Below are 72,089 nucleotides of genomic sequence, written 5' to 3'. Positions count from 1 at the left end.
GATTACACATAATGAGTCTTCCTTCAAAATAAAATACAACTTAAAAAAATAACTGACGACTGGTGTAAAATGAAGTGTTTGTGTAGTTTCTTCATGTCTTCTATACACTTTGCAGTTTTGGAATGTTGGATGAAAGCTGATGAATGTGAGAGAAATTTGGTCCTGACTCCAAACTGGATCACACTGTGAGATACATCCACTGACAACTGCACGTTGGAGACACCTTGTATGACCACGTTCTCACAATGTGACGCTTGCAAATCCGACTAGGGTTGGGCAACTGGACGAATACATCGCTTGTCAACGATTGGCTAAATCCATCACTAGTTGGGGCTTTTTGCCTATTCTGAGGACAATATTTGTCCTTTTTTTTTGCAATGCAGTGGTCTGCAGAGTGACAGCCACTGCTCCTCAGCACTCTCTCATCCAGTGGCACACACCCACTCAGCCTTAGCTGAGTGCACTGAGCTGGGTGAGAAATGAGAGGGAAACACCCTGATTGGTACGTTTTCATCAAGCCTCATCATCCATCATAGAATTTGGATAGCTGATGAATCAACAAAACTGACAGGGTAAAAGTTATTAAAATATTATTAACATGCAGATTTGAGCTGAACATTGAAGCAAATTGTCAAAACACCATTTTTAAATTCAATATTGTCCTGCTGCATAGATCTCCCAGCCTACACGTCAGAATACGTCTTTGTTTGGTACAGATCCAGGCAAAAAATTCACACAATAATCATTTCAATGCATTTTAAATTATGTAAATATTACCATTGCAATATCAGTGAAATTGCAATTAGATCACAAATAAATTGCACAAAAAATGTATGTGGTGTGCAAAGGCATTTAAAACAGCTGTAATATAAAAGTGACCCAAATCAGAATTGTAGAGATCAGATTTCATGTGATTTCTGCTGTTCACACTCATGAAAAAAAAAAAGAAAAAGATTTGAGTCACATATGAGGGAAAAAAATCAGGTTTGGGCCACTTGTGCCTTCAGTCTGAATGCAATTATCCTCCTCAAGATAAACTGTAATCACTTTAGTGATCCTCTGACTTTTCCCGTAACTCTCCCATCTGTTTCTCTCCTCTTCATATCTTTCTCCTTTACTCCCTCACCTTTTCTCTTCCTTTCGTCGCACGATTTTCCCACCTCTTCCTTTTACCTCTCCTCCTCTTTTTCCCCCCTCCTCCTGCATCTCTTTTTTCCCCTCTTCTCCCCTCTTATCTTTTCCAATCTTCTGTCCTCTCCCTTCCACCTTCTCCCCCCTCTCTCCATCCTCACCCCCCATTTTTCCTCCTTTTCCAATCTTTTCCTCATCTTCCAGCTATGCCCCCCCGTTCCCCTCCACACCTTCCCATTCATTCCTATCTCGTTCTCCCCGGCTCCACCCACCTCCTCACCCCCTTCCATCTTTTTTCCCAGCAGTCCCCTGCGGTGTTGCAATCACCTCTGCTGCTGTTGATTAAGCTGAGAGAGATTGGCTGTCCACGACCCAATAACCCCTGAGGGCGCCGGGCTGGGCGCCTCCTCCCCTTCTCCTCCACCCCCCTCCCCTACATCTGAGCCAGCTACAATCTCTTCTTTCATTTTATTTTCCTCTGTTTTTCTCCTCACCTTCTCTTTCCTCCTGTCCACCTCCCTGACCTCCTTTTCTCCTTTCATCTCTTCCTTTTTTTTTTACCTCTCGCATCCTCACGTCCTGTCCCTGTTTTATCTCAACTTATCTCCTCCTATTTTCATCTTTTCTTTTTTCCCTAAGATATTCTCTTTTTTTTACCTCTCCTTTTGTCTCCTCCTCCTCTCGTCTCCTGTTTTCCCCTCCCTCAGAGCTCCTTTCTCACTGTCCCATTCCTTCTTCTTTTCTCATTTTCCTTTCATCTCTCCTTCTCTTTTTTGCCATCTCTCTTCACCTCTTACCTTTCCTACCATTTCCCCCTCTCCTCACTTTAAGCTCCCCCATCACATACCAGCACATCTGTTGTTGTGCACTAACTCAGGAAACAATTCAACTTGCTATTTTTGCAAAAAAGTAATAATAGAATAACTGTTGAATCTTTTCACTTCTTTTCATGTCTTTATTTTTTGCATCAGGTCATGGTGAGTAGCATTAATAAAAGCACTGATATAGATTGGTATCAATAAGAATTATCTGTATCATTATCAATAAAATCTCATCAATACCCATCTTCACTTACTGACCAGCACATCCTCACCAGGAAAACGACCCCTACTGACCGTAGTATTTATGACAGGAAAGAATGAGAAAGTCTGCATATGGGGCAGGAAGATGGACGAGGAACGAGGTTCGTGTCCTTGTGAAACCAAAAGTCAACATGGACTTATTTTAAGTTACATAACGTTACGTAGCTCATTTATGTCATGTGACTTACCTAACGTCACATATTTTTAACTAACCTAGGAAAGTGTTCCCTAATGCTAACCAACTATGACAGTTTGGCAACATTAACCATGTTTAATGTCATGTGACTAACACGTTACGGTACGCCTGTTGCTGGCGCTGCCTACTGGTTATATCATTATGGGATAGCAACTGCCCAATCATAGTTTAGCAACTGTAACTAAGGCACCACAAGCCTGTCAGGCTTTGCATTTTGCTACATGTTGAAGGTTTGCAGGAGACTGAGAAGAGCAATACTTGGTGTTTCATGAGTCTTTTTGTCATCTTAATCTTAATGTGAAACATTAAGAGCACACATGGGGAATGGACTAAACTTTGTCTTTATCTGTTCTAACATAAGCTGCGACTGTTAGCATGTTTGGCTAATTAAAGACTTAAAGTTTCAACAGTCACTCTCAGTTTTGATATTAAATCTGCTGTTATCACCGTAAACTGCATAAATGCAGTGCGACAATGGAAAGCATGGCAAGCATAGCAACAGTAACTAAGGAGGGCAGTGCTTCGCAAAGGATTAACTGACCTTTTCTGTCGTGGGTATGAGAGAGTCTAAATTTCAAAGCACAGAGATTCAGTTAAAAGCTACAAAAGTAGAAGAAGAAATGTATTTCTCTCTGCTCTCCTGCTCACACAAGCTGAGTATCACAACACTCATTTGTTTGATAGGGAGAAAAGGAGGGTCGTCATGGGTTTGACGCAGTTGGTGGGACGTCACCGCAGCCTGCCTGGAGGTGGGTCGGGCTCACTTTGGTCCTGCTGCAGAGAAGGTCTGTCTCAGGTGAGGCACAGCGTGATAAAAGTGGTAATGGAAATTCAAATCAGTGCAGCACAGTTTGACTCAGCGCAGCCGAAAGTGTTAGTGGAAAAGAAGAGATCCAGGTGGAATTGAGAAATTGTCATTATGAATGCATGGAGTGTGCAGACATTTTCTTTGAAGCAAAAAAAGTATTAGAGCAAAAGAGTGGGTCACTTAACTACTTACCTTAACTATAGTCAACGTGTCATGTCTCAGGTTTTAGTGTCTCCTGCGTCACACCGTAAACCAAATTGCCAGAAGTGCAGTGGTTGAACTAGTGCCTGGTTCCAAAGTAGCTGAGCTGACATCGCTAACATTCAGAGCAGAAAAGAGTGAGTCAGATTCAGATACTCAGAGTATGCGGCGATGCGGTCAATTTCAGGGTTACTGTGAAAGACATTCTACTGTAACTACAGACAGTTCATACTGTCAATAACATTACATAGAGGCTAAGTATCAAAAAGGCCACAGTTTCAAAATCAAAGAATACATTTATTAATTACGGCCAAAAAAACAAGAAACAAAATCACCAAATCAGCAGGGGAACACAGGCAACATTTTTCTGCTTCTCATACACACCCTCTCATGAATCATAGCCCACATCATCATCTTAATTTGACATTTGTTTTTATAAGGGAGGACTTAACATAAAATATTATAGGCACGTAGGAACAGCTGTTTGTGGCTTTGACAATCTTACTCATACTGTCCCTTCACTTCCCATTTACCTTCTGCAGAGCTCCTCTCAAGTGTCCAGAAGTTGGCTTTCAGGGGAGCCGAGGTCCCCTTCAGCTCCTCCGTAATTCAAATCATGTTGATACTCAGTTTCTAAAAGTTAGCTGGTGTCCTGTGTTGCTCTGTGTGCAACAACACGGCTATGAGGTTCGACTCAAGTCAACAGGAAGACCTGCTACAGAGACTTTTGTGTGCATCAATTACAAGAACTCCTCTTTTCATTTGGACCGTACTTGACTGACTGCAGACTTTGTCTTGAGACAGTAGCCGTGCCACGACTGATGACATTTTAGACCGACAAGAACACAGAGAACTGACCTCTACTGTTTCTCTCCTATCGTCTTGTTTCCTCCTCTACCTGATGCTCCTACACCTCCTATCTTACCTCTCCTCTTCCTCTCCTTCCTCCTCGTCTCTCATCTTTTCATCTGCTTTCTTCTCCTGTCCCCCTTTTCTCTCTCTCAACATCCAACCTGTTCTCTTTATTTTTGAAATCTTTTCTTTTGACTCTGTTCTCTCTGTCTGTTGGCCCATCAGCTCAGGGGGGGAAGGGCTGTTCAGGAAGAAAGGTGTGTGTGTGTGAGTGTGTGTTGTGGTGACTGCAGGCTGCTAGTAATTGAAAAGCCGGGACGCCAGCGCCTGCAACCTCCGTGACCTCCTATTGAGAGAACAACCATTGATTTCTACAGAGAAAGGGAGAGAGGGTAGGAGGGAGGGAGGAATAAAGTGAAAGAGAAATTTGAAAATAAATTTGGGAGAACAGAAAAGAACGGAAGGCAAGAGAGAAAGAAAGAGAATAGATAGATAAGAATAAAACAATATAGGTAAACTGGATGAATGAATGGAGGGGAGAAAAGGATGGATGGAGACAAAGGTAAAGGAGAAGGCACAGTACAAAAAATATAAAATGATAAATAGCAGGAGGAGAAAGGGAGTAAGGAGAGATGATAAATGAGAGATGGACGAAAGGAAATAATTAAACAGTCGAAAAGAGTGAAATAAAATCCATGAGAGAAGGGAGAGATAGAGGGGAAGATAGAGAGAAAAGCAGAAGGCGGGAAAGCAAAGAGCACACATGCTTACTCAGCAAAAAGACAAAACAAATGGGAGGGAGGATGGAGAGAGTGTGCAGCACCGAGCAGGACTGAAGGAGGGAGGAATCAGGATGTGTTGAAGGATGAGGCTGAAGTTGGTTATCAAATAAATAGTGGTTGCATTAAGCACAGAAACAGAGAATATACTTAAGTCTTTAGAAATGAAATATACAATTTCAAAAGTCCCTTTTTCAACACTTTTGTTTGTGTGGCAGTGAACATTCCTGGCTCCAGCTGCTAACTTATGGATCTACACAGGTCATCAGGTCAAACAACCGCTAGGCTAAAAACAAGGCTTACCTAGTCTGTTCATATTTTAATGTAAAACCATAACATCTGCAGATTGATTCTATACCTGATACATCATGATCCCTTAAAGTTAGGATGAATAAATCCCTGTTTTGGTAGCTTTGCCGCCATCTTGACCATATAGGAGCCACTATCTGTCTGCATGGTTGCCATATTAAGTGCTGAAGGGATGATGTATTTGTGCAGGCCAACCTGGAAGTTAGCATCACTCTAGTTCCTCCCACATTACACTGGATTTTGGATTAGTGCAGAAAATAAGCTCTGGGGCAATCAAAAGGTTCTTATACTAAAACGTTTTGTACAGCAGGATGATCTACACAGATGAACACCACTTTTATGATTTTAAAGCGTGAACTACGCTATGGTTGCATGACTTCATGTCACCACCACTAAGTGACCAGTATTCAACTTGATGATGTTTAATGCCTGCTGCCTGTTAGCATCCACCTTTTTAAGACACATAGACTTCAACATTATGAAAAACCCATTCATAAAACCCATTGACTTCAAGAAGGGGGAACTGGAAGTGCTATTATGCTAACTCACTTTTGTTTTTTGGGACTGATCCTTGCAACACTTTATTTAAGCATTCATGGTCACCTAGAAATGAATGAGATGCAGAATCAAAACCAACTCCTTAATTCTGAACTAATTTGCATTAAATTTGGTTTCATATAAATATGAGAAATTGAACTTGGTAGTGGTTACTTGTTGGAATTAAATTCAATTTCTGGGTGTGATCAAATCAGCTCTCTGCCAAAACATGGACCTTCTGAATCACCATAACTTCCACTGGGACATCCAGAATCTGACCTATGAACAGGCGACATCAAGTGTACTTAGAATTTCAGCTTTTGTGAGCTTCTCAAAAAAGTACATTTCCATATCTATTATGTTGTAAAACTACCTGGTTGTTTGTAATGTTCTAAATAAATAGGAACATTTAACTTGACAAGTTTGGACTCATCATCCCATTTATTGGTTACAATCACTTTACACTTTTTATTCTATGCATATTAACGAAAACAGCATCTATACTGTAAAAAAATACTTGCTGGGTGCATCTGGCAGTTTTGGTGGCATTGCAGTAGGTGCTTCACAATCTTTTGTCTGGTTGAGATCTGCACTTTCTTTTTTAAGACATTGTTTTGTGAAAGTGTGTTAATTTGATAATTTTATGTGGAAAACTGGTGATTTGTCAATGTGGCAAATGTGCTTTAAGACATTTAAAATGTATTAATCTCCTCCTTAAATTTCTTTTAATTCAAACAGCAGCTGCTGTCTACTTAGTCATCCAGATGTTGCATGACTACGCAGGCAGGCACTGTTTGGGGAAAAATAAGCATGTGAATGCCGCCAATCACAAATGCAAGAAGTAAATTTGAGAGTACTCAGCCTACTTACTTACAAATTTAATGGCTTTTTTCAGTAGTGTGTACTCTTCTAACCTGACACACCAGATGCTTTGTTACACATAACCTTCTGGGAAGTCGTCCTTAGAAACTGTTTGGAAAAGGGCAGGCACTTTCAAAAAAACACTTGGCAGGTGGTTGGATGAACCATCTGTCACGTCTAACACGGCCTAACTTCAACCAATCAGATCAAGTCACCCTAACTGAGGCTGGTCAAAAGAAGAGTGACAACATCTTTTCCCTTGATAAAAGCCTTCAGTGTCGTTCTTTGCTCTTCTTTCAATAAAGAAATACTCACCAGCTCTGATGTAACTGATGCTATCACAGTATCTACGCTAACCTCCTCAGGAGCCGCCATCGTTTCTTCGGGACGAGTTGCTTCCATGGATACACAAATGGATAACTTTGGAGCCTGGCAAGATGGATTCTCACGTGATCTCACAAATCCAGCTGCCTCACAAGGTAAGCTCACTTCGATTGGTCAGTTATTTTTTCACGTTGCCACTATTGTATAAAGGCACACATAGATATGGTTCCATACGTTGTTTTTCTTATTTGAGTCCTGATACCCTGTTTAAGCTCTGTACAGGGAACTGAACATGCAGTTGTATGGAGGACAAACAGCTCTGTGTTTCTGTTTCACAAGGGGAATCAAATGAATGTGATTTGTTGTTGCCAGGTTCCTCTACGTTGTGCCTCTGGGTGACTTTTGAGTCACTGAGTAGTGACGGGGATCGTGCTCCTGCTCAGTGTTTGAGTCTGTATGTGTGGTCGGGGTGTATTCCAGGATTTTTCATATAAATCTGATACACAACAGCCTCCAAACTGACCACGGGGTTGAATCAACTCCTGTCAACACAAACTGACCATTATAAGCTTCACAAAGACGGGATTTATTGCAGGTCTGCCGTACTGGATTAGCTTGTTTACATCCCTGCAGACTTGGTATGAGATATTTGACATTTGTTTACCACAGTAAACATTTTTCTCTTCAGGCTGTTCTGTCGCTTCTGACTTCACCGGCGTTAATGAAGACCCAACATTTTACAAACGTTTAAAGTGAGTCGCTCTTTGGTTTCCCACCCTTTTGTCCTCCTTATCAGGCATCTGACCCACAGGTAATAGAAAGACAATGTCAAAAGATTAACAGCTACAGAATGGACTGCTGTTTCCCTGGCAACGAAGAGAGGCAGAGGAGCAGGAGGATGGGATGGAGTGATTAAAAGGGGAGAGGAGGAGGGGAGTTTAAAGGGGGAGAAGTGACGAGGTGGATTGATGAGAGGAGATGGATGCCGGGATGATTACACAGAGAGAAAACAGCAGAGAGAGGAGAGTGACACGGGGAGAAGAAAAGGATGAAGGAACGTGAGATGTAGAGGGAGACAGGGAAGGAGATAGAGTCATTAAAGACAGACAGAGAAAAAGAGATGGATTGATGGATGGAGTGGTTAAAAAGGAGGGAGTGAAAATGAGCACGCGAGGGAAGAGACTGACAGGACTTCTGAAGGAAAATATCGGATCAGATGAAACTTCTCTGCAGGGAAATCAGTCGGCAGCAAATAGAGAAAAATATCACGGAAAAGCAGACAAGAAGACTCCATATGAACATTCCTCTGTTGTGGCGTTCCTACTGATCTTGTTCCTACACCTAATTTCTTCTCCCAGTTTTATTGTGGTGTCTAATTGCCAGCTGAACTATGTTCACAGGCGGTGTTGTTTTCCAGTGAATCACTACATTTATAGTGGTAGATGTAGTTGGAGTGGGTGGTGGGTGTTCAAAGCACAGGGTCTTGACACCAGAGACTGAAGTTTGATTCCCGACAGTGGTTAGGTTTGTTTAAGGTTAGGGAAAAATCATGGTAAAGCAACAATAAATGTGCGAGTTTGTCACCAGAGAAACGTGTTATTAACCACCCAGCCAAATATTAATGATTTAAAAAGATACATAAAATTAGGTCTCAAAATCATGACTCTGCTCTGAAACGCTGGGGGCGTGTCCGCTCCGCTGTCTCAGTGTCAAACACCACTACAACTTGAAAACGACCTGAGACATGGACGCTTAGTCTAGCAGCTTTATTGGACATGTCCAGATATGAAGGTGGAGGTGTCACTGTCTTGCGGTTTATCTGGTCATTTCCTGTTTTATTTTTGTAGTCCTGGTCCTCCCTCATGTGTCTTCACTTTACTTCCTGTATCTGTCCTTTTCCTGCCCTTTCTGATTACCATTTGTTTCACCTGTGCCTGATTAGTGCTCTGGTTCTCTATGTCTTTGTCAATTTGTCGTCTTTTTGTGTCACCCCTGCATTTCAGTGATGCATTTGTTGGACTTTGGATTTGGATCTTTGGACTTTGTGTTTCTTGTTTTCCTTTGCTGAAATTGTTTGTTTTAGAGTCTTGTTTTGAAAGGGCGGCCTTGCTGGTAAGCCTTGTGTATTTTCTGCTGCTTTATTATTACATTTTGAACAGTTTCTGCTTCATCCCGTCTGCATTTGGGTCAATCATGTTAAGTGTTACACACTCAGTATGAACTGACCAATATAGACCCAGCAGACACTCACCAGAAGCCCATCTCCAGTCCTCGTGAGGCCACCACGGCCATCGTCAGTCCCGGTGGGGTTGCCGCTGCCATCGCCAGTCTCGACTGGGCTGTCGCCACCACAGCCATCTCCTGTCCCAGCTGGGCCACAGTCTTCCACTGCTCCAACTGGGCTGCAGTCTTCGGAGCACGAGCTGCAGCATTCCTCAGTCCATATGCTGCAGCAGCCTCTGGTTTACCTGGCTTCAACAACTCACCTGCTGGACTCCCAGTCGCCAGCGTCCAGCCCTGCACTCCTGCCGCTGTTGCTCTCCCCTCTCTCTCTCTCTGAGATAAGGTACGTTCATAACTGACCGTTAAGGACGGTGAGGGGAGGGGGAGATGCTATCGTTCATATGTTGTATCGTGGGGCTTGTATAGTGTTGGGGCACCATGGCTCCAGCATGTCATGGAGCTACGTTTCAGGCCTGTCCAAAAAAAATCCCAAACACAGAAATCATGAACAACAGTTTAATGATCTAACTCCACAATTCAGTACTACATAGTTCTCAGTCTTTTCCACAACTATATGGAAGAAAAACTCGACTCCATCTGCGTTTGTAAAGCAGTGATGTAGGTTCGAGCACTGATTCCCAGCTTTCCTCCACTCCCTCAGCCTTGAGGGTTTATATATAGCAACATCGACATGCAGAAACTTGTGTCAGGCATAGAAAAATGTTTTTGGGCTGGCTTGGCAAACTAGCAGTTTTAAGCACATAACATGAATTAATTAACATTCCTTTGTTTTGTTAATAGGAAACATGGCATTAAATTTTCTCAAAATGTATCTGCTGTTGGTCATGAGAGGTATATATTATAATTATTATTATTACTACTACTCCTTATATTCTGTCGCACTAGTTCTGTGTTGCTGACTATATGATGCTGTTCAAGCTTGCTGTCTGCTGAAGTATAAAACATTCTCATATTCTTCTTAATAACTATTAGATATAAGTTATCCTGGCCATTCAGATTAATACAGAAAACATGCACATGAATATTGCCATTACCATTTAGTAAGATCTATATAGACTATCCTTCGCTCAACACTCTCAACTGTGATTGACTTCCAGCATCCCTGGATGTTTGGCTGACTGCCATGTAATGTTCTCATGATGAAACTATTCATAAAGTCAATCTAACATTTGATTATGTGGTCAGTTATAGTTTACTGTAAACTTGCAACCTTAGGAATAGTCGTTTCAACCTGCAACAACCCCAACAAGTACAATTTTGAGGTACTTGTTCTTTGTTTCCATTTTATGTTATTCTTTTAGTAAATATTGTACATTTTATCCTCTACTAAAACCCCAAAATATGAAATCTAAGCATATGAATCTGTGTTTTCCATCAGACCATTTGTAGCAAAGAAAAAAAAGAGATGGAAAAGTTGTACATGGATAAGACCATTGTGATTTCTTTATTGATTTTTTTTCTTCTTTTATACATAGAGTGGAACAACATTAATTCTTCAAATATCTCCTTCATGTTTGATCATCGTTTTTATTCCACACCACAAGTTTTCAGTCACTTCTCTTTTTCTGTTCCAACCAAATGTAGAAAATAAAAAAAATGCATCATTTGATTTTGATTTACTGTATGACAGCCGTGAAAGGAAATGGTGAAAGAAAAGAAATAAGAAAAGAGGGACAAAAAGGGTCTGTAAATGGAAAAGAATGAAATATTGTGTCTGGATTAGGTGAGGCTTTGGCGGCAGAGCGTTTGATTAGATAATTTGGTCAAACTTGATGTTTAGGAAAGGAAACAGCTTGAATTATTGATCACATGTTTAGTGCAGGAGTAGCTTTTTGTGAAACCTTTAGGTGGCCACAGTAACTTAAAAAAGTGGGCTGATGGTGATTTTGCTGAAAAACTAATCATATGGATCTGCTTCTTTGACCTTTGACCCCTCAGTGTCGCTGTTGCTGATGTCTGAATCAAAACCTTTTGTTTTTCCTTCTATCTGTAAGTACATTAATTACTATTGAACATGTATTGATTTGATCAGGTTTGTTTTGTATGGAGCCCCTGCAGTTCTGATGGTGTAAGTTAATATTTTTTGTGTACAACTTAAAAAAAAGTCCTCTTTCCAGACACTTTAAAATTTTGTTCAAGCGTGACTGACATCACATTTGAACTGCAGCCCTCTGGATCATCTAACTTACACTTACATTTACACATTAAGCAACAATAATCTGATAACAGAAAGATCTTTAAATGAAGCGTAAAACAACCCTTTAGTTAGCGATTTTAGAAAACGACTCCTTCAGTTTACAGAAGCTGATTTTCCACAGCATTTAGCACATTAATCTTTGTGCTAAAATTCATCTTGCATCTAAACATAAACGATGCAGCTTATAAGCCCAGTTTTTAACTTTTCAAAGTATCAGAAAAAACAAGCTCAGATGTTGGTTATGGAAGACAAGTAAGACTGGAAGTGCTCTGGTTGTCCTAACACTGCATGGACGTCAACACGAACACAAAATACTGATGGATTTATTTTAATATAGCAAACTGAGTTACTGAGGGTCATTTACGGTTTTCTTCTGCCCATAAAAATTTTCTTTTCTTTTGGTTTGATGCTGAAGGAACTTGAATACAGATGAGAATAAAAAAAAACTCTTTTCTTTCATTTTGTTCACTGGCCCATATGTTCTCTCACTCGTCTTGTGTTGTTTGATTGCTGCATGATTAAACTCACAGAATACTGACCAATCAAAGCTACCTGGAAACAGCTACATTTTTGTTCCTCATATTAAGTGTAGAGGCATTTGTAATTGGATAGTTGGTTTAAAATTGTTAATATTTTGCTAAGCCACTATTAAACAGCAGGTCTATGAACATAAATGAAATAAAACCCCGAATTTTCAGGTTTGGGAGGCAACAGGAGTGAACCTCAGTAAAGCTTCAACAGGAAACAATAAACTAAAGTACATCAGTGCAGAGCCGAGCTGCGGCTTAAGAGCGAAGGCAATTGACCCTTCCTAAGTCCCACCCCTTTTCACTTTCAGCCAACCTCAGTCAGCGTTCTCTCTTCCTGTTTCCTGTACTTAGACATGCTATGTGCTAGGCTTTGCTTGGGAACTATAAAACAACATATAGGCTAATCACAAATTAAGTTAGCTAATTTTAGCAAAATGCTAATTTTTTTTTTGCAGTGGCTATTTGTGGTATTGCAGAAAAAAAAAATCCCCATCCATCCATAGAGCATTTCCCCCCATAGGTCAAAAAGAGAGAGAAAGAGTCTGTAAAACAAGGTCAGTTTTGACTCTTTCTATTATAGACTTTTGATCCATGGAGTTTTTATGTTTGTAAACCCAGAGCTGAATAGAGCAATTTAAAAGTCTGGAATGTAATTTAATGTAAAGTCTATGGGCAGAGCAAGATTTCGGGACCAGGGGCAAGGGGTGAACTACTGGAACTACACTACTGCACATATTCAGTGAGCCATATAACCAGGAAGTAAACCTGGAAGCTAGAAAGCTAGCTTTTTAAATATATCTATGGCCAGTCTACATTAATCGTTAGCTAGATAGCTATATCTAATGTTCACAAAATGCTAGCTAACTGGCTGGCTAATCTACATAATTCATTAGCTAGCTAGTTAGCTAGTATTTTGCTAACATTAGCTAAGTGTACATGTGTTATTGGAGCACAGAGCAAATTGGGGCCAGTCTTTGGAGGGGTCAATTACTGTCAGTCATTGGGTAATAATCTTTTCCTTTCTCATGTACTTCTCATACATCACATTATATTTAACTGTCACCTTCACAGGGACGGCTGGTGTCCAGATTAGACACCAGATTAAACAGTTGGTAGCTCATCAAAAACCTCACAATCCCTTTTTAGTGTGGATCCTCTCTGAAATTGATTGAAATGGAGTTTTATACCAGCGGGTCAATGGTCATAGTAATGCGAGATGCAACGCAAAGTTCTGTCTGTATAGCATACTGTATGAGAAATGAAATGAGAGGATGAGAATAATAAGGTTAATAATAAGAATCACAATGCATTACACGGCTAGCTAATATACTCATGCATAAAATCTGGGCTATAGCACTGCTGTATGGATAATGTAAGTGTGATGCTAGCATTATAACGCAGGAAAAGAAGGACACCAAAACAAGAGTTTAAAAACTGATGCATTAAAATAAACTGAAACGTGGCTGGATTCAAAATGAATTCAATGGATCAAAGAAGCCGGCATTATTCTGGGCTGAAACAAGTAAATTCTGGCATCATTCCAACAATGTTCCCAATCCCAAAAATATCCACATGAGGGGACAAAAATGACCCCCATAAAAGAACCAGAGATCAAAAACTAAAATAAGATTTTAAATTATAAATCTCTCAGTCCTCGGCAGATTGGACGGAGAGGAAACAGTAATACATCAACAAGAAAGAGAGCATAGAAGAAGACAAGCATTTTTCATTTTTGGTTTTAGCGCACCTTTTTAACTATTACAAAAGAAATCACAACTTAAAAATGTGTAAAGCTTTTTTACCCACATTTGTTTCATTTTAAAGTTACAGTTACCAAAAAAAGGAAGAAGAGCAAGTGAATAATTTATGACATACGCTATTATAACATCATCCTAACACTAGTGTCTATGAGGTATATCTGCAACAGTTTGGTAAAGAGAGCACGGTCTGCGCACAACTCTCACAAGTTTGTCTCCATGTTTTTTTCATCAGTTAAAGCTTTGCAACCATTTGAGGAAAGAGAAGAAGGAGGATGAAAGGGAACGAGCTGCGTTTCCACCAAAGCTGGGTTCAAATATTTCATTAGTGTTAAAGACTTTGGAGAAAATTAAGGTTTTTGAGTTCTGAATCAAACTCAAACTATGTTGTGAAATAAACTAAACAAAGTTTTGCCAGCATACAATCTTTTGTTGAGATCATTTTCTTTTCTTCTTTGTATAAACTTGAATCTTTGAGTTTTAGAAATTGTTCACAGTAAGCTGTGATATGGGCACCTGAAAATTAAATGTTTGCAACTTAAAATATTCAATTATTAACCTTTATTCACTTTTGCTTCAATGAGTTTGCTCAGTAATTGTTTAAATACAACTTTTGGGGGGGGGGGTTCTAAAACTTTGATAAAATTTAATTTTATCAAAAGAAGAAAAGTAAATTATCTCAACAAAATATTACTGGTAAAACTCTCAAAACAAGAACTCAAAACTACAAAATCTATTGAAGTAAGTTGCCTTTAAATTTCAAATTTTCTCAACTTTTTTGTTCTTACAGTGTATATTAAGATCACAAAATAATTACTTGTTGCGGCAAAATCATGGCAAATGTCAACGTTTCCTTGTGGTCATAAATTATGTTTTGGTATTTTGAGGTGAGAATAAAACAAGTAAGTTATGCAAAATCATGAAACTTTTTTTTTTTTTTTTTTTTTTTTTTAGGGTTTTTGGTCAAGTCAAGTCAAAAGGGTAAAAATTTTCTTACTCTGATTTATTCCATGTGTTGAATCCTGCTCAGACCAGTTAAAAACAAACATAGGATTATTTTAAAATCATATTTAACTCAATTTCTGGTATTCTACACGTTTCAGTCAGTGTGGCTACAGTTTCACCATCTCCAGCCTGTGTGTATTTAAACAGAAGGGAAATCAGGAAGAATTCTCCTTTGGACAGCTCTGAGAAGATGATCAAATCTGGGCCACAAAGCTGAAAAACCCCACCTTTCCTGTGGAAGCTCAGCTCAGAAAGAAGAGAGAGGAGGAGAGTCAAACAGAACAGGAAGCCTTTGGTATCCACTCTGGATTTCTTTGCGTTGATTGCATTGCAAAGCACCAGAGATCAGAGAGGAAACTCAGGCGCTCGAGCCGAGCGGCGGCGGCGACGGCGCTGAGGTATTTTATTTTTCACAGGAATAGAAAGTTTACAGCACAAACAGAGAGGTCTAGACTTCGCTTTGGTTCAAGCAAGGCACTCATCCAAGGTTATCTCATACTTTGCAACAAAAGCGCTCTCTACGTCTTTGTTTTTGAAGCGGCTCTGTTTGGAAAAGCAAAGCGTGACAGCAGGAGTCTGAAAACTGGCTCAACCCTCAACTTTAAGCCATGGATTTGTTGCCATTTGGTTTCCCTGGTTGATTTTTAAGCCAATTGCTCGTAAGAAGGGACGCAAAATGGCACCACAAATCAATGACTCTTTAACCTCTGAAACATGGACTTACTCACATGTGATGCAGCTCCTAAACCTTCGCTCTCCATGCTGGTGAAAACATCAGCCAACTTGTCTTTCACTCTCCTGCATGAATTCGGTATTTGCTTTTCCAGCCAGGCAATGTGATCAGTATAAGGTCCATGGGATATTTTAGTATCGTCATCGATGTCAGGGTTGTGTTTTTGGTCTGGTAGAGGCAGTCTATAAGGTCCACAAAGCAGAACAAGAAGTTTGTCATTGACTCAGATTTGATTTCTTGAGGTTTTTGCTGCTTGCGTTCTGAGGTGACGTTGCTGTTTTGCACTGAAACAATATCTGAGGATTGTTGTGAGCAATTTGTCATGAAAAGTTAGTTGTTCTCTTAGCCATGATCGTGTTGTTGGTTTAGGGACCTCAGCATTGGTTGGTCAGTTGGTTGGTCGGCCCACCACTTTGGTCAGACTGAAATATCTAACAAAAGTAAGAAATGATCGCTATGAAATTTGGAATAGCTATTAAAGGTATCCACTGGATAAACTGTAATAATTATGGTGATTCACTTAATTTGTCCAGGTGTTTGACCAAATACCTGCAAAACTAATGTGTTCAGAGCAAATTCGCAAATGAAAATTGATAACATAGTAACCATTACCTGCTAAACATTAGCATTTTCGCAGTGGAATTGTGATGTTGTCATGCTAGCATGCTGACTTTAGCATTTAGCCAAAACGGTGACATAATAACAGTTTCTGGTAGGATTCAATTGTGTTAACGGTTCCTCTTTCAATTTAATTTTACAGACTTTACAGATAATTATAAGGACCACCAGTAGTTTATTAGGCTTCCTGATGCTTAAAGAGAAAAGTTCAGCCTCAAGCTCAAAGGGTCAGAGCAGTGTTGCATGCTTGTGATTGCTACGCAGCACAAAGTTGCTAACAATCAGCCGTCTGATTGCTGTTAGCAAGATAAAAGGTAAAGTAGATAAAGGGAGGGATGTTGTTGGAAATAACAGGAAACTTGCTGTTGATGATGAAACAGGATGTGGGTGTCTGAAGAAAACACCAAGAGATTCATCTTCTCATCCATCAGAGTATGTTTGAAGGACTATTTTTCTGGCATCAGGACCATAAAACTTCAGCTACTTCAATCTGCAGCGTTTATGTTTCAGTGCAAAATGGCATTTTTGTTTTAAAGGCCTCGTTATGCTTCAAACAATGTGCTTGTCAGATGGTATAAAACATCTGAGACTGCCTCTTCGATGGCAGGATTGGGCGGTATAATCCTCAGCAGACTTTTCTTGCCATAGTGTGGCCGTTAGGAACAGGTGTGAAGGCTTTTGTCTTTGCTGTGAGTTTGTTTGAAGCATACTGAGGCCTTAAAACTCAGCGGTGGAGGACAAGTCAGACCTCACTGGGCCCCATTATTTACCTGTCACGTTCCCATTGTTCAGATCATCTTTCTGGCCAACAATGACTAGTTTATGGTTCTTTCTCTTAGTCTCCTGCAGCCTTTTTTACTGTCATATTCCTGGATTAGAAATTAAAACTAACTCTGCTCTAACACTCATATGTACACAATAACACTGCCCAGAAAAATAGTATAATTATGTATTTCTGCTTGTGTCCCCTGATATCCAGCATCCAACCTGACCCCGTGCTACACCGGCCTCTGTCCCCTTCACACTTATTCTTTTTGAGGGGAAGAGACAACGCAAGACCAAGAGAAAGGGAAGGGAAAGAGAGACAGAGGAAGGGAGAGAAAAGGAGACAGGAGGAAAGAGGAGACATAATGTGGCATCATCATTAAGAAGCGAGAGCACAAAAGCTTGGAGCTGAGCGCAGACCGCGCTGAAGAGGACAAAAATCTTTGGTTTCTTTGGTTTCATCAACACGATTAAAAGGACAAATGGAAAGTCAGTGAGGTAGCCTCTCTGGTTCTCACTATTGAAATAGAAAGTTTTTTTTTCTTTTTACATACACACAAAGTCAGTCTTGGAAGCAGCTAGCTTTAAGGGACTCCTCAGTTTTCCTTCCTAACGAGTGAAACAAGTCGGTGTGTTTGCATTCACGCAGTCGCACACACTGGTATTCTGGTAACAAATAGGAAACATAGCAGGTGTTTTACTGTTTACAATGGCCTGGACTTATCCAGGCCATTATCACTCTTATACTGACACAGATCTAAGTCACTAAAAAAACTTGGAAATGAGTAGCTTATACCAAACTCCTCATGGGTCTTAAGGTTGTTCTTCTAAGGCCTGAGATGCAATTGCTTTTAACCATGCATGCACATGCCCATCATGGCCGCCTCGCCTATCCTGCGTCCATTTGGAGCGATGGTTTTGCATGTCCAAGCACATGTATCTCTGGCCTTAAGGTCAGTGTTTTGACGGAAAGTTCAAGAGGGCATTCTTCACTTGATTACTCACTTGAAATAACAAAATAGTCAACAAAATGTCACAGCAGTTGGTGAAACAGTCATGAAATTTTATCTATAGATTTGTGTATTTGGACAGGAACTTTCCATTTTGTTTGTGGCACTCAGCTAGGGCTGCACAATTTAGTTAAAAAGTCATATCGATCGATGACGTGAAATTTTTTTGAGGTCTGTACCAAGATTCCGGAGAACAAGATTTTCAGGCCAGGTCATCTGTGCAGCACTACAGTACCTTATTATAATACTATTTTGTCATACATTTTTCCTTCTGTAATTTTGATATTACACTTTTTTTTTATTGTGATTGTGATTCATTGCGTAGCCCTACACTCAGCACAGCTTTCAAATTAATTACTGATGACTGTCGTTCTCATAATAAATACACAACATCTGGTTAGACTTTCAAAATAAAGCTTGCTGAGAAACATTTCATGTTGCACTTTGGGTAGGTTTAGGCTCCAAAACTACATGTTTATGCTGCTTCCTCAAATCAAATGTTTTACTGGCTCTTTTGGAAACTCTGAGTCAAACTGTGCCGTACTGATTTGCATTTCCATTCCTACTTTTAATCCATAAGTCTGTGCTGAGTTGCACCCAGAGATGGACCTCTTCTGGAGACCGTCTCGCAGACTGCACCCAACCTGGTAAGACCCCCACCCTCATGTCTGTGTAGACAGAGCTGAAGTACTTTTGTAGCTTCTAACTGAATCTCTGTTATTTGAAGTTTAGTTTCTCTGCTCCATCGCTGGTTGTACTTTCAGGTATCTGCATTATTTTACTGTTTCATGTTGACTTTAGCCGGATAAGAGTCCTGTTACGCTTCTGCTGATGAAAACCCAACATTTCCTGATTTTGCTGCTTCATAATAAGAGCTTTTATAACAGATTTTTATTGTGAAGAATTTTTTGGAAATTAAATGTTTATTCACCGCTTTACAGCCCCTTTGCTCAAGATAAACACATCTTAGGTTAAAAGATATACCTACAAATGGGTAGACCTGTTGTAATGGAAATGCAAATCCCTGCCACGCTGGTGTGACACGCAAATTGAGATGAACAAAGTTTGTCCCACACTAACCTCTTCCCTATGCAAACTTTGTGGCTTATTATGTCCATCCTTAAAATCATGCTTTTCAGGAAAAAATGGACAATGTGTGTCCATGTACACTAATCTATAGACTAAATTTCGTGACTGTTTCATGAACTGTCATGACACTGTGCTGAAGCAAACAGAAAGCAGATTATAAAATGCAACAAATAATCTAATCAGAGTTGACATACAAGAAAATGCCCTGAAATGAACAAACCACAGAGGGTGGAAAATGAACATGAGTATACTGTAAATAATTCTATAAAGTAAATGTACGAATAAGACCTTAACCAGGGTATGAGCTGCGTGGATGTAAACACACACAGTTTATTGGCCTCTCAAGGATTCCAGTTATCTTTGGTGAGTCAGTTTATATCAACGTGTGGCCCTTACTTCACCTGATCAAGTGTCACTAGAACATCAGTCTGAAATTCATTGCTTGTTCAACAATGGTCAGCAGGATGCAAAGAAATTCAAAACAAAGCAACCAATAAATTAGCCATAAAAATCACAAGGAGGAAAAGAAAAACAGATGCAGTGCTCATCATTCGATCGGCTATTCTTTGTCATAAAGAGATTGTTTTCATTGGCGAAAAAGAAAAATCAGTACCAGGACGTAATAAACTAGATTGGCTAAAGAGTGAGAGCAAGTGTTGACATTCAGAAGTACGCAAGTCTAATCTGACATTCCTACATTGTTCTGTCATTAAGTCTAAACATTCATAAAACAACATTTCATTTGCTTTTTAAAGTAAAGCTAACTAAGAATAAATTAACAGGCCTGGCATAAGCACTGCATCTTTGATGCAACTAACATTCTTAAATACTCATAAATATTCATCAAAAAACAATTACATCTAATTAAATAACATTAAATTATTATTAAGTACAAAACTAGTGTGTTCTAAAACACCTCATAAATAAATACAGCATTGAACAGAAAGAAAAGGGAACATACAATGTAAACTTTGGCAAAGCTAATCATCATCAAGGGTAAAAGGGTTCAGAGGGAGATTTGGCAACAAAATTTGTTCGCTTAAATTAATTCAAAATTAAAACATTAAATAAAAAAAAAAAATCACATATTGCAAAAACCTAGGAAGGAACATAGTAGTTATAGTAGACACATAAGTATTGGCAAATAATTTTTAAGTACTTAAAAACAAACAAGCAATGAAAACCTCTTTGGGACAGTTTTTGGTTTCATACCCATTATTTTTGGTTTGGCAGGTTTAGCCTGTGTTACATCCAGACAGAACTGCAAGTGGGAATGGAAAATGGCCGCCACCCCCTGAGCCATAAACCACGCCCCTCCATTGGGCGTGGTTAGCAGGATGGGAGGGTCAGGTGGGCGGATGATTTCTTTGGACTAGAAGCTTTACATACAGAAAAGAGAGAGAGAAAACTAAGGATAAAGCTATTTGACCGATATTTTAGCAGTTTCTCTCAGCGGGTGTAGTATTTTTTGGTTTTGTTTCATTTATTGTTGTTGTATATATGGAGCAGCAGCATAGTTCCTCCCCCCTAAAGAACAAGCTAACGTAGGTAGGTTTGTTAGCTACGGACAATTAGCATGTTCAATTATCACTCTCTCTTGTGAGGCTCCTCCTCCAGTATGGTGATGCAGGCATAAACAAACTGTGGTGTAATGGTAGGTGTTTTTGAAAATTTGTTCTCCACCTTTGAAAACTTTTCACCCAAGCCAGCAGTGCTTTTTTGCGTTTAGAAAAAATTGTCCACATCTCAAATTTCAAAAAATTTAGAAAGGAAATTCTGTGGGCTAGTGATGCACCGAAATAACAGGCTGATACAATCCGACATCTGATGCTGATACCAATGACTTTCATGTTGTTTATTTTGTTTTTGTTGTTATTAATTCCCTGTCTTTTCCGGGGAAACAAAAACGTGCCCATTGCCGCCTTATGTCAAACCAGATTTGCGGTTCGCCAGTGGCTTCTTCTCCGAAACAGCAGCTGGGTATGCTAGCTACTGTTGTCCAAGTCGGAGCACAAATACGCAACATTTAGTGAGAGCAAAATTGATGGCCCGTACCAATCTTATTTTTCCATCCCACACTCGGATGTCCAGAAAAGTGAGGAATCCCATTTTCTGTGATACCACAATGCGGGCTCAGCTGTTTTCTACTAGGCTTGGGTTGAAAAGTAAAAGCATAGAGACGATGAGTTAAACAACACTGTGAGTGACTAAATGTAAAAGAAACTGATCGCTCTAGATCCCAGATCCAGGAGCGGTTTGAGACTTTTAAAGAGGTATGGGGGAATAAAAGAAAAGGTGTCAGTGTGCTACTGTTAGTACAGCAAAAAATCTTTGGTATGCACTGTACGTTTCACATAGCATTACATTGTCACTCTCTCCGCAGTAGGAAGTGCGCCGGACAACAGCCAGCTCAGCATGAAAAAGTGGCTTCTTTGAATCCTCAGACTGGGTGGAAGCAAAAATGGAAGATTTTTTTTTTTCTCGAGGCTGGCGCACCCGGCTGTTTCCAGCTCAGATGTGTCATACCGTATGGATGTGACACGGGGAAAAAAAGATGAACCATCCCTGTACTGTTGTCTGGCAGCTTTTGTTACTACTGCTGGAGATTGTTGGAGGTAGACTTTGTCCTGTGGAGCAGGTAATGACTTGTGGTAGGGAAAAAATACCTTAAGAAGTTTGTGGTAACATGGAAATGGTAAAGTTTGTGGTTCTGAAGGATTTTGCCTATGTGTGTTGTTGTCATACTGGAGGAATGACCAACATCAAAATGCCACATGTACTCATTTTAGCTTTGACAGATACTATACAGCTCTATATGAGTATCTGCTGTGGGGAAATGAAGCTAGTTCATTAGCTTACAAGCAGAATGATGGCTATCCTGAAAGAAATTGTGATTTAACATTCTCGCTAATGTCGTCAAATTTAGTAAGGGTAAAAACCCCAGACTATAGGTTCTATGATACAATATGATTCAATATAATATCCTTTATCGTTCCCTACAAGGACAATAAAGTATATCATATCTTACTGTACCGTACGTATTGTACCGTACTGTAACATATTGTACCCTACTGCAAAAGGATAAAAGAAATGCTACTAGCTTGAAAGTTAAAAGAACATTCAAGCTTGATTAGCCTACATGCTAACGCAGAAAGTCTTGCGTACAATAGATGTAGTACAATACTACTTAGTGGAAAATATTAAAAACCCCACAGCAGATCACTCCAGCATGAACACACATCATGCTGTAGGTGTGTACACGCTGGTTAGCAAGAGTCAAAATTTTCCTTTTCGGGGGGAGAAGAACTGCTACTGGAGTTAACGGTGAATCTTTGGTTTGTTAGCTGATGAGGTTTCTGTTGTTCTTTTAACCATTTTTTTACTTTGAAAAACTGCATAGGCACACGTTAAAGACACTCTTCAACCGTGAGAGACACATTAATGTTCTGCCTTTTTTGGGGGGCCGGAGGGAAGAAAATGGTCGACGGCGTCCTCCGTTGGTTCCTTCCCTCCTTCCCGTGTGGTTTTACCCTTTTCAGTCCCCAACTTGCTTTCCCTTAAAGATGGCCTGACGCAACATCAGGCAGAACAAAGCTACTTCTCCGCTCCAATGATGTCATCCTTCCTTCTATCCTCCCTCCTTCTCCTCGTCGCCGTCATCCTCCATCCTCGACATCGTCGCCGCCACTCTTTTTTTTTTCTTTTTTTTTGGTAATAATTCTCTTCCATCTTCAGTTAGTTTGTTGGAACAGTTAGGTGCAGAAAAAGGTTTTCTTTGGTTTCGATTTGTCAATAAATAGAAAAAGTCTCAAGTGTCCATTTGTTATTTTAAATCGTTCTTAAAGCCTTTGGCTTGCCTCTAACCAGGCCGGTACTCAGCCTGGGGTTTCTAAGGAGCAGGGGCTGCTGACTGACGCCTTTCCTTTGGTTTTGTTTCTTTTTTTGGTTTGATAGCTTGAGTGAGAGATGATTGATGAGGTGATTGCGGATGGTAAAGGCTGTTAAAACAGAGTAGGAGGTGGTGGTGGTTGAGGTTCTTTGGGTGCGTCAGTATTTACATCATGTGTAAAGGCTGTACAGTGTGACGGTATCAAACTAAAATCAATGGGTGTTGTGGGATTTGGTAGCGATGGATGCTTGGTAACTTTTGTATGGACACAAGGACAGCCAGAGAGACAGGCAGAGAAAGTTTGTCTTAGTCAATCTGTCTGTCTGCAGTCCTTTTTACCAAGCATCCAGCTCTATCCTTTTATCTACCAGCCCGCTGACCCTCTGGAAGAGACGGACCTGCCAGGCATCGTCTTTAGATTGTCCTCTTTAACTATTACAAAGGCCCTGATCCGCCTGGACAGTCCGTCCTCCGCGGGTTCAGACAGTTCACTGGTTCTGCTGTTGTGTCTGTTACTCGATGTGGTAAAGAGTTTCTGGTTTGTTTTGTGGGGTGTCTGTGATGGCAGCCGCTGGTTTCCAAAAAGCATCTTAGTTCAACAGCTGGATTTACACGAAAAGGTAAAGTTTGTGGAGTTCATAGGGTTATAATGGCAATGACAAAGCAACATAATCGCTAAATTTGTGAAGTATGCACAGACGCTGCAAGATAATCTCCAAAGATCATGTTTTGGGTAAGAATTAATGTTTTGACCATCCTATAAAAATAGAAACATCTTCTTTCCTAAAGGGCTGTACGTTTCAAACGAAACTCTCTTTCCTACATTGGAACAACTAGGATCTGTGACCAACAATTTTGGTAATTTTCCAAATCAGACCCCCTGACAATCATGCACACTGCCCAGTGATTGGCCATGTGTTCTGAGGGTTTGAACTTTTCTCTCAAGCTGTCTTTTTTCACTCTTCACACAACTACCTCCACCACTTTTCATGTGAATAACAATGTAAAACACCTTAGATGCCTTTGAGGATTGATTGTCCAAAAGGGGTGCACCATTTTCCCCATTTTTATGATTCATCGGACCTCATCCCTCTCTATGATGGGGTGAAAGTGGCCATTTGGAACAGATATAAGCACTTTTTCCTTTAGATCTAGTCGGAGACCACGTTTGAAGCATTTAGAAGTGTGCTTTCCATGCTTATTTCACTGAACTTTGGCAGCAATGGCCCAAGAGAGCAGTTTATGTTTTGTGGCTTCTGCTGATTTATCAAAAGCCGTTTTTTGTTGTTTTTTTTTCAAATCTAAGCAAAGAAGCCTTTTGTGTTTGTGTAAATCCAGTCTGGATTTGATGTTTTGTCTCTGAAAGAGAGCTGTAGCTGTAGGGAAGATTCTTGCTTGAGTTTGTCCACTGAACACAATGCCTTCAAATCTCAAATCTAACTTTGGTTCATCACCTTTTGAACCCCAGTTTTCAGTGATGTTAAAAGCTTCTTTGTTCTAATTGAAAACAAAGCTTGTGCTGATGCTAAGATGCTAGGTGGAAACCGCTGCCTTGATGGATGATGGTAACACAAATGATGGGTGGGTGGTGAAGCTTGGGTAAACTGGAGCTTAGCTTTGGTTTAGCTGACAATGTTTTGGTCAGGGTGGGAATTCTGGGAAACGTTCGGAAAATGACTCCTCAAAGTTGTGTGTATGTGTGTGTGTGTGTGTTTCTGTAAAGCAGGTGTATCTGCTTGTCTGCGACAGTGTGTTTTCATGTGTGTTTGTACATTACAGTGTGTAACGACAGGCGCCGAATGGATTTCAGCCACTGTTTAGAAAAAATGGTATCCTGAGTTTTTCTAAGATGTGAAGACCACTCGGCTTGGCAGAGAGCCCCGGTTCTATTGCAAAGAAAATGTGCTTCAAGATTGTGCTCACATATGTTGTATATAGTCATATATAATAAACTAATGCTCCACTGGACGCTAAGTATGCTGGGAAAGCTTGTAATTCTACATGTTGGCTCAAATGATGAGGAAAGCTGCATGTGCCTCGGTGAATGTGTGTACGTGTGTGTTTGTGCTTGCATATTTAGCCATTTTCTAGCTTTAAGAATCCTCACTGCCCCCTTTAAAGAGTCAAATTATGACATGTTTCTCTTTTTTTTTTGGTAAAATTGAAGAGTTTTGTCCCCAAAAATGACAGAACTGGTGTAATTTTGAGAAAGAGAGTTGATTAAATTTTGTTGTTATTTAAGAAAATAATAATTCATCTACAAGCTGGATCATATATATTCAGAGATCAACCTCAGGTAGGTATTTCCTGTTTGAAATGGATAAAGAACACTTTTGGTAGCCAACTCTTCAATTCTGATGGGAAAACAGACTCTGAAGGGAAACAGATTTTGGTTTTTGTTAGTGTTTGTGATCGGAGACTGCACAGGCCATCATTATCCATCACTCAGCCATTAATTAACATATAAAAACCGACCAGGTCTTGAACTGTCAACTTTCTGATTTAGATGGATAAAACATTGTATGTTTGACGAAATAATCTCGTTACAAGGTCCAGGAGCTTTCCCTGTGAACATACTGAGCAGTCTCAGTTCAAGCTAGTAAGTGGGGCTTATGCAAAGATTATTTTGTCAAATTTCCAAAGTCAAGAATGGTTTCTTTTGGCTAAGAAATGCCCTCTTGTGCCTTTTTTTGTTTGGTCACAAACTGACCTCTTTTTGACTGTGCAACCTCCGAAACAAGACTTTGGTTTTTCTTTCTCTGTCACATTTCCAAGGTCAAGTATGAACTTTGACGCTCAATCATCCTATGGTTACTTTTGACCAAGAAACGCCCCTTCATGCATCATTGGTTAGGTCAAGAAAGACTTTCAGCTGCACAAACTGACCTCCTTTTGTTTGCAATCGCAGTTCAGCTACGAAAGCTTCTAAATTTGACTGTGCAGTGTCCGATACCCAACTCTTGAAAGTGAATTTCTTCAACTCTCCCCCAAGCAGATGCACCATTGCCATCTTTGGACATTTGAGGGTAAAAATACCAAAGAATTTTCTTATCCCAGAGCTTCTCACACATTCTGCAGTCATAAAGCTTTCATTGGTTTCTTGTTTGGTTGGTTGGTTGGTTCCTAGCTTATATTGCATAATAGAAAACACACATTGTCTTCTAGTCTTTGGTATTTGGGCTAGTGTGTCAGCTTACTGTCCTACAGGAGACATCAGCAGTGAAAGTCTATGATTCAGAAGGTTTTTTCCCCAGTGAGGTTTCTACGTTTGATAGGTGAGTTTACCCTTCAGCTTCTTTATGGGTTTACAATGAATTTGCAAAAGGCGGTTAGGCTACAAACAAGTCGTCGCAGTGAGCAGCCCCTCTCTCAGTTTGTCACCTTCGACAAAAGCAAAACAGACAAACAAACAAAAAAATGTAAAAAGTTTGGTTTTCCTCCTCGCTTCGACCGGACGAAACCTCGACCCGCGCCCTCGACCCCTGACATCCCTCCCCACCCAAGACCCCCTCCCCATCGCTCCCCTCCCCTCCCCTCCCTCCTCGCTATCTTATCATCACGCTTTGGTACAAGTGCTGGACGCCGAGGATTGGCCGCCGGGGCTGGCTCCGTCGTCTGTCCATTTGTCCAGGCTCCGGCGGCGGGCGTTCATGAAGAAGTTGCTGACGGTGGTGAGTTCGAGGCCCAGCTGCTGCGAGATGGTGAGCTGCATCTCCTTGGACGGCCGCTTGTTCTCCTTGAAGATGGCCAGCAGGGTGCGGCGCTGCAGGTCGGTGAAGACCAGCCGCGACTTCTTTGGCGTACTGTTGCGCTCCTTCGCCGTGTCCTGCTCCTTCCGTTTGCACGCTGCGAGGAGGGAGGAGAGACGGAGGGGAAAGAGGACAATGAGAGAGAGGAGGTGGGGGGATGATGGGAAGAAGAGACAGAAAATGAAAGTGTTAGTGTTGTTTGTACTGTTTGAACAGCAGTTCAATATTGGAGGAGGATTCAGCAGCGTGTCTTAAATGAAACACAAACAGAAGATGTTGTTGACAGAAGTTCATGTTCCTGTGGACATGGATACCTGTTTATCTGCTGTCTGCACTGTAAAACCACACAAATGTTCAGGAATGTCAAAATGACATGAAAACTTTTTGTCCACTCAACATAATCAGCCATCCCTTGTGAGACTGACATAATCTTTTATGTTAAGTCAAATAAAGTCAGTCTAGCCTGATGAGTTCAAGACCAACTAACAACACATGTATTGTGCACGTAGTATATATTCTGATGTTTGAATTAACTAAAAACCATTCAAAAACGTGTATTCAGGGTTTTTATGTTTAGTCAATTTCTTGTTTAATAAAACAAATAATTTGTATTCATACAACAACAAAAACACACTATTACAACAAGAGCTGTAGTGTTATTCTGAACACAAAAGTGCTTTTCTTCTTAATATAAAACTGCAGCAATTTCCTGAGTTTTTACCAACGTGTTATTTTCTTGAACACACAATTGAATACAAATTAGTCATAGCAACAGTTATTTTCAGACTGTAGGTGTAGCATATTAGCAGACTTCCCAGCATGCATTGTGTGATTGTTAAAACTCTCTGATTCAGGTATCAGCTCAGCTCACTGTAGATATATAAGGCCTTTTCTTCCTCTTATTGAGCTGAGCAGATTGAGGTAAAGACGCTCTGTGTTCAGTTCCTCACTGTTCATCTATCTGCAAACAACATCCATATCCAGTCTCCAATCACAGAAAATCCCTTTGACTGTAATAACATCTAAAATCTGTTTGCACACATTTGTTAGTCTCTCTCTCTGTCTCAATATATTATAGTGTGTACTGTATTTGTTGTCTATTACTCTCTTGTCCAAAGTGAAAGTGAGTCATATTTTAGCTGTGTTTTTGGTTGAAAAAAATGTTACGGGCTTGGTTTGGTATGAATACACACTACAGTTGTGTGATTTTTTTTTTTTACTTATGCAATCTTGAACCTAATATTGTAGATATTATGATTTTATCATGAAGTAATTTACTATTTTCTTATATTGTCCCCTGCACTTGCTGCAATAAGTAGGGCTGTCACTTTTAATTCTAAATTTTAAAGGCTGGGCTCGTGTTATTTGAGGTTTTCATATAATTCTGAAGCTTCTCAGTGTTCCTTATGTAGTCAAATCTGAACCATCAGATTTTGTTTTAGGTAATTGTGTTTCAACGTGAAAATGCCCTTTTCCCAAGCCTGTCTAAAAATGTTTTCCCATTTCCCCGTTTTTATGAGAAAATTTCTAAACATGTTGGATTTCAGCCTCTCATATGTGAATATGTTCTCATTTATTTACTCCTCTCTGACAGTAAACTGTCACTCTTCGGGTTGTGGACAAAACAAGACATTTGAGGACGTCACCTGGGGCTTTGGGAAATACTGATCAACATTTTATTGACGAAACAACAAATTGATTATTGAGGAAATAATGGGCAGATTAATTGATGATGAAAATAATCATCAGTTGGAGCCTCAGACTTTGCTACATATGAACTAACAGCTGAGTGGGAGTTTCCACTTGAAAAACCCACAAAAGAAAACACATGGAATAGCCCTTTAAGTACCATATGAATGTGAGAAAAAATTAAAATCCAATCTGTAACGATCTGTCCAAAATTTTAAATTCACAAGGTCATTTTTTTTAAAACTTTTTTATGATCATGAGCTTGAAGGAAAAAAGACCAAAAACAAACAAACAAAACACACCAATACACAACAACAATGGCACCAACAGTACTAACAGGCCCTCTAATGTGTCTATTGTTGTATCTCAGTCAGTCAGAGGAGGAGGAGGAGGAGGAGGTGTGGGTGCGTTTGATTTGATTACCTCTCTGAATTAAGTATGCATGAGACAGAGCCCGGCTGATCAGTACGAATCAGGTTAAGGACTCAATTCAGTCACAAAACTATTATGTAAGGGGAAGCTATCCAAGCTGTAAACACACACACACACACACACACACACACACACACATGCCCCTCCTCCCATCTCCTCTCAGCTTCTTATCACAGCGTTTAGCGACCTGACAACGGTTGCAAATGAAAGATGGCAGCCGTTTGTGTCTCTGCAGCTCTCTGTCTCATGACCAATGCTTAAGTAGCTCAAACCTTCATGATAAAAACACGTATATGATGTTTACATACAGCTGAAACATTCAAACCAGAGACTCCATGATTTTATGGCTCCACCGTTCCACCAAATGGAAATGTTCTACCTGTCTTGTGCATCATTTTAGGTTAGGGTTAGGTAGGGGGTTAAAATGTAGACGCTACGAAGGGCAGGCTCACATGTGATCATAAGTGTTAAAAATACTTCAAAAACATCCCTTATTGAACCATTATTAATTGTTTAAATCCCTCCATCAAGAAATAAAATAATAACTCTAACTGTGGGAGTGAAGAGGTAAAAAAAATCCCCAAAATATGAGAGAAAGCAACTAAAGAACTTTTACATAAACATGACTTTTATTCTGAGTATAGTATGCATACTACATATTATAACCTGTTTTGAATTCAGAATTTTTAATTGTTCTGTTTTTTGACACAATCCAACTAAAATAGTAAAGCGAGTGTCCTGAATGATCTTGTGTTGTCTGGGTAAATATGTGAAATGTTAATGAAGATATCATGTTAATCCTCCACACTGTCAGGAGTCACAGTGATGTGGTTGTAATGCAGTCTGTCACTGACAGGGGGCACTATTGATCTCTGAATATGAAGATCACTGAGCCACAAACACTCTGGGTTTAATAAATATGGTCAGTGTGTGTGTGTGTGTGTGTGTGTGTGTGTGTGTCAGAGCGCAAAGAGATTTGTCTACTTTGAATCACCACACATTTAATGACAAAAAGTTGTTAATTAAAGGACAATAATAACAATAACAATAATAATGAACTAAACTAAATGGGACATGAACACGTGCCACGAGTCCACAATTGTGCCAAAATGCTATCACAGTTGTGTTTATTCAGTCTGGAGTAGAAACGATCTTGGACGTTGGACCCGACTATTTACTGGAAATGTTCTGTTAGCCTCCTTTTTCCCTCAAAAAAACCCAAAAACAAATATTCCCTCTGTGACTGCTATTGTGTTAAGACATTATTTAAACAGGGAGGGACATAAATGAAACTATCTTCACTACTGCTTTAAACCGACTTCGCCTGCTATTTGTTCACCACAGCTATTCTGAACAACTGCTTCTATCATGGTTTTTCTACAGCTCTTCATGCTGCTTATACTTTATTTTCCAATAGTTCTAACATGTAGTGCCAAAACAACCCATCCAGTAGGCTTTTATTGTGAAATTTAAAGTGTTTTGACATTTTGTCAGACGCAGAAAATCATGTCTTCAGCTTCATAATAATATTATGATATAGATTTTTTTAAAGCTAAAAGCTATGGCAAATGAAAACACAAGCAAACAATGACATCACAAAAGGTAAGGAAAATAAAAATAAGGTGAGTTGATGAAAGCATGAAATGACAAGAGTGGAATGGTAAAACCAGAAGATACAAATATTCACGAAAAGCTGCCATATGAAATCTGATTCAGCAATAATAATCAGATGGGAATCAGACCAGGCATGCTGCAGCTGTTTTGCTGACATGTTTTTTTCTCTTTATGGCAGTAACACATCTGTTAGTGTTGCACACAAACACTGCTCCAAAATCATCCAAAGCACAGTAATTAAAAACAGACAAGTGTTTTCAGTTTCAAGAGTTAGACACTGCACTTCTGTGACTGAGCCTTCATGAATGTCTAGTTATATCTATAGTTTTTGTCCCCTGCTGTCCCACACAGTACAATATGTTTTTTAATAATCAGCTCCAGAAAGTTAGAATATGATGTGCTGGAGTGCAGCCAGATCTGAGACAACTCATGTCCACATAACAAAACTTCTTTAAATTAATTCCAGTTTTTTGAGTTATTCTTTAAGCCTTTATATATATGAAATATATGTCATTTGTGAAATGTTTTGGGTTGCTTTAATTTCTAAACTTGTTCTCTGCCAGAAAACAGTCTTGTCCCAGACAAGAATTTACAACTTCTAGCAATTTAAAAATGTGATAAAAGCCTTCAAATCTAAAACTAACAAAACCTACTGACAACATTTAATCAGGCATAAACAGGTTTATCTATACCCAAAGGACCCCTGTCTCACTTCCTGGTTTAAAAAAAAGACAGGAATACTTCTCAAGCACGGGTAAACTTTCTATTTTTAGACAAATTCATTAACGCTGTAGTCCTTCTAAATCAAAGATAAATAAGACATAACATTTTGTCAACTTCGTAAGAGTTGACGTCTACATTTAATAAAAGAAAATCATCACTAGGAGGCTGGCTAATTACGAGGTTTAATAGCCAAGAATTTGATCTTTTAAAATATATTTTCCAGCACAACTGAAGGGTCAAAACCTGTTTAAAGTATAGTTTTGTCCAAATCCTCAAGAATAAGTGATGTATAATATTTTTTGACAGTAATCATGTCCCTCAATGTTGAACATATCTGTTAGTTAGCATCACTTTCCTGCAGGGCTTTTCTCTTTTCAGTGCGCTCCCTCTCAGCTCCATCTGTTCTTTTGTTTTTCCCAGACTGCTCGCCACGCACTGACTGATCATTGACACCGGGTTAACAGCAGCTTCCACACTTTAAAAGGTAAGTTTGGATTCAACAAAGTCACACAATAACACGAAAAAAAAAAATAATGATTGAGGCAGCAGGAACTTCTGTGAGGTAAAACGACTGATCTTGCAGATGGAGCTTGGTTGATTTGGAGAGAGCAATATTTGGCTGTAACAGCAGTTTCCCATTGGAAAAGGCTGCTTGGTGACAAGATATAGTGGTGTAAATATTTTAAATATATGGACACTTTAGGTTGCTAAACTGCATTTTGCTGCTGACCTTGTCCACAGCAGTTCATTGTTTATCTTCCTACATCGCCATCTACTGTAGCTAAAACACTGATTAATGATAAGTACCTCATACAACCTCACTTCAAATAATCTTAACTATCCCTTTAAGATGGGGCTAATTCAATTTGTTCAAATGCTTTATGTAAGGCAGTTTGCTGGCTATGCATAATTACATCCACGCAGTTGACATAAATGAAGATTTAAAATATAGGAAGGCAGGACTGGGCTGATTACAGTAGCTGTACGAGGCTTTTTTTCCCTTTTATTCCACCTTTATTACATTGCAAGATCAGCGTAAATAAAGAAAAATCTCTTAAACACACGTCAAATCTTGTAAAAATGTTTCAAATAAGCCAACAAGTGAATAAAGAATAAAATGAAATATTATTTCAGACGTTCAAACGTGCACGTCTCCCCTCTCTGTGTCTCTGTGTTTTCTGCTTACTGTAGCTGGATGAAAAGCAGCTCAGCACCCAGACAAAAAAAAAAAGTGCAGACATTTACGTGTAAAAAAAAAAGAAAAAAAAAAAGGAGCAATCAAAATCACCCCCCCGACACACACACACACACACAGGCGCAGTCTGCCGTCAATGGAGAAACAGCACGCTCGAGTGATTCAATCAGGCTTTTTTTCCTCTGGTCGAGGTTACAGTGAGGATGAAATACGCAATTATATTATTCAAAAGGGGTTTACCGGTTTGAGGAGGGGTGAGAGCGAGGCGGGGAGGGGGGGAGGGGTGGCTTTTCTTTAAAGGTAAGGGCTGAATCAATGGGATCAATAAAGCAGGGTTCCTCTGTCTTTCATCAGCTCCCTCTGCCTCTCTCGCAGACATCACTGTACTGCTAAATGCGTCTCTAACTGCAAACGAGATCAGCAGAAAACACGGAGAATCACTCGCCTTCTCTTTCTATTCTTTCTCCGCCTGTGAGTCAGCTGTCAGGTCGCTCTGTCGCAGGCCGCCTCCCTCGTCTCTTTATACACCATCAGAGAAATTAAAACCACAGTCATGATCATTCCCCCTAATGGCACAGCCATCGTTACATCATCATTTCTGTGACCAAATTTCTCACACAACAATCACTGTCTGAATTAGGACCAGGTATCAATCTTCTTCTACCAAAATATGTATCAAAAAACTGTACTGTACATGTATCGTATGTTGGTAACAAATGTTTGTTATAAATTATTCTGTCATCAGATATTTCCTGATTTCTTTTTTCAGTTCTTTACATTTAACATTTATAAATGATGGCTTCTTCACTGTAAAAAAAAATAATAGTTGAGACAACTTAAAATTTCAAGGCAACACACTGCCATAGATTTTTGATTTTGAGCCCGACTCAAACTCTTAAGTTTTCAAATAAACTTTAAAAAGTTTTGCAGACCTATAATGTTTACTGGAGATAATTTACTTTTCTTCCTTAGTAAAACTTGAATTTTAAGCTAAAAGATTGGTCACAGTGAGCTGTGAACTTGATTTGACTTTATTTTACTGCCTGAAAAAAATAAACAGTTTTAAATAAAGATAGAAAAATTTATTAAAATTACTTCAGTGAATTTACTCAAAATTTTAGGTTTATCCAAAGAAGAAAAGTAAATTATCTCAACAAAAGGTCAGTAGTTATTTTTCAAAACTTCTGACTTTTGTTCAAAAATCTATTGCTGTCTGTTGCCTTGAAATTTTGAGTTTTCTCAACTTTTTTTTTTTTTTTATTTTACAGTGTTTAGTTGAAAGAAAAATAGTGTTCCATAGACAGAAATTTTATATTTCTCAAAGTGAGGTGTCATAAAAAGTATTGTTTTCAGTATTGTATTCACATGATACCGAGTCATATTCTTAAAATCCAACCAGCTGTGGCAGATGGCCTGGCTCTGGTTGTTCTCAAAGTTTCTGCCTGTTGAAAGGGAGTTTTTCCTCACTGTTGTTGCCAAGTGCTCGCTCATGGTGGGAACTATTGGGTCTCTAATATTATGACGACGACAGCCTTCATTTATTTACTTTCTGAGAGTGAGATGAGAATATCGATATCAGTCTGAAATCTGAGTGGACTCAGGATGTGGTTAGCCTAGCTTAGCATAAAGACTGGAGAAGGAAAATGGTTAGCTTGGTCCAAAATTTGCACGGCCTTCAAACTTCATTATGATCATCATCATAAATGGATTCTTAAGTTTTTATGTTTGTCTGACACAGGCCTGGTTCAGAGTGCAAAAGCATGCATTGAACCTTCAGGTTAATATTTTGCAGGCTCAGCTGCAATTTAAACAATAAATGCCAAGAAGAAGTAGTTTAGAAAAGTCTATTTTTGAACCTTGCTTTCCCCCCTGTTTCCAGTCTTTATGCTAAGCTAGGCTAAGTATGTCCTGATTCAGACAAACAAGATGTTGATATCAATCTTCTCATCTCACTCTCAGAAACAAAGGAAATAAGCATAGTTCTCAAAATGTTGAACTTTTCTTTTAACATCTTCATCACAGAAATCCTCTTTATCATCATCATCTGCAACATCATTATCATCTACCACCCAAAATCCTAACACCAAGAGTGATCATTCTCATCACAGTCATTCCAAACATCACAAATATCCAGCAACAAAATCCTCATCAGTAGTGCTCAATGCATCACAGTCATTTCATCTTCATTATCATCATCATCACTTTAAATATGCTCATCGCGCTCATGATCATATGCAAGGTACATGGCAGATTTATCATTATACAACATAGGATTGTATAGCGAGATTAAGATATTTCCCTTTTGTCTACTCACAAGAACACAGTGTTCAATTTATAAACAGTGGATTGGTTGGTATTTTTCATGGTGGAGGTCTGAGGATGAATTGTGTCACAGCCAGAGGGGAGAAGCTGCTCTGAGGTCTGGTGGTACAGCAGCAGATACTTCCATTGTCAGATTCATGTCACATGGTGTGGATGGATGGATGGCCGAGATGGAAAACTCACTTCCACTCACTTCATTCAGAAAACTGAACATGGCTGCATGCTGGCAGACTTGGTTAAAAACACTGTGCATTAACAATATAACACTGTCCGCATTTGATTTGGGTTTAATTAACTTGAATGACAGACTTCTGTATAATTTAGCACCACCTGTTCCTGGAAAAATACAGCCTGATCTTACATTTTTCATTATCATGCTTAAAATAGTAGGACTGGCTTGGTCTGCACTGCAGTACAAGAAAAGTGCTGTTTCATTCTTTCTTGTCTTTTAGCATGATATCATGTATGTAGCAATAAGATGCATATTTAAGATTCAAAACAATCTGTAAACATTAAAAAGCCTGAGATTGAGTTTTCTACACCTTTAATAATCAACTGTTAAATTCATCAACAACTATTGTTATAATCCATTCATCGTTTTGAGTTGTTTTTTAATGAAAAAAGTCCAAATTCTCTGATTTCAGCTTCTAAAATATGAGTGTTTTCTGGTTTCTTTGCCCTGTTATAACAGTGAACTGAATATCTTTGGGTTGCGGACAAAACAAGACATTTGAGGAGGAAATTTAATGGACCAAATTGTCAAAATAATCGTCAGATTAATTGATAATGAAAATAATCGTTAGGTGCAGCAATAGAATTTTCAATTAAAGCAACAAGAAATGTGTGTTCTGAGTTTGTCACCTCACAGAAATATGTTACTAACCATACAGCTAATTTTGAATGGTTAAAAAAAAATCACTAAATACATGAAATAAGGTCTCAAAATCCTGAAAATCTCTGCTCTTAAACTCTGGGGCCACGTCCACTCTGCTGTCAGAGTCAAACACCACTACAACCTGAAAACCAGCTGAAACATGGAGCACGTTTGAGCCACCAGAGCCAGAGGACGGTGTCAGGATGGCAGTTTTATTTTCTTCTGTGTCAGGTTGTTGGAACTGAAGTGAGCTGAAGTGAACTGCTGGGCTGATTTGGACTGAGAAAGTCGCTGATGGTATTTTCGTAATTGGCTTTTAGGGATCGGGAGGCGATGTCAATTTGTGGGGCTTATATAGTTTTGGGGGGGTCCACCTAAAAAATCCTTGCAAGATTACTGACAAATTTTGACATGCCAGTCCATACGTCTGGATCCAGGCTAAATTGGTGGTGAAATGATCATTTCTATGGCAGACACATAAATGAAACTGTTCAAGTCCTTTGACAAACAATGCTGAGAGGCATCATTTCAACTTAAAGCCTCTCCTCTATTCACTTGAATGGGGTTGAGTCAAGTGCTGAGCCTTAAGAGCTGGTAACACTCACAGCAAACACATCAATGTATTATACAGAGGTTTGAAGGAGTTTTAAGAAGGTTTTAAAGAGTCAAGGGCTGCTGACCGTCAATAGAAACATCAAGGTGATGTTTTATTGAAGCAGTCATTTCAAGGGAATACTGAGAAACAGAGAGAACTAACAGAGGAGAGAGGTTAGGGAGGAGGAAAGGTAATGGACAGGCAAAGATGGATAGCAGAGGAGAAAAAGAGGAAGGATGGTGAAGTGAGTCGAGATGAGAAAGAAGTTAGGATTGTAGAAAAATGGAAAAGAGATTAGAGATGGAGGGGTGAAGGAGGAGGGTGATGCAGAGAGAAAGGAGAGATGGAAAGGAAACAAGAGCATAAAATAGCATTATGGTGAGAAGGGGGAAAGATGGAAGGAAAGAAAACAGGAAGAGAAGGAGAATATCCCTCCCTCAATGTCAATCTGTTAAATTGACTTTAGTTAAAACTTAATTAAAATAAATAGGTCCAACTCTTGTATGAATTCCCTGCTTGTCACATCCCCCGAGCAACTTTGTGACAATAGATGCTTGCAGATTTTCTGTCAGTTGATTGATCAGTGAATTGGCTACTTGTTTCAGTCCTGGTTGTGGGAGAATCCACGGTCACACTTAGTTTGTTGATAGTTCATAATAGCCATTGGCAACCACTTCTTAGATAAAACTGAAATGTATTGTCCCTCAGGGCTCTATTTTAGGACCACTTCTTTTCACTTTTCACACTCTCTTATTGGAAGACATAACATCAATTGCCATAGATACGCAGATGATATTCAGCTGTACATCTAGAAATGTCAAGATTAGAGCTGCAACAAGTAATCAATTATTAAACTATTTTGATAATCTATTAATTGTTTGAGTGATTTTATAAGAAAGAAAAGTCCAAATTCTTTTATTTTAGCTTTTTAAACATGAATATTTTCTGGTTGCTTTACTCTTCTATGACAGTGAACTGACTATATTTCATTTTTCACCATTTTCTGACATTCAAAGTAATCCATTAATCCAGAAAATAATCAGCTATGACAATAATGTTAATAGCAGCCCTAGTCTAGATGATAGCAAATTAATTGCATTTATGTGTGATTTTAATCTATGGATAACAGAACTTCTTACACCTAAATAAAGATAAAAATGATTGATTCTACTGGGGCAAAGTGTCAGAGAGAGAAGCTTTCGTCTCACAAATATTACCTTTTAAGTCACATACTTCACTCAATATTGCTTTTTCTTTAAGTGTTTTATTCCCAGAATATGTTAGTTAATCCTTAATTTATTGTAAATATCACAATTATTTGACATTTTCATTCACTTTTATGTGAAGCATTTTGTTTTGCAATGTATCCATGGGGTGTGATAAAGACATAAAGTTTATTAAAAGTAAAAGTTTAAAGAGAGGAAGTGAGTGAGCCAGCAGGCTTTGGTTTCATTTTACAGACAGAGAGAGAGTGAGAGGAGGAAGAGGAGCTCTGCAGAGTCATTAGACACTGTTTTCATCCTCGCCACAAAGATAGATCACAGCCTGGCAGCTTTACTATGACAGCCTCAGTCTCCACAGTGTCATGCATGTGTCGCGTTGCTGATGGACACGATTTCCCACAATGCAATATGTAAAGGAAATTGAGGAGGTACTCACAAAATGGTTAGGTGCTGTAAAGCTGAAAAAATGTATGTACAATGTTGCCCTGTATATATATGGGTTTGGTACTGACATGCATTTTTTTGATAGACATTTGTCATCTTTAGCTAGCCAACATGCTAGCCTACATGTAATTCCAGTGAGAAAGGCAGCTAGTAGCAATGATAGCGCTAACCCAGACTATAGACAAAGTTAGCTCTGTAGGTAGTAAAAAATGAACCGTGTCCCAAAAACATCAACAAGCAGCATGGGTTAAAAGCACAGACGTTTCCCTCACACAGGTAACGTTAGCATAAACAATAAATGAATAACACACTAATGTTAATGTTTGAATGTATGAAATTCCTGCTGTTTGCCATCAAAATATACCAGACTCAATATATATATGGTGTGTTATGTTACCACAAAACCTCCTATTAGATGTTAGAAGTTATTTAGCTGTTATGCTAACATTAGCTAAGCATTAGCTTGCTGACTACTAGCCTTCAAATGCTGAAAAAGGTTGGGAGTTGTTGTCTCTCCATCTGTAGTTTTCAACCCGCACATTTTGCAAACTGGAATTAATTTTTTGTTGACCACCATAGTTTTTGTATGCAAACAAAGTTATCTTTGTATATATTTTTTTTAAACTGGAGCTCAGTAACATAATGTTGGTTCTTGAGGGAAATTAAGTGTCAACATCCTAAGAGTGAATAGTTAAAGTAGGTTGATTCAGGAAATGAACTGATTTGTGGATTCACATTTTTTAAATATCATACTGTCATCTTTGGGACTGGGATAAGGTATCAAGTGTTTGGAAGTCAAAAGGCTCAAGTCCAGGTGAAGTCACCAGTCATAGGTGTCAAAGTCCAAGTCCAGCTGCAAGTAATTTTTGATTTTGTTTCTATTTTAACTGTGTGTCCATGTTGGCCCCAGCATCTTTCTGTCAATCAAATAATCGTCTTTGTCTCCTCTGTCAAATCAAACAATGACATCGTCTTTGCTCCCGCCCCCTTGCGAAAGAAACATCCTTATTGGTTGCTCAGAAGACGTTACTGACTTCGATCCTGGTAAGTAATATATGATTATATAAGAGTACTGCACTGCAGCAAAGAAACAATGCTTTTGGATCAATCTTCTGACATTAAAACAGGGACGGACCAATGCTGGATTTTTGGGGCTGATAAAGATATTTTGGAGTAAAAAAACAAAAAATTATATTCTTGATAGTCTTTATACAGACTGTAATATACAGAATATAGAATATATACATGAACACATTTTTTGCAATGATCCCTCAAAAGTGAGTAAAACTTGTGACACACATATGTAATGACGGCATAATATTTTAGTTTAACAATAAACGTTGTTGTCCAAAATAATATCAGGGCGCTGAAACAGTAAAGTTTAACTGCTATTTTTAATTATAAATAACAAAAAAAAAGCAAAATGTTACACTTGAATTAAGAAAATGGATCAAATATACATAAAATCCTGCCTATTAAGTTGATATTTTTCATATCGGTGCATATATATATATTTGCCAATATTGATTAGACCGACATAGCTGTAACATGCCAATATCAGGCTAATATATCAGTCAACTGATTGATCAACTAATATATCGGTTGGGTTATACAATAAAAGTGCACTTATTTTGCTTATTACCTCTTTTAATAAGCATAATGTGTATTAAGATTGAACTATGCTGGAAAATATGCTGTGAACATAAACACACAGTAACAGTGTGAGCGTCTTCCTCACCATTTTCTGCACAAAACTATCCACCACATTGTTAAGATCATTAAATGCTAACAGCTAATCGAGCATTCTGAGCTAACAGGAAGCTCTCCTTTTTGGGATCAGGGAACATTTTCCTCCTTTAGCGCTGTTGCAGACAGATACCTGCTGTATGTCTGTCCGTGACGGTCAGACACAGACAGAGGTGAAGGGTAAAGAGAGTGAGATTGAGATGAAGAGGTAGAGGCTGAGAGGTACAGACAGAGTAACACAGTGAGAGGCTAACAGAAGACAGACAGCAGAGAGTTTGGGGATCAATATGGCTGAATGTAAGGACTCTACAGACTGAGACAGACAGGCTTCATTCTGGAAGAAAAAAAAAAAAGAATTTATAGCACAAAGGGCTGCCATCAACTGGAGAGCTCCTTCTTTCTCTTTATCTGCCGTCTCTTATGTCTCTGACGTTCTTTGTGCGTAATTTCGTATTTTATTGCTGTCTTGCTTTTTTCTTTGTCTTTTTTATCACCATTTCCTCCATCGCCTCCCCTTCTTGCATTTTGCCTTTTTCTCATCTTTTGTTCCTCTTGTTCTCACCTGTCATCTTTCTTTTGCATCCTCCTCCTTCTCTCTTTTGTCTCTCATCGTCTTTCCTTTTCTCCTCCTCTCTTCTCCTCCTTCCTGCCTCCTTGCCTCTGTGTCTCCTTCCCCTCCTTCATCTTCCTGCCCCTCCTACCTTTCTGTCTCTCTCTTCCCTCCCTCCTTCTCCTTTCTCCACGTCTCCCCTCTTCCTTCTTCTCTCTGTGTATCTTTTTTTTATTGCACCATTACCACTTAAGCCCTGGTATCCATTACACAGAGGGCATATAAGTGCAGGGTAAGTACTAAAGTCGCCCTTCAACATACACTTCACTGCTTGTGTGTGGCGCCACATTTGGATGCTTCGACACTCCGTCATGAGCCGGCAGGGCTGAGCGATGTTTTGATGAAATCGTTAATTAGCTGTGCATCGTTACATTGTTAATGTGTGTGATGTCGTCGTGATGTCACAGGTGACATTTCCCCCCCAAATAATCTCAACTGTTAACTGCCACTTTATTCTGCCTGCTGCTGAGGAAGTGTTGACAATAAACCTTCTTCACAGCAGCCATATTGATCTGCAATAGTCGTGTAAACACAGGTGTTGCCTATGATACTAATTAAGGTCCTCTTTGTTTGACCTGAATGGAATGGGTCCTTAATTTGTATCATCTGTGTTTAAACCACTATCAATATGGCTGCCATGAAATATTTTATCAGTCGCATGATTTTCACAGCGTGATCAGTAGGGCTGCAACTACCCAGTATTATTTTGATCATCAATTACTCTGTCAGTATCATTTTCTGGATTCATCGATTATTAATCAATTAATGGTTTGGTCTGTAAAATGTCAGAAAAAGGTGAAAAATGTTGAACACTGTTTTCCAAAGCCCACGATGACGTCTTCAAATGTCGTGTTTTGTCCAAAACTCAAAGATATTCAGTTTATTGTCATAGAAAACTAAAGAATTCAGAAAATATTCACATTGGAAGCTGAAATCTGAGAATTTGGGCATTTTTTAAACAAAAAAAGACTAAAAATCAATTAAATTATCAATTATCAAAATAGTTGTCAATTCATTTAGCAATTGATTAATTAATAACCAAATAAAGAGTGTACTAAACACACCACTCCTCAATTAGAAAAGCCCTTAATTATAAAATTAAGTAGAATTTAAAATGTGCTAATTCAGAAGTGCATCATGCTGGCTATTAATCATTGGATAAATTAATAATTTACAGCCAACTGTAAGTGCGCAAGATCGCTCTAGTGGTGTACAGAGGAATGTCAGAAATATTTTTTATGACAAAAAAAACAAAAAAAACCCCAATACTATCAACATACTACAACATGTTGAATGAAAATGCATACGAGATCACTGAAATGTAATTCAAATGAAGTACTTTTTTGTTCTAATATCAGCCAGCTGTGTAGTCATGATCATGTAGCGCACGCATACATCGTCCATGATTACTGGTAGTTATGAGCTAAACTGTGATGGCAAGATAGTACATGGAGATGAGTGAAGAGACTGAAAATAATAAAGACAATGAAATCATGGATTCAAATGGGAATTATTAAGGAGAAAAGTGCAGATCAGCAGCAGAATATTTTGAGCAGCCATGCTGAAAATGAAGTGGAGCACAAGTGGCTACATAAGAAGCACCAGTGTTCACAGCACCTGCTAGAAAGAGCTACTTGGAGAACTCAATGATCTCTGAGATGATGTTGAGATGACGTGTATTGGAAATGCCTCTGATACAGACTAAATGGCTGTATTGAAAAGTAGGCCTGCGGCATGTCTTAGTCTTGGTCTATCTCAAACCAGATGTTAGCCCTAAATCAAAGCAGGTCTTAAATACAACACTGTCACACTGTAAAACGTAATGAGTTTGTACAATGTGCACAATGAAGACACATATACAAGTCTTGCTTCACAAATCTATGGTTTCCCTCCAGACCCGACCAGGTCATGGTAATGAAAGAACATGTGAGCAGTGCCCAGGATAAGATGATCACAAAATGTTCAACTTTTGACCTTCCAGCAGCATGACAGACCAAAGCATATTTTGCATTACAAGTTATTCCAGCAGATTATTCAAAGTTTAGAGCTTTAGACCTGGTGCTCACACCATGTCACTGGCCCTGTCAACAAGAACTCATCTGTACAGCAATCTGATATCACATCATTTATTAACCCCAAACAGGACCCTGCTATTTCCCAGCAGCAAACCAATTTTTTAAAACATATTTCAAACATAAGGAAAGAAATTGTAGTGGAGCATTGGTTTTTAATTCTGCATATAGTCTGATAACAATTATAAAACATTATTAACAGTTAAATTAATGTTGTCCTACAGTAAAAATGAAGATTATTGGGTTCTATGGAGTGTGATGGCACAGTGCCATCGTGGCATTCTTTAAATGTCCCATAAAATGGTATCATTCCTTCCTTAATGTGAGGCCTTTATTTTGAAAGAGGATGATGAGGCAGCAGTGACACCTCAGTCTTGACAGGTACACGTGTTGTTTGACACCACACCACTGTCATTAAATATCTAACTTCAGAATGACCATATCAGCCAGTTGTGCAGGAAAAAATAATGCCTGATAGAAAGAGTCAACTAATAAAGACAATCTGGATCGGAGGACAGGGACCACAAGCACCAGGAAAAGACCAAAACACATCTGGTGGCAAGACAATTCACTCTGGAGGGAACTTTCATGTTTTAAAGATACCAAAATACAACCGTTCAGTCAGCAAGTCTTTTTTGTTGCTTTCTTGGCTCCACTATTCCTGTCAAAAAAAAAAGTCCAAATGACAGGATAATACAGATCATTTAATAAAAACAACCTTATCATCATGCAAACAAGCACATTAAGTCAATACAAAAGAAAATATTTAGCAAAAAAAACATCCAGTACACTCACATGGTGACCACATGCATTCACTAGAACCCATTAAGTCAAACAGCTGCAGCTCACAAGGTGACGCAAGATGAATCTTTTTGTATCATGAGATTTCTGTTATGGTCGATGCATTTGCTGCGATGACTCATAAGTCAGAACTGAGAGGACTGATGACCAAAACAGAGGATTCTTCCTAGTAGCTGGAATATTACAGCGTTTCACATTGTGCAGACTTCATGAGATGCCAGAGCTCAGCCTGGCAGCCTGGCACACACACTTGATGCATCATAGCTCAGCACTTAAATTCACACACACACACACACACACACACACACACACACACACACACACACACACACACACACACACACACATAGATGTGTACAGAGACACAGCATTGTAGCAATCAGCACTGCACTATAAGTGTGTGTGTGTGTGTGTGTGTGTGTGTGTGTGTGTGTGTGTGTGTGTGTGTGTGGTTGTGCTTAATGCACCACGATGCTTTCCTCCTTCCGTTTTGTGAAGATAACCGGAAATGGAACGACAGACTGAAGACGCTCTCTGTCTCCGTTTCTCTCTCTCTCACAAACACATTCAGCAGAAACTGAGAGCATGAATGAATCTGTATACTTGAACAATATTGCACTGTGCAGTACATCTAGCTGGGAAATAAGGCAGCAATAATGTTCATATTGATCATTTTTGAGGGTTAATTAACCAATTAATTATTTAGCTTCTGATTTGTTACAAAAAAGAGGCAAATTACTCAATTTCCAGAGCCTAAATTATACCCTCTGTTATGTTTCCAAGTCCAAAACTAAAAAGATGGAAATTAACACAGATATACAACCTAAAAACGTAGCAAATCTGCATTTGAGAAGCTTTAAAGTTGAGATAAAATAATAATAAAAAAAAAAAACCTTTTAACCCTTTTAGATCACATCTTTGGTCATATTGTGCCCTTATTTATGACTCATTCTTGAGAATTGGAACATTCTGTGGGGGCTTCGATTTTTACTCTTCAATTACGTAGAAAAAATATATGTTAAAAGATCAAACTCTTGGCTATTAAACTTTGTAACAGGCAGACCTATTTGTGATTTAAAAAAATAATAATAATTTATGCAGATTTTCCATCTGACAGAACTGACAAAACGTTTTTTTCATTTCACAGCTTAGTTGTTTTATTTTTTTAGTGAATCAGAGTTCTCTTCATGTTAATCAAAACACACAGGTCCCATACATAGAATTTAAAGGATATAAGTGGTGATATTCTGTGTTTTCTTCTTGCCCTCAATTCCTATGAAAAAGCTAAAACCAACAATGAATTCCTCCTACAAATGCAAGGAAATATTGTCCAAACAGAGACAAACACTAATATTTCCAGGCACTGGCCCTGTGGCCTCCACACCCCTAAATTTGGTACATTTTTGATGACCCAAATGTAAGCTAAGCTGTGTTTCTCACTTGTCCCAGGAGTTGTGTTGAGGTGCTGAGGTCCTGAAGGCATTGTTTCCAATGAAAAACTAGACTTCTCAGCTGCTTAAGGAATCTGGCAGCACACACCGCAGTACATAGATGTGTCACATTCTAGTGATTTCCTACTTCTATGCCTACATTTTTGTTGATTAATTTTGCTATTTCATCATCCACTTTTTGTATTTCTGGTTCTTCTGTAAATATTGTGTTAGCAGATTGATTAGGCTAAACCTAGACTTCAGTAGCTGCGACTTATTGGTAGCTAAAAGGCACAAAGGAATTAGATATTTCTGTAACTATAACATTTTGTTGCAAAGGCTTGGAGTATGGGTCTTATCTGACATGCCTGATGGTTTGTTACACAGAACCACCTGGGAAATTGTCCTTAGAAACTGTTTGGAAAATGGCAAGCACTTTCAAAAAAACACTTGACAGGTGATTGTCTGTCTATCACGTCTAACACGGGCTGACTTTAACCAATCAGATCAAACTCTTGTCGAAGCCAGTCAGGAGAAGAGCAAAAACATATTTTCTATTATCTATGCTAAACTCTTCAGGAGAAAACATTTTTTGCTCGAGACGAGTCACTTCCATGGATGCTTCCCACTGACCTAAACCCACACCTGTGGCTGCCAGTAGTCCCTCTGAGGACGCTGACTGGCTGCACAAATGGATAACTTTGCGTGCCTTGCCGCTGGATTCCAACGACATGAAATATTTGGTGGCAACAGAGTAACTTCTTTTGGCTACAAACTCTGCCATACCTGATCTTCTTAATCAGCTTCATTGTTGCCCAAAAACACATCTATGAGCCACACTGTTGCACTTCTTGCGTTTTTTTCAATGCCATGACCTGGTCGGGTCTGGAGGGAAACCCTAGATTTGTGAAACACTTGTGTGTCTTCATTGTGCATATTGTACAAACTCATTATCTTTTACAGTGTGACAGTGCTGTATTTAAGACATGCTTTGATTTAGGGCTAAGAAACATTTGGTTCAAGATAAGGAAAGACCATGGTTTGAGTTAAAATGATCACTCTCACAAGTTCTTTGCCCATCTAGATAAAAATGTACACTATTTCCTCCTTTTTGATAAAAAACTACCAGCTGTTTAAGGAACTTATCGAGGCTTTTAAAAAAAATGAAATTAAGGGTTTCTGTTTTCTAGTGATATGCACTTGTGTACATCCTGCACTACATCACATATACAGACAAATGGACAGATCTGTTTCTTTGATTGACTGCACTGAGAACAAAGACAGAGAGAAAGTGACTATTCACAGTGTGTAATCACTGAATCAGTGTGTGTGTGTGTGTGTGTGTGTGTGTGTGTGTGTGTGTGTGTGTGTGTGTGTGTGTACAGAGAGACAGTTTATCAGTGTATCATCTGTATGTCCACACAGTCTGTGGTGACATCACCGGACAAAGCGCTCACTGCCCACTTACACACACACACACACACACACACACTGTAATGTATCTTCAGTTGTTTACCAGGAGAAAGGGGCTGACCAATCACAGCCTCTGGTGGCTCAGTGATGTCATTGAGCTGATGAGGAAATGGCCTCAGAGGAATTTGATGTCATCCACCTTTCTCTCTCTCTGTCTTCTACTCCTCTCGTTTTCCATTTTGTCTCATTTGCTCTGTACACCTTAAGTTTGGCCACAAAACAATCAGACATGTACACTGTAATGTAAATAACAACAAGGACAAAATCAACATGTGATTTATGAAGCCAGGTCTCAGTCGTCATGTTCCTGCTCTTATTTATGTTGTTGATACGTAGTTAAAGTTGTCATCAGATGCTTTTTCAACTATTTGACACATTTATTGTCCTTATCTTTCCTTTCATTCATAAGCATTTTAGAAGTCCAAAAAGGTAAAGGTATCAGTAAACATTCAACATTACTGTTCCACAAACTAGAGTCCTGCACCGAGTCGGGTATCTGACAGGTGATCTGCAAAAACGTTGTGTAACGGATAAAAAATATATTAATATAAATTCACAGCTGCGTGTGGGCAACAGGTGAAAACAATAATATGACACGTACAATTCAAGATTTTTGCCCTGGACAAATCAGAAATGAAAATGATCGTGCAGTTTTTAAAATTTATATCCTCTAATGCAGTAATATCAAGCCTAATCAGCAAGCCGGATTTTATTGTGAAAGCCTACGACACAACCTTCGGCCCCACATCCTGGGACGCCACCTTAGATCAGGGGGCTGCAGTGTGAGAGCTTTTTCATGCTAGATAACACCATCTTCTGCTGCTGCTGCTCATTCCAGCAGTTCTCTTCTTCTTAGAGTGACTATTTTTTGACAGATGATCCGTCACAGCGCCCCCTACCTCCTGGCAGTGAAAACAGCAACAGCTCGTCAATGGCGTGGAAAGAGTTAATAAGGAAAACAGATGTGACAATATTTCATCTCTTGACACTTTGTGATTTTATTTTGTTTAGTGGATGTTGTTAACGTATGTAGCTTCCCAGCTGAGACCCGGGAGGAGGGGAAGAATATGTCGCCAATCGTCTGTTGATGGGCTGTCGGTGGCCGGTAGGAAAATATTAACATATCAACCAATCATATTAGATAAGGCCTTATAAGGCCAGGCTATGAGAAACCTGCATATTCTAGCTGGAGTACTCCGACAATAACCAGGATACTGTGGTGCCATGGTGATGGTGGTTGCCATGATGACAGAGTGGTTGCCACAGTGACAGATCAAGATTCAACTGCACCAAAACTTGGATGCTGTCAGAATCAGATATACAGTGTAAAAATGAAATTTTTTTTTAGAGAACTCAACATTTCAATGCAACGAACTGTAGTAGAATTTTGAGGCCAACTCAATATCTTAAGTTTGAAAAAAGTTTTAAAAATGAGTTTAAGTAAATAAGTTTTGAATTGTACTAACTCAAAACATTTTATTTAAGAAAAACTATTGAGTAATATCATTGAAGTGAAAGTAAATGTCAAAATTTTAATATCTTCAGTTAAAACTATTTCATTTTTCAGACAGTAAGAAAGACAAATCAGGTTCACAGCTCACTGTGACCAATTTTTTATATATTTTTTTTTTACTTTTTAAAACTCAAATATTCAAGTTTGTCTAAAGAAGAAAAGTAAGTTTTCTCAATTTAAGATTATTTAAAGTTTATCTCAAAACTTAAAGAGTTTGAGTTGGGCTCAAAACTCAAAAATCTATTGGAGTCCGTTGCCTTGAAGTCGTCTCAACTATTTTTACAGTGCATACAGGGATATGAGTAAGCAGGTTGCTCATGTTCCATGTAAACGCTGTATCAAAACCAGGATATGTTGAACAATGTTGGGCGTTTCCACTTTCCCAGGGGACCAAAAACCTGCATTTTAAACAAGAACCTGTAGACTTAATTCAGTTTCTGTATGAGAGTCCCAGGTGCTAAAAAGTACATTAAGACGTGTAGTGATTGTGCTATAAAGCTTGTAAAAAGTGAGAGAAATCCCAGCAACAAATAAAAGTGAAATAAAAGTTTGATGTCGAATGTGAGCGTCTCTGGAGAGGAAGTTTAAAAAACTTCTGGGAAAACATTTACTAACCTTTAACCTGCTAAATGTTGACAGTGAGGATAAGTCAGAGGGAAGCTCTGTTTGGACATGACACACACACTCACACACACTGATGGACTAATGGATGATGAGTTAACCGGCCTCTCAGTACCTCTCCTTATCAGTGCTGTTTTTTTGGCAGCCTGAAGTCATCGCCGCTCAGTCTCCCTGCACGGAGCTCCACCAGAGAACAAACACGGGCAGAGAGATAATCTTCCCTGATCAATAGATTGTATTGTAATCGGTGATTGATCAAAAGGAGGTTGGGCAGCTATAAACGGACATCCTGGCAAACCGCTCACCGCTGTGTTTGTCTCCAAACGATCAGCGGCAAGTGATACGAGTTGATCGGGTTTCCTGCTCTGAGGCATGAAAAGCAGCTCATAGATGAAAGAGACACACAAAATAAAGTGTGGTGTCCACACACTTTTGGCCACATTGAGTATTTTCTTTTTCTTACCCTTTTCCTACCCAGTTTCAGTGATTAGCTTCTTTGTTGTCACCAGAGATGAACTCATTCTTTGTTTTACTTCATTCTTTTATGTTATTATTCATTTTAATCTTTATTTTCTTTTTTTATCTGTAGTTTTTTCTCCAGCATGTTTCCGCCTGCTCTGTCCTGCAAAACCTGTCTGCATTAAAGGCCATAACATCTACAATTGGATCCCATCCATCCAATATGAAACATAATCCAATAACAGACAGATTCAGCTTAATGAATCCAGTTATGTGGCACAATCAAATAAAAGAGGATTCCCTTCAAACCTTTCTGTCTGATACACATCAAACTGGCTGCTTTTAATGCTTTTACCACCAAATCTGCAGGAGGTGAGCGAGAGCAATTTGACCCCGAAAATGTGCTTTGGTTTCTCTGTGACTTTTTTTTTTTTTTTTTTGGTTTGGCTCAGACTTCATCGGCACAAACAGTACGAATGATAAGACAAAAAAAGTCAACAGAAGAAATGCAAAGTGTGTAGGTGAGATAAAGAAATCCGTATGTCATCTTAAGAAGAAAAGAAACAAGTAGCCACAGGTCACGAGGCTCCAAGAGCACTTTTAGATCTCAGTTATGTGTCTTTCGGTATAGAGGACAGACAGAGAGGAGGAAGAGGGTTTTTTGATGAACGTTATGTTCATCTTCTCATGCACTAATACTGAAAACACAACTTTATTCTTATTTCTTTCTTTATTCCTATATCTTTTTCTTTTTTTAAGATTTGTCTTTATTCTCGACATTTCAACTTTATTCTCAGCACTTGGGCTTTATTCTCAATGTCTGGACTTAACTCATAACACTCCAACTTTATTTTTGACCTATCGACTTTATTCTCAACATTATGACTTTATTCTTGACTTTTCAACTTAATTCTCAACATTCTGACTTTATCCTCGGATATTTGACTTTATTCTCAACTTTTCAACTTTATTCTTGACATTTGGACTTCATCCCTCCTCTGGCTTATTTTTTATGCCTGGAACTAGTGCTGAAAGTTCTACTTTTTTCTGACATTTCAGCTTTATTCTCGACATTTCAATTTCATTCTCGACAGTTGGACTTCATTCTCAATACTTGGACTTTATTGTAGACAGTTTGACTTCATTCTCGACATTCAAACTTTATCCTTGAAACTTCAACTTTATTCTCAGCATTTTGACTTTATGCTTAAAATGCAACATTTAAATAAATCTCCCTCCTCTGACTTCTTTTTTTATTCTTATGCCTGGCACTAATACTGAAAGTTTGACTTCATCCTTGACCTTCAAGTTTACTCTCAACACTTTGACTTTATCCTGGACATTTCAACTATTCACCATTTTACTTTCTTCAGGAAGCATAAAATTAAACAAATCTTTCTTATTTCTTATGATCTTATTCTTTGCCCCTTCATGGCCTTCTGTGTCAATAAACTGACACAGTACGGTGGCCCTAAGAGCTCAATTTACTGCAACTTAAGACAACACATGCAAACAGATAAAATGCATGCAACTAAATAAAACATGGGCAAACTGAGAGGCACATTCCCCTGTTTCACATCAGATGTGCAGCATGATGAAACGCACTGCAAACATAGACCACACAACAAAGTACAAAAGACACAACCAAATAGTATCCCCTGGAATTCTGTTTACTTTATGCAGTTACACACCCCGTGTTGTGTAGCACGTCCACTGCCAATGCAGAAAGTGTGGAAGTGGTGGTGGTTAATGTGCACGTCTGACTTTTATTAGCGACTAGAGATCGTTGCAATTTAATGTTTGCTTTTTAAAAACCTGTGATAATGATTTAAGCTCGACTGTATTTGACATGTGTTGATATTACAGAGAGAAATCTGAGATTTAGCACAAAATCTGTTCTTCTCTGGTGATAGGGTTGAATTATGGGAAAGTTTACATGCACAGACCATACCATTACATTTCAATTACTACATTATTAATTTGCATATAATATTGAATGTTAAAGTGTCCATGTTATTATTATTATTATTGTTATCATGAGCCATTCAGATGCAGCTTGTCTCTCTCCCTCTTGTATAATGTCAGCTCTCTCTCCCCCTCTCTCAGTCCACCCCTCCCTCCCTCTCCCCCCCTCCTCCATCTCTTCCAGGAACTGGTCTGGATCAGGTTCCTGCAGATCAATGGAGATCTGGGTCCGCACCGTTTACGTTATCGTTGCCAGTATTAATGCTCTTTTAATCTGCTCGGGATTACAGCCATCGATCCACATCATCCATCCGCACGCACGGCCGAGCCCAAAACTGCAGCTTCACACACGCACACACACACACACGCGCGCGCACTTGAGAAAAACGAAAAAACACACTGACTCGCAGCCAGAGAGAGAGAGAAACCAAAATAACAGAAAACAACAACACGAGCAGAGACTGGAGCAGGAAGGACAACAAACAAACTTCCTTGTTTGTGTTCCGTCTCAGTATCTGACCATCACGGTATTGATCGGTTATAGATACACATCAGCACATTTACATACAGAGAAGTGTCAGCTGAGGCAGCAAACACACAGATCACAGAGGAGATAAAAATACGAAAAATCAAATGGACTTTGAATGCTAATAATAATAATTTATTTTCTTTTTATGTTATTGTTGATTTGTCTGATCAGTTACAACATTAAAAGCAATATACTGCTACTATTGCTACTGAAAATAACAATAAAGAATATAAATAATATATAATATTAATACTTAACTATTCTAGCACACAATTTTAGATTAATTTATTTTTAATATTACTGTTTTTATGTATCAATGGTATCTAATTTTACATATTAATAGTAAGTGGATAATAACAATTACTGTAAAAATAATCCTAATAACAACAATGTAATAAATGTATTTGTTGGTATGTTTGGTTGTTTGTTTGTCATCCTCAGAGGTGAACACATGATTTTGGTCAGCCACAAGGTCAAACCAGACCTTGTGTGTTTATTTTCCTTTTTTTTTCTTTTTAAACTGTTTGTCTTTCACCATAAAGCCTGCCTGCTGCCTGACAGGTCCGTCCTGCCTGTCGTCGTTCATTACGCCTCCGGACAGAGTTATTTCAGCTGCGATGTGACACCAATACTAATGAACCTGAGGGAGGGAGGAGGGACGAGCAGAGAGCGGAGACAGAGGGAGCGAGAGAAAAAAGAATTCGAAAGGAAGAGGATGTTAAAAAAAAAAAAACAGAGAAAACAAACCAACAGCGACCAGGAGGAATTAATGGGATTGGGGAGTGGCGTTCAGTGGGCTCAGTCTATTTAAAGGTGCTCTATGTGCCTCATAGAAACATCAGTGAATCAGTCCCTTCTGATGTTTCAGACATACTGTTTACAAGTGATCAGCCTCTGCTTTGCCCGTCCCCTCTAAACCCAGCACCACCCAAACAAGGCCTCACATCCAGACCTTCTTCTTTTCCATCAGCTCCGACCTGAACTGCTATGAGTCCGTGCTATTGATCGGACCAGAGCCTGTGACACCATACAAACTGTACCACTGACCAAGTCTGAGCACATTTTATTATTTACAGAATGAGCCCGCTGCATCATCATCTTCACACTGAGTCCTGAATACACCACATCTCACACACTATCCTCCGTATGTGAAATGTCAGAAAAACACACGTGCCTCTACGTGAATTCAACACTCGTGAAATTCTGTTTCATTTGTGATGAAACAGCAGCCATTTGACTGAAATAGTAGCATAAACTCCAAAGTTTGATACTAACAAGTCAAATAAAATCATGCATGCAAGATCAAATAAAAGGCTACTTTTCATCATGCAAAATGATCCAATCAATCAGCCAATCAAGATGCAGCTAATGAGTGATTATAATGTACCTTTGGTCTGTGAAAACTGTTGCATTTTGTACAGCAGTCAGCTATGTTAGCTCCTGGTTTAGCACCTAGAGTCAGTGTCCAGTCAGGCCTTTTTCTTCAGATTTGGGGTTGAGTGCTATATTTTTTTCAGTGTCCATATCAATACGGATTATTAGTAATCAAGAAACCCAATAACAGACGTTTGGAACTGATATACATTTGCAGGTTGCAGGTGCAGTCACTCTGCAATCAGGACCTCGGGTATTAAAATCCTGGAGAGTGCAGCCGGTCAGGGCCAGTGGGCCATTCGGTGGACAGAGGTCTGCATCTAGTCCTGCAGGGGCAGGCTAGACTGCTAGTGGTTTGTGTGTTATGTGTTTTGCTAGCTCTCCCAGCGGGTGAAGTCACTCGTTTGTGTATATGTGTCTTGCTAGCCTCATCAGTTAGCAAGATACTCGTTTGAGCGCCCCATGTGCCTTGTGAGCTTCACCCGCTTACAAGGGCACTCGTTGTCTTTGTCCATGTGTTTTTGTTAGCCACCTTGGCTAGCAAAGACACTCACTGTCTTGTGTGTATTTGTAGTTTGAGTTAGTAGGTTAGGTTAACCCTTTTATTTAATTTTATACATAATTTATTAATAAAAGTACCTTTGTTTACATTTTTGTCTCAGTTTTCCTTCATTCCTTTTTCTCACAGTTAAATTTACTTATTTTTCTTATTGGTAATCATAAAAAACACTGATTTTGATTAGGTCTGGACAATAAATCAATATTACATTGATTTGAATACAGATATTGTCATTTTGGATATTGTTATATTGTGATGTGGCATAGCTGTTGTCTTTTTCCAGTTTTAAAGGCTGCATTACATTTACATTACCTTTAATTATTAATCAAAAATCTCATTGTGTTAATATTTTGTGAAAGCAGCAACAGTCATCCAATAATGACACTATATTGATAAGTATCGATATTGATGTATTTGTTCAAAAATATTGTAATATTTGATTTTGTCCATATTGCCCAGCCCTGATGCTCCATATTCTGTAAGATCATCATATGTTCATATTATTTGAGAATTCACTGTCAGAGGAAAGTCAGATTTTAAAAAGAATAGTCAGAATTTTAGCAACCAAGGCTGAGATACCCTGAGTTTTAATTACCAATATGGGTCAAGCTAAAAGGCTGCTTCCTACATTTCCCATAATGCAACACTCATGTCTTCCAAACTCCACACTGCCAGTAACACAGACTTTCTGTTAAAAACTAAATGCACAGTATGTAATATTTGATGCTAGAGGTCTCTCACATGAACACAAAAATAATAAAAGAAGTAGTTTGACGATATCGTGAAGCAGCACGGGATCATGGGGGTTGTTGTCTCAACTGTTATAAAACCACTGTTGCTGATGAAAATCGATTGGATGTGACTCAGGCAGGAATCATGTTCACTGATGAGGTAATGTATTAAAAAAGTTTTATTCACATGACGTTTATTCACGTTCCCGACTTCCACTCACTGACGAATCCTGTTTTTTCCCAAACAGCAAACAACAACTAAGAGAAAACGTACCGTTACTTTCTTTGGTTTAAACATGGTTAGAAACATTTGGGAAGAAATAGTATTAAAAAAAAAAAAAAAAAGTAATCGATCACACAAAATATTTGATGTTGACTCAATGTAAATAATTTGTTTAGTTTAACCTGAAATATAAAAGTTCAGTCATGAATATAAATTAGAAAGTTTAGTTTAAATTAATAAGCTAATAATTTTCAACCATTAGAACGAGAAAAAACACTGAACCAACGACAGCTTAGTTTTCCTTTTTTCAGTGTAGCTTTTAAGTCTCCAAGCCCAAAATTAGCTAAATCTAGCGACATCACTATGACATCATTGGGGTTATTTCCTCAGATTTGACAAAGCTCCTCCACAGACACAGAAATTCTATAATAATAATAATAATAATAATAATAATAATAATAATAATACAACTGTTTTCACGGGTCAGTGTTTCATCAGTGAAGTGGCCCTTTAATAGCCAACTACATCTTTGTAAAAGGCTAAAGATTTCCGAACACAGCTAGTTGTAGTTTGGAGCAAACACATTGAAATAATGCTTATACTGGGGACTATTTTCCCAGGTGGATTAATACACAATTCTGTTCTTACAGTGACGAACAGCAGCCTGAGCATCCAGAGCATCTGCTGATGAGAGTGGAGGGAGAGAACGACTGATGGAGAAAAATGACTTCTGGCATGTTTATTCTCTGCTAGGAGGAGGCACGCAAAACAACAAGACTGATGGGAAATGTAGTCTTTCATTTGAAAGATGAGTTTTTAGCAATACCACTGTGGCGAGATATTACCACTAATTCACATTTGGTAAATTACGTGAAAAAAAAAATGCTCTGGTCCTTTAAGCATGATTCAGAGCTGCATTCTCGTCCTTGCTGCTGCTTCCTACCTGCATGTGTGTGTCTGTGTGTGTATCCCTGACTGATTGTGCGGTGTGTATTCTCAGAGCGCTCCGCCTCGATGAGCTCAGAGTCCTGGTGTCACGTTTGATTTGACCACCGTAATAAAGCGGCGACAGGACCATTTTCTCCTCTGAACCCCAACCGCTCAGTTGGCCCCAGCAACACCTCTACCTCTCCGACAGCGCCGGGGCAGTGTAATTGTTGTGGACAGTCTTAACAAAAAATCACTACGCTATTCCTCTGATTTTCTTATTGGGAGCTACAGTGAAGGTTGTAGATAGTCTGAACATACAGGGGCCATGTTTAGACTTCACAGATTTGATAAAGAGCTCGCCGCTCTGCTGAATGAATATGATGCAGACAAAGTTTCTGCAGGTATCATGCAAATGTGTTGCCGGAGTCTCTTCCTGGTAGTCACCTGCGATCCGTATGTGCATCCATGAGCTGGATCAGCCATTCCCAAATGTAAGAACGCCACGGCCCAATTTGAAATCTGGAAATCTTCTGTGGCCCACCCTAACCTTTAACCACAACTCTGATCAACACGTGAGACTAACTGTACCAATGACATGATATTATTTAAACTAGGTCAGATAAATGAAGAATGACACTTTGGGAGTCACTGATCCAGATAATGACATCTGATCTCAGGCCTTTGTATTTTGGCTGAGGGACAACAAACATGTCATGATAAGATGGTCATGTGACTGACAGTGAGGCTTTTGACTGTCATCAAATTGTACAGATAACATTTAAACCTGGTTGAGATCCTTAAAGGGATAGTTCACCCAAAACTCAAAATTCAGTCATATCTACTCACCCTGATGCTGACTGAAGGTCGGGTTTAGTCCAGAAAACACTGCTGGAGTGTTGCAGAATCTCTCAAACAATTGGAGTGAATGGTGACCAGTTTTCAAACATAAAAAAACAACCGGGAAAAAAACATGTCCACACACACGTGAACGTGGCTCCAACCTAGGGATTTACAGTCTTTCCAGTCAGCTTGGCATGTCTTATAGAAGACGAGCAGAATGGAGGCATTTTATGTTCTTTAAGGTCAATCGCTTTTTTACATTTTAAAACTGGTCACCATTCCGTTCCTTTGTCTGGGAGATTATGCAATGTTGTTTTCCTGTAAAAATCCAGCAAGAATTTTCATTTTTTGGTGAACTATCCCTTTAAGATGTTGCGTGAACAATCAAATTGCAATCTGACATCCTATACAAATGCTGTTTAAATGACTTGCTTTTGGTAATCAAGTTGTCTAATTACACGGATCATTATGTCAGATCTTATGTTAGGTCTTTTTATACCCAACAACATATGTAAAACAATTTTAAAACTACAGTAATCCTTTTTTTTTCTTACTTTACTCCTATGATACTGTAAATTGATAACCCATCTGCTTCTGGCTGCCTACTTAAGGCTGCTGCTTGCACATTGAAATAATTACAAGAAAAAGAAAGTCATTTAGGTAGAAAATGCTATAAATACAATATTCAAATGACTGCAGGGTTGATTTAGCTTTTTAGATGTTGCATAGCAGCTAACCACATTAGCTCTAGCATGGCTAACTTAGCTCCAAAATGCTAAGAGGAGCATTATGCTTAATGACCACTTACACAGGTTTCTGGTCATAGTAAATAAAAGTAGAGTTGGGAAATATAGCGATATTATATTGATATTGGGACTATATAGACTGTTGTAGCTCTCCTGTTATTATATCATTATATCAACATTCATCTATATTTTTTTTAGCAAAATAATAATAATAATTGTGTTAATCTTTTGTGAAAACACCCATAGTCATCCTTACAATATTGTTGCAATCAGTATTGAGGTATTTGGCAAAAAAATATCTGAACATTTGACCTTGTTTCGATATCACCCAGCCCTCCTTTACATTCTGTTGGGTAGTTTAATCTACAGCAATGCATCATATTCTATAAGATCGCCACTATTTGATAAGTTACAGTATCTTATTTTAGAGAAAATATGAATATCAAGATACATATCATATATCATGGCATAGCCTAAAAATATCACAATATTATTTATAAGCCGTATCTCCCAGCCCTACAGCTGGCAAGTAAATGTTTTTGAAGTTCTGGACAGAAGTGATCACTGGGTTTCCAGTGTAGGCCTACACATGAATAATAAATAATAAAGGCTGCATGCATTTACACCCACATCAGCTTGCTTTTCTGATACAGATACAGATTGCATGTTAATACCAGGAGGAAGTTGAGTCTTTTATTTTGTAGTCCTCACACCTACCGGACATTAGTCCTGTCAGGGATTCAGGTGTGGCTGCAGCGGTCTGGAAGGCCCACTTCTTTTTTAACGCCATTTCTTTTTTCATTTTCACATCTGCAGTTTTAATCCCAAACCAGCACTGACTCAAGTGACATCACTTGAGGCAATTTATCAGACTTCACACAGCTCCCCCTCTGGAGCTGCAAAACTCTTAATACAAGTTTTTCTTTCTCACATATGCAGCAACGCTCCCCAACACCTAAACTGACTTTGTCATGTCTCAGTTTCCAGCCTCCAGAGCTGCTATCGACAGGAGAGGTCAGAGATAACAGTTTCTGTCAAATCTTCTCACACTGACACACAAACAAACATCACAAGTCTCCTCTCAGCAGCCTGAAATCCATTATTACAGATCGATAGCAGCCTGTGAATATGCAGGAGGTCAGGACAGAAACCCTGAAAACGGACACAGACTGTATTCCCACAGTCAGTCAGTGTGGACCAAACACACACACACACACACACAGACACACACGCAGAGTAACTGCTGGTAATCTGTGTCAGAAAGCAGAGTCCGGCTCATAAATAATGCACTGTGTCTGCTCACAGCAGGATGCGTAAAATGGAAAATATTTAGGTTCAGTCATTCACATTTTCTGCACAGTTTGACTCAGTCTGCTCTGTAACATGAAATGTATTATACATTCTTAAGAATGAAAGAGTTCTTCAGCTTGTCCCCATAGGAGAACCCCTTTTGGTTCCTGGTAGAGCTTTTTATAAAGGCTCCACTTGGAACTCTTTTCAGAGGGTTATACCCTAAAACCATTTGTTAAAGGTTCCACCCAGAACCACGAGAGGTTCTACAAAGAATACTTCTATGGTGTGAATGGTTCCACCCAGACCCCTCTACAGGAGCTCTATCTAGAACCTTTCCACCTTCTAAGGTTCCCTCTAGAACCCACCCAGGTTGTTCTATAAAGAACCCTTCTATATTTAAAGAGTTTCATCTAGAACCCACCCAGATTGTTCTAACAAGGACCCTTTTTTAATATATATTTTAAAATATCTTATATAATATAAATATATTTTATAATGGTTTCACCTGTGACCCTCTTGTCTTCCGAGGGTTCTATAAAGAACCGTATTGTTTTCTACAGATGAGGCAAAAAAGATTAAATCCCACAGACTGTATATTGTGTCATCCATCAATTTAACAATCTATGTCACAGTTGTTTAAACTGAGAAAACATCTTATGTTTTCAATAAGCCTTGAAGAACCTTCTTTCAAAGAGGGTTCTTTGGATGAAAAGGGATCATAATGGAACCCCTAGTCTTACAAAGAACCCTTGATGAACCCTTTCTTTGAAAAATGGTTCATTAGAAGCAAATGGTTCTGGGTAGAACCTCAGAGAGAACCCTTTGGAGCGTAGTAACAGTCTGTATTTTTCTTATTGTCAACAAACCCCATGAAAAGACATAAACCAGCAACAAACTGATCCTTCAGACAAGTGTGTGTATCCAAACCCTGATCCTCTGCACCACAGAACTCCAGTGTTGTCTGAAAAACTATTAAAAACACATCAGCGAGCCACGTTCCATCATCACAAGTGTATAATCCCTCTCTGGTAGGCTTTTAATGTGAAACATCTGCTGGAAGTGTTCTATTTCACTGACAGTAATTTAACTGCGACTAAAGAAATGGCAAAATAGAAGCGATTTGAATTAATGTGTCAATGAGAACAGTGGTTTTGTTTAAAAAACAAAAGACGCTGAGAGCAGCATCAGTATGAAATTAGCTCTGTGGAAAATGTCCCCTATACTGCATTAAGCATGTAAAAGATTAGAGTAAAGGAAATTTAACCCCCGCCCTCTTCCTGTGTTCTTTTTACCCCTCTTTATTTGTTTGTACTGACCCCAGCCTCTATTTGGACTCCACCTTTTATTTGAGCCATTCAACTCTAACACTGATTCGAGCATCGTTGTCTTTTCATCCATAATTCACTTGGTGTCAAAGGCAGGCAGCGTCCTCCAACCAAACAATGGACTCCTCCTCTCTCTTAACTGTCTCTCTCTCTCTCTCTTCCTCTCTCTCTCTCTCTCTCTCTCTCTCTCTCTCTCTCCCTCCCTCCATTTTGCCTGGTTAACCCGGCTGCGAGGTGAAGAAGAAGTGAAGTGAGCAGACCGAGGCGGGTCACGCCGAGATTCCCATCAATAATTCATCGGGCCGCTGCTGCCTCTGCTCCTGTGTTCAATTCCCCCGACGATCACATAATACCTCCCCCCAAAAGAGACGGGCAGGTCCGCGGGAGGAGAGAGATGGCCAGAGAAAGAAAAAGATTAAAAATGAGGCAGAGGGAGAGGAGAGGGAAGCACAGAGGAAAAGCTCCAGAGAGGCATTTAGAGGGAGAGATTTTGCTCTTCTTTTATAAAAATACACTGTTCAGTAATGTACCATTTGTAGTATTTTTCTTTTTATATTGTAAACCTTGTAAATCATACTCTACATGGCTAAAAACATAAGGACACCAAATCAGGTACCTCTGTACTTGTCAGCGTGTTGTTCTTTTCAATTATAATAAAATAGAAATTTTCTCACAAAATGTAGCCCAGTCTATAGATTTGTGTACAAGGACACAAATTGTTCTTTTTTTTCCCAGCCGTCAACATGACTTTCAAAGTACAAATGTAGTATAAAGAGTGAGAAAATTCCCACAGGCAGGAATTTCCACATGGGAGACCAGGATTCAAGTCTCGTGTGAGACCAACAGTCAAAGTCCTCAGGATGTAGTTATTTTAATCTAAACCATGAACATTTCCTAAAACTAACCAAGTAGTTTTGTGTCTAAATGCTGATATATGCCCCCTTAACATATGAAAATAGATGTGTCCATTTAAAACAATATAACTGTCACTGCCCACATATTTCCATGCGTCCTTTATGTTAGTGTGGATGTTAATCAATACATCCACTAGAGGGCGCCACTCAGGGTCAAACATTACCCCAAAGAAGAAGAATAGTCAAAGTTTCTGACGACAACAACAAACATGGCGACACTGGAGGAGGCTGTACCGCTTGAGAAAGATGCAAAAACAGAGGCAGCGTTGTGGACGCGGTGGCCATTAAAAGCTTTGTGACACGTGAACAGAGAATTCTTTTCACTCACTAATAAGTCCTGCATAGCAAGGGCCTTGTTTGCATTTCTTTAAACAAATCACAATCATCTTGTGCAGAGTTAAGTCCAGGATGCAGTGACGGTGATGCTGCAATAGTGTCGAGGGGGCACTTGTTTTGGTGGCGAGCCCTGGCATTAAAGTGACTACATCACTGCAAAGAAAACGTAACTGCTGTTCACCTGTTTACGCTCATATTTCATGTTTTCAGCGTGTAAGCTGCAACAGCGTTGAAAACGTAGATGGTGGACACCGCGTTGGTGCTCAAAGCAAGCGACCAATGGAAGGACCTCTACCCGCAGGGTGCATCCAGTGAGTCTGACTACTAATACTTTTGCACACTGCCATTGGCTACACTGCCATCCACGACTACCAAGGGTACTTCTCCGTTTCATCAGTATCCATGAGCTTTCAGCAAATGTACACACATACAAACAAAAAGAACACAGAGTAAAGACAGAAGCCTCCGTTCATATCTATACTTGTATTTAACGTTTAGCGTAAATGAGACTTAAACCTAACTAAACTGTTGCCTGAAAGGTTCTCTGCAAGTTGTATTTATAAAGTATAACCAGACATTACATATTAATTATTGCTAATTTGACCATGGAATGAGAATGGCGGTGGATAATACATGAGTTGGAAAATTTGTGTCCATGCACATCAACCAAGTAGATTCAAATTTGTAACTATTTCATGAACTGCAGTGAGACTGTGTTGACCATAACAGCATCCACTCCTCTGGGAAATGATGAACTGGCCCCATCATCAACATCATCACCATAGAAGCTGTGATAGCAATTAGTACGTGTACAGTGTTTTCTACAGTGATTGCATAATTGTTGATGTCAAATTCATTATTTCTGTAAGTCGGTTTACAAAAACCCGGAGAGCTGCTTTCACCAGCTGGGGAAAGAGCCTTTAAAAAGCACATTAACAGCCCTTTCTGAACAAGTGAAAACACTGGAGATGCAGATGATGATTCAGGAGGTCTAACAGAAACCATGACAAGAAGAAGAAAGAAGACATTATTTAAAAAGAAAATCCCTTTATCTACAAAGCAATACAACAATTTAGCATCTATTTCTATAAAAAGACAGAAGACAAAAAGAAGCAGCGGACATGAGCAGTTATTAATCGGAAGCACAAAACTAGACCTCCACTCTCACATATTGTACACAAAACTCTACCCACAGTCCATATGACCAACTGAGCTGAGCCACACAGGAAACAAGAACATGTACAAATAAGTATGTTGGACCAAAAGAATAAACTGAGTCCAAAAGTTCAAAGCTGACACACTTGTAGAGTAGCACAGATGTGGATCGACTTCTTTAATTTATTAAATTTAGTTAGTTTAGCCTTCAACAAACTCTGGCAGTAGGTTGGCCTTTGTGGATCTGTGATTGGATGGCTTGGATTATATTCAAAAGGAGACGTATTGATTTGCGTAGGATTATATTCTTTTCAGTGGCTGTTTGCGATGACGTCTTACACTGTGGAACAAACTGAGAAGTGCCTCAATGTTCTGTTGTTGTTACTATTTATATTACCGTTATATCTACTCTTATTTACTGTACATGCTACCCTTTTTGTTTAAATGTACACCTCCACTTTTACACAGACGACTCCACGCTCTACGTGTCAAATGCGATGATCTGAGAAATCTAACTAACCTAAGTTACGTCCTTGTATAATACGCTGGATGTTCCAAAATATTCCCACATTGAAGGAGGATAAAACATGGTCCCAAAAGACAAAAGACCCTCCAGCAGTGTTCTAATATCAAGCACTATGCTTTTTAGGTGAAAAATTTGTGTGATGTTTGTCTGAAAATTGTGCTTTTCCCATTTAATAACAATTGATAATACTTAAGCTTATAGCTCCATGTTTTCACAATAATATCATATATATTTCCTCTGAGGTTTTCTGGAAAGAACTACATACTTTGGTATTAATCAATGGGGAAATTTTAATTTTCATGAAAGAAAAATTTGAAAAAAATTTGATTTAAACCCTAGTAAATATGAATACTTTATTATTGGAAATTAATTTATTCTCCACATGCAATTGTATGCTTCCCTGTAGACATTTGCCTGCTTGTGCACTGACTACAAGATTGTCTGGGTCACACCAGCAGTCAGGTTATTTGAACTTGAACACTGTCTCCATTTTCTCTATAAATAATACCAACACACTTCTTTTCTTGATGTTTCCCTGACAAATTATTCTGATATTTACAGACCAAAGCATTATGGGAGAATTTCTAAAACAAATCTAACATATTATATCATTTAATGTGCTGAGAAATGAATCATTGCTTTTGTATCTTAATGCCTACATCCTTTTAGCTCCTGTCCATCTTCAGATGGATGACAATTCTGCAGCCTAACCTCTAACAAAGGAAGCACATTTCTCCAGTTATCCTGCCCCTGTCATATTTTATACTAAACGCCGTTATTATGAAACACAATTTTATTTTGAAAAACCTATTTACATACTCTTACCAAGAACACTAAAAAGTAATATTGGCCAACTTATTGTTTTGACCAACAGTCCAAAAAACCCCAGAATATTTAATTTACTATTATAAGGCCACAATTAACAATTATTTTCATAGTTGATTATTCTGTTGATTATTTTCTTGATTAACCAATAAGTTTAGTCTATAAAAATAAAATATTTGGTTTATTATCATAGTAGAGTAAAGACACCAGAAAATATTCATATTTAAGAATCATTAATAATCAATTATTCAATTAATCGTTGCAGCTCTATTATTATTTTAATTCAAAGAAAAACATGAATTCTTAAAAGCTGGAACTAGTATTAGCTCCAGTGGTAAATCAGTACTTTGATCAGCTGTACTGACTGGAGAATTGAAACTAGCATACATGATTTTGAATATTTGGCATTTTTGCTTTAAAAGTGACTTTTAAAAAGATGTTGCTGTTCTAATTTTTCCATAGATCGACTAATCAGTTAATCATCTAATTGTTTCAGCTCTAAGCAGGACCACACCTATAATGCAGCCGAGGGAGGAATGTGGCTGAATAATTATCAGTATTATTCTCATTGTTGTGAACGTACAGCAGGAGAAAAATGACAAAATAAGCCCGTCTCCCGGCTCTCTTTCATTTCTTCCTCCCCCTGCGTGCCGCTCCTCTCTGCTCCTCTCAGGGTCAGGGGGAATATTTGCTCCATCTATTGTCTCAGTGTTGCAGCTCTGACCTTTGACCTCGGCTCTATTGGTCGGCTTGTAGCGTTGTTGATCTAGAGATTGAGGCTCGCTCTGTTTCTACAGTCGGCGCACAGTCGCAGAAAAGGGGAAAGTCTGTGTGAATTTGTTTCTGAGGTGAGAACCTGGACAATATTGACACTTTCTCTGTGAAACCACAGGACGCTAAAGAAAACTATTCTGTTCCTGTCTTAAAATATCTTAACCGTGAAGACATCTTGACTCCAACAACTCCAAAACTGCCTGACTTACATGATACAGAGACAGGTCCAGTCTATGTTTAGCCTAGCTTAGCACATATACAGGAAGCTGAGGGAAACTGAGCCTAATTACATTAAAAGACAAAAGACAAACCCTCAAAGATCTTTACAGCTAACAAGCTAGTCACCAAGACTGAGGAGGGACCAATATTCTGAGAAAAAAAACTCATAAATTATAAAAAACTCAATCATAAATTTAGACTCCAATTGCAAAATATAATTTGATAAGATTTATTAACATTATTCGGTTCCTTGACATTCCCCGACAACAGTTTTCTGACTTCAATCTTGGAGAATTTCTGATTTTTTCCAGTAAATTTATAACTTAATAATCTCAGAGAATATTCAAGTTTTGCCTTGTACATTTGTGAGGTTTTCCCCGTAAATTTATGACTTTAATTTCAAAGACTATAGCAGGTTTTTATATCACAAATTTCCAAGAAAAAATTAAGGATATTCTCTGAGTTTAAAAGGGTATGTTTGCGAGAAAAAAAAATAATTAAAAGAATTTTTTTTTAAATATTCTTGAAGACTCCACTTGCAAATTTTGATTTAATGACATTTATTCATATTATGCGGTTCCTTGATATTCTGTGACATATTTTTTATGACTTTAGTCTAAGAAAATTTCTTATTTTTTTCTTGCAAATTTCTTTCTTTATCATTTCAGAGAATCTTCAAGCTTTTTCTTGTAAATTTACAATTTCAGTATCAAAGAATATTCCAGGTTTTTTAGTCATAAATCTACAAGAAAAAAAAAAGGATATTCTCTGAGATTAAAGTGGTAAACAAAACTCACAAATTACAAAAAAAAGTTGATCATTCTCAGAGATTCTGATTGTAAAATAAAATGTTTAATATTACATGATTCCTTTAAATTATTATTTTTTTCTCTCTATGCGACTTTCATCTCAGAGAATTTCTTATTTTTTTCTCACAAATTTATGATTTTATAATCTCAGAGAATATTCAAGTTTTTTATTGTAAAAAATTGTCTTTATCACAAAGAGTTTTTCTTGTAAATTTACAGCTTTAATATCAAAGATGTTTTTTAATCAGAAATTTATGACTTTAATCTCAGAAATTCAGAGTTTTTTTCTTAGAATATAACCCCGTCTCCCCAGCCTCCAAGGTTTGATTTGTAAATGCCTGACAGTGTCACACATAGAGCAGCCAGCGAGGGTTTTTCATTATCAGAGGGGAAGCAGATGAGTGCAGCTCCATCAGACAGCAGTATAAGTACGAGGCTGCTCAGCGTCTATCCTCACATTAAAACATTTTACAACACACAGGGAAGCACAGATCACATGAACGCTCCCCCGCTCTCCTGCAGCTCCACCCTCCAATTCTCTCATGTCATTTCCTTTTAACCTGTATGATCAAATACCAGCCAGGAAAATCAAAAACTAAAGCTGCAGAAATAATCATACCCTCAACGTTAGCATCCGCACACATTTAAACACACATTTTAAAAAAAACTAGGCTAAATACAAATATCAAATCAATCATTTGAGAATCAGCTGTGCATGCTGGGATGTTTGGACCTAGATTGACTGAAAAGTAAGTCTAACAGTCTATTCAATAAAGACTAATCAGCCACTTTTATACAAAACATCCACAGTAAACCTCAGAACAAAATTTAAAAGGATACTGAACAGATACAACCAAACACTGTAACATGATGCAGTGACTGAATATCACAAACTACACCAGATGGATCAGATGAAACCATGTGGGCAGATATGTGACTTTAGAATATGATACAATCTCCAAAAACACACACACACACTCACTGAGATCATAAAGGTATAATGCTGGAAAAGTTAGACTTAATTAAAAACGGTGTAAATGTTTTAGGGATGACATAGGAATATTACATTTTGCAGAAAAATGTTATGAAATGTATATTATTAAAGGAATAAGGACACATGAGGTGTTATTGTAATAAGATAAATACATATAGTTATACAGTAAACACAAAGATACTATGACGTGTGTAATTTTAGAATTATTAATTATTTGGGTGATCATTTAAATATTGATATTACAGAACAACATTTTGTATTATTTGTATTCAATTTATTTCTGATCTCTGGTCATTTACCTTCGGGATCAATAAAGTTTTTTTTTTAAATGAACTTATTCCAGCAAACCTATTGATAACTTTATGAAATACAGTGACAATATCAATCAGGTCATTTTTAAGCTTATAATAGAATTATTGTGGTCATTTGAAATTACACATAATAACTCTGCATTTAGGAATATTTTGGTACACAATACAGCACATTTTTATTATGTTTTTATATCAGTTATATTTGTCTATATTTCTGTAAGTTGTCATTTTGACTTGTGTGTTTTATTCCAAAGAAGATGAAAGGATAAAAAGGATGAGCAATATGGATTTTTTTTCAGATATTGATGTCTGATAATTACCTGATTCTCATGGCCGATACTGATAAGATAACTGATCATTTTATATTTTTGTATTTTAAAAAGTAGTTCATATATCCTGTAGTTTTTAGACACATTCGAGGATAAGAAAGGCTGAGATCTAGTGAGCAAAGATGATGTTTTTCTAGTAAAGTTCATCCTTCATAAATAACCTCTAGCTTTTATAGAACGTTTTCCTTAAGATTTCAAATTTAACACTTTTAAATGTTTTATTAAATTGACATAAACAGTCAAATCAGATATTACAATCAGAATAATAAATCATAATTTAAAAGAAAATCTATTAATCCTTAGATAAAATTGAAAAGTTGAATGAAAACTTCATGCATCAGCGTGTTTAAGGAATCGATCTTTATTTCAGTTTATTTGATTTCCTCAGACCGATTCTCTGAGTGTCCTGGAAATATATCAAAAACATCTGGAGAACATAAAAAGCCCACGCTGAAGTTTTAGTGGTAGCAGTAGAAACAAACACACGTCAGGTACTTTATGATGACCCCAGTGAAAATGTTGTAAAAACTGTTTTAATTTTAAAACAAATCATAAAAATGCCACAGTGAAATAATACTCATATTAAAGTAAAAGCCTTTTACTGCAACATAAAGTCTCCACACTACATGATCTATCTTTACTTTATATTTATTTTAGTAAAACACTGACCAATAAATAATAATATGTATCTCTCAAATCTAAACTTTTCATGATATTAGAAGTTTGTCTGTGAGACTTTATTAACTGATGGTTCAGTTTTTAGCCACAAAATTATTAGTGATGTTTTAATCTGAAGGCCTGAGAAATAAAACAACAGTTATTTTCAGTATACTGGTCACAGACACGTCATCGCCTAGCAATATGAAAATTGTTCTATAAGATGTTCACTTAAATGCATTAAAAGCAAACCGCACATAATGAATACGCCCTGACTCATACCCCTTGACAGTGGAGCGTGCTGCGAGTGGACGCACAAACAGCCAATCATTGAACAGCTCTGTTGATCAGCTGCACCCTGGACATGTGACGCAACAACACAAACAGCTGGAGTGAGAAAATGAGCGCAGACGGAAATTAATAAATATATTCTATTACCTGTGCGGTTAGATTGAACCTTTTTTCCTCCTGGTTTTCATTAAAAATATGTCATTAAAAATTATTAACATGCATCAATATTGACTGAAATTCAGCCCTAGAATTAAGTGTTCCTTTATAGGTTGAAAAACTTCTTCTACATCTAAAAACCCAACACTTTTTTTAAAAGTTCTCTCTCACAAAGCTGAGGACTGTCTTTATTTTTAGTATAATAATATAGTTATATTTATATAGTATATTTTCACAGGTTATGTGTCCACTTATGCTCTAAAAGCTCACATGTATAAATTCAACACATCTGTCACTTTCTTCACTCTCTTCATTCCTCTCTTTCCTTGTGCTCATTTCAGTTTAATTTGGATTTTGTTTGTTTGTGTTACTGAATTCTTTGATATATTTTTTGTAGATCTATTTTTCATGTATTTATAGCTGTAATACATTAGATGAAAGTAGCACTGCACAATATGGTAAAATAATATGATATTTAAAAATATAAGGATTGCAAAATGATTCGGTAGTCATGGTCATGATCGTTTTTGCATCAAAATTTTCATTTTCACTGAAAAACATATATTGAAATCAAATCAATTATTTGGGTTCATGCATTCTTAAATCTGGAGAACAACATCTGTAGGCCAGGACATCTCTGCAACACTACAGTTTTTTTTTTCTTTGTTTTTTTAAAACACATTTTAACTTTATCAAAACATTACAGCCAATCATTGAACAGCTCTGTTGATCAGCTGCACCCTGGACATGTGTCGCAACAATGCAAACTGTGATTTGGATATTTCACTCTATCCAGTTCCACAAGCTAAAAAAAGTATATATATAAATGTCTTCTGCACAATGTCACTTTCTTTTATAAGCCAAACTTTCCTCTCTCTATCAGACACCTACATGCTCCTCCTTTTTAAGTCTAATTTTATGATCTGTGTTACAGAATGTAATTTTTTCTTTTGTGTATTTATAGATGAAAAACATGAGATGATGGCACACTGTGGAGCTGAACTTATCATCATACTGATGTACACTAACTTCATTCTGCTCTGATAAAATATTTCAACAGGCTGAAGATCACAATTTGCCAGCAAATACTTAATCAGCGTTGGGATGTAACTAAGTACATTTACTCACTATTTACTCATTACTTCAGTTCAAATTTGAGGTGCTTTCTTTTCATTCTACTTTCTACTTTCCACCACACCTCAGAGGTAAGCACACTTTTTTCTTCAACACATTTATCTGACAGCTTTAGTTAGTAGTTTACAAATTAAAACGATGTCCTTTAATAATTACTCTACTGTTTTAACAGTCTCTAAAAGCACGATTACTCAATTAATCAATAAGTCAAGTGACAGAAAATGAATTTACAACTATTTAAATAATTTTAAAATAAAAACATGTCATGGTTCCAGCTTCACAAATATGAATATAAGATTTGCAGCTTTTCCTTTTAATTATTTTAATCATTTTGATATATTTGTAATATTGTTGAGGTTTGGGTTTGAGGCTTTGGGTTCTGGGTAGATTTGGCAGCATTTTTTCACTATTTCCAGAATTTTTACAAGCCAAACAATGAATTGATTAATGCAGGAAATAATCAGGAGTTGCAGTCTGCTATTAAATACTTCAAAATTAGCTCCGCCTCAATCAAATATAGCAATAAAATCCTGCTTTTACATTAATTCACGAGTCAGAATCATCTAATGAGATCATATATAATAGCAGAACAGTCACTGGGGACATTTCTATAAATTACATATGTTTACTTGTAATCATTTATGTACATTTTGCTGATTATATTTGCATGCTTTTAAATAGGTAACATTTTCAATGCAGGACTTTTACTTGTAACAGAGTATTTTACAGCATACTTTTACATCTTATTTTTCACTTCCATGTGAAATTCAAGCATGCTATAGCTCCTTGGTGTAATATTAAGCTTAGAAATTTCAAAATTGCAATTAAAACATCTCTGTTAAAGACATTAAACATGGTGAAATCTCACTACAGACAAACTAAACCCCAGAGCAACATTCAGCTCTGCTCATATTGCAATATTCCTGAAAATCTGAACATAATCCACGCTGGATCTGATCCCTGAAAGCCTCCTGATCCGGTCCCTGCTGCTGTCCCCCTGCAGACAGACAATAGAGGCTTGTCGCTGGGACAGACACCAGGTCCCTTCACTAGAGGGGGCACCAGACCCACTGATGCTCCAGAAAACCCCTCATGTTTGTGTCACAGCCGAGCCCTGTCTGATCACTTCAAGCTCCTCACAATCACACACAAATCCTCTTCTGAATGCCCTCTCACACCTCTCTGCCCTGCTAATACCACAGGAATACAGTAATCCTTTAACAGGCTAATGACAGTGAGCCCTGTCACCAAAATAAAAGCATGATGCCCCTGAAACACACTGAGAGTAATGAGAATTTGATTGAATTAAGCTTAAATAAATCATCTTTTGTATATCATGGATTATTTCCTACATTTTGTGCAACATTTCCAAACCTACAAATAATTCTGCCCATTGTTTTCTTATTTTGTTTGTCTAATTTATTTATTTTGCTCTTATTTTTAAGCATTAAAATGGGTGAGATTGAGAGCAGAATAATTATTTAACATGAAGGGACATGAGAATAAAACCTGTTTGACTGCACAGTGCAGACAGAGACAGAGGCAGCGGGACTGTTGGAGGGAAATCCCATGACCTTGTCATTTCCTATCGATCCCTTTTTGTTATTGATCAATAATGGTAATCATAACACAGTGATTCTAAATAAATTTCATCCATCTACACTGGAGTGCTGCTGCGCCGGAGAGGAGACACCAAAACAAAGCCAGCACAGGATGAAAACAGTCAGAACAGGAGCAAAAGTGTGGAGATTATTTTGGATTTTAGGATTTAAATCCATCCTCCAAACCAGAGAACCATCGTGGCACCGCTTTCTTTTCTTTTCTTTCTTTTCTTTTTTTTTTTTGTAGATTTTCCAGCTCTTACCTGCCAATCTGAGGGCCGACATCCTCTGAAACTCGGGCTCCTGCAGCCACTTCCACATCCTCCTGAAGGTCTCCCGGCCTGACTTTAGTTTACTCCAGGGTTTGGGGTTCCTCAGGAGGTCCGACAGGGTCCCCTGGGAGCGGCACAGCACCCTCTGGGCGAAGATGGCCTGGGGGATGCTGTACCTCTTCAGCTCCGCCGTGATCCTCTGCGCGACCTCCTTGGTGTTGATCTCCTCCAGCTGCCCCGAGCTGTTCACCCCCTGCGTCCCCGAGGAGGAGGGCGGTCTTTCCCGGGTGGAAGCCAGCGCGGGCCCGTGGGATGGAGACTGGAGGTGGGGGTGGGAGTGGGGGTGGTGGCCCGCCGAGGACGCGGCCGGGTGGCCCGGGTGGTGCATCCCGTTCAGGTGCGGCATCATCCCGGCCGCCGGGCCGCCGAGGCCTCGGTGCTGGTGGTGGTCCCCTCTGGCCAGCATGGAGGCGGTGTGGTGTGCGTCGAAGTTGAGCATCTTGTCGTGGCCTCCGTGCGTCGTGGTGCCATAGTTGTGGAGACCCTGCTGGGTGTTGTGTATGGAGCCCAGGCCGTTGCCCAGCACCGGGGACAGGCTCTGACCCATCCCGGACATGTGGTCCTTGTGGTAGGGGCTGTACAGGTTGTTCATGCCCGGCAGCCCCCGCTCGTCCCGCATCAGGGTGAAGCTCCCGCTCACGTTCCCGGAGAGCCGCTGGTGGTGGTGGTGGTGATGGTGGTGGTGAAACTTGTCCGACACGGTGGAGATGGGGGGCAGCGGCTGCAGCGGGGTTAAGGTGGTGTAGGTGCTGCTCATCCCCATCCCGGGAGAGGACGTGTCGCAGGGCACGCTCATGGCGTGGTGCAGCGGCAGGGACAGCTCCGGCCGGTACTCCCCGCTGCCGTCCAGGATCGTGGCCATGCTGGTCACCATGGCCGAGCGGGATGACGCGGCGACGGCGGCCAGGTCTTGGTGTATCCGCAGGGTGGCCGCCGCTGCCCCGTGTCCCCCCGACGAGCTCCCGCGGCCGTGGTGCGGGCTGTGGCCGCTCATCAGCTCCGCATCAGGGACCACGGAGCTCACCGCCACCCCGCCATGCAGGCTGCCAATGCCGTCCATTGTCATGTCCGTGTTCATGGCGTAAGCGTCCAGGTCCTTGGCCAGGCATCTATAGGCGTTAGTGTAGGCAGTCTTCATTCATCTGTCCTCTCAGTCCATCAGGTCGAGCGGAATTGTCTCTCCTTCTTCTCCTCCTTTCTCTCGCTGCTTCTCCCCTGATGCTCCGGGATGGGTCAGTAGCCGTATCCCCCCTCTTCCTTCACTTCCTCGGTTGTTTCCCCGTCCTGCTGAGGCCTCTCCAGCTCGGTGCCTTTGTGTATTCTCCCCGGTATGTGCACATAAAAAAAGTGTTGTTGTTTTTTTTGTTTTTTTTTATCTCGATCGTACGGGCCTGTGCGTTGGCTCCCCCATATCCAGCCCTCTCCTCCTCCTGCGTTACTCTGCTCCTCAGACGGGAGCTGTCCACGGTCCCCTAGCCGACCGCTCAACCCAACCTGCTGAGGGAGGAGGAGGGGGGAGAAGCGGACTCAGACGGAGGGGCGTCACCCGCTTGACAGACGGTGCAGTGGGCCAATCAGAGGGGCAGCTCTGATCTGGAGGGAGGGGTGCACGAGCCAGCTGGCCAATTGGTGTCTGTGGTGTTTGCAGCGGAGTGGAGAGAGATACTCTGAGTGGGATCTGAGCGGAAAATCATTATTGTGTAGTATTT

At 38.9% G+C, this 72,089-nt stretch overlaps 1 protein-coding gene across 1 annotated transcript; it reads right to left on the bottom strand.

Moving 5' to 3' along the window:
* Positions 1-26,473: 26,473 nt before the first annotated feature.
* On the bottom strand, positions 26,474-71,858 carry onecut2 (one cut homeobox 2). The gene is made up of 2 exons (XM_084746378.1): positions 70,312-71,858; positions 26,474-26,763 (listed from the first exon to the last, which is right to left on the bottom strand). Exons 1-2 carry the CDS (start codon positions 71,516-71,518, stop codon positions 26,474-26,476), a joined length of 1,497 nt encoding a protein of 498 aa, XP_084602504.1. The 5' UTR covers positions 71,519-71,858.
* Between the last annotated feature and the right edge of the window lie 231 nt (positions 71,859-72,089).

This window comes from Lutjanus erythropterus, chromosome 20, assembly GCF_056507025.1.
Source record: "Lutjanus erythropterus isolate fLutEry1 chromosome 20, fLutEry1.hap2, whole genome shotgun sequence".
Classification (NCBI taxonomy): Eukaryota; Metazoa; Chordata; class Actinopteri; order Lutjaniformes; family Lutjanidae; genus Lutjanus; species Lutjanus erythropterus.
The sequence above is the reverse complement of the archived record's forward strand: the minus strand, read 5'-3'. Positions and strand labels throughout refer to the sequence as shown.

What these genes read in the sequence shown, in the direction of transcription:
- onecut2 (XM_084746378.1), bottom strand. Translation starts at nt 71,518, where the DNA reads ATGAAGACTGCCTACACTAACGCCTATAGATGCCTGGCCAAGGACCTG. An exon ending in GTCGGCCCTCAGATTGGCAG is followed by an intron (nt 26,764 to 70,311) that starts GTAAGAGCTGGA and finishes CCCTCCTCGCAG; the next exon opens with CGTGCAAACGGAAGGAGCAG.